This window comes from Nymphalis io, chromosome 16, assembly GCF_905147045.1.
Source record: "Nymphalis io chromosome 16, ilAglIoxx1.1, whole genome shotgun sequence".
NCBI lineage: Eukaryota > Metazoa > Arthropoda > Insecta > Lepidoptera > Nymphalidae > Nymphalis > Nymphalis io.
The window spans coordinates 6,608,796-6,675,013 of record NC_065903.1 but is presented as its reverse complement, the minus strand read 5'-3'; the positions used below and the strand labels follow the sequence as shown (position 1 = coordinate 6,675,013).

Sequence of the window (66,218 nt, the reverse complement as noted above, 5' to 3'; positions counted from 1 at the left end):
CCACGGTAGACCAAGAGGTCTCTTGGGCCTCCCGTGATTGAAACTCTGGCGCGGTTGGGATATTCGATGAGCCAGCTATCGGTGTTGCCGATGCGACTGAGGCAGCTGGCTTGGATGGAGCGGACGGATGAACGCGCTTGGGTACGGCTGCAGCATTTTTCGGTGGGACCGGGCGGGTGGCCTGCGCATACGTAGGTGCAGTTTCCTGTATCGCATCCCGCCTTATGTCCGCGGCTAGCGGGGGACGGTGTATCTTCGCAGGAAGGAGGCGATCCTCAATTCCCGCCAACTTGGCGTTTATCATTACGCCGACTGACGAGACAATTGAGGCCCTGAATTCTTCCAAAGCCTTCATATCTTGCAAGGGGCTAGTGCCCGACCCGTTCGCCACTGCTACCGAGGTACGTATCTCGGTGAACTCGCGGCGATGCGCCTTAAGCTCGGTCTTTAGGTCGTCAATTTCCTTGCGGAGGCGACCATTATCCGCACGGAGCCTGCGGGTCTCCTCCGCTTCAGTCCTTGACGCCAGAGCATCGACGATACACTGAAAAGAAGCCGCCGAATCTTTTAGCTTCTTAATGAAGCCACTCTTCAAATTGCCCGACTTTTGGGCCACCTCCAAAATGAGCGCTGCGTTGCGGCCAGCCTCCGCACGCAGCTCCTCGGCACCCAATTTTATGGGATCCTCTCTACGGACATCCGAGGAAGAGGATTCGTCACAGTCCAGCACGACTTCGGTTGCATTTTTACGGAAAGCCCGACTTCTTAAGGAGCGCTCGAACGCTTCCTCTTTGGCTTCGGCGGCTTTCGCCTTAAGTTCAGCTTTAGCCCGAGTTAGGGCAGTGAAATGGGTCGAAGTGGGCTTCCCGCGACGTGCATTATTACACTTCGCCGTAACTCGTCCCTCTGTCTCAGTATCAGAACCAGAGTCGAAAATGCCTAAGTCCACGCATGGGCGCTTCCGACCAGCAAAGGCATCTGAGGACAACTCCGTGTCCATCGTCAATTCAAAAAACAAAAAAAAAAACAATTCAAAACAACAATTTGTCTATAAAAGACTTATACCTAAAACAAAAATAAAAATAGGTCTACAAAGACCTATACCAAACAACGAAACCAATTCTTAAACAAAACAAAAGTCCATATTCAAGCCAAAATTCAATAATATGACGCGTCAGAAAATCAGAAACCAATAAACAAAGCCAAAGTGGGTAGTCGTGAAACATTCGGAAAGCGTAGATAAGAAGCGTATGCACACAACCTCACTCGACGACGGCCGAACCGTCAATCCCGAATGTATGGTCTACTAGTTGGTTCAGTATCACAAAAATGTTCTAGAGCATATACGAATGTGTTCTCTATTTCAGTGTTTACTTCTAAGGTAGTATTAAGCATTGAATGCGTGTTGTTGAGGTGCTCCATATCATGATCGTGGGTGATACTTTCTATGTTTTGTTCATCGATAGGGGTTGATGTAACGGAATCAATGCATGTAACTGTAGTGTTTTGCATTTTCCTAGCTTGTGAGTTTGTTTCTGAATTCGATTTGAATGCATCGTAGTGTGTAATATTACTTTGTTCTGTTGTTTGTAAATGTTCATTATCTGTGTCTTCCGTTAGTGTGAGTGTATAATGTAATTCATCTGCTACTTGTTGTTTAATCAGTGTTAATCTATCTTGTTTAATATATTTATTATTTATTATTGCCCTTCGTTGATCCGCTAATCTTTGCTCTGTAATGTGTGTAAACTCTGGGTGTAAGTTTATAAACTCTTCATACAAACGTTTTCTATAAGCGGTCTTATTAGTCTCTAATTGTGTTATTTTGAAATAAATCCTAATAATTGCTTCATTGCATTCATTTGTCCATTTCATACGTTTTCCTGTTAGTGTGTTAAAGGATGTTTTAAGATTTGTGGCGTTTTGTTGTATCTGAGTTTGGATTACTTGCAATTCTGTTCTAACTTCATCGTAAATCTGATCAATGGTTTCTTGTGATAATAATTTCTTTTGTATAATACGTCTACGTTGGTCACCAATTCTCTGTCTGCTTACTTCTATATGTGGATATTTATCTATAAATTTTATATGTAATGAAAAAAGATATGAATTTGTGTCTGATTCTAAATTTGTAAGATATAGGTAGGTACGTAGGATGAACTTATTCATTTCCATACTCCATTTTTTACGTTTTTTTACGCCACTGGTGGTGGGCACAGGTTCACTGACAAAATTTGTCTCCTGTGCAACATCCGCCAGTTGAGCACCGGTTGATGATGAATTTGGTGAAGATGCATACAAAATTGGTGACGAAGAGGATATTGATGGGAATAAAGATTTGGAGGATGAATTAGAAGTCTGCGTAGACTCTTCTAACGATGGCACGTTCGCTTGTATATATCTTTTAGTTTTAGACCTAGTTATCATATTATTCCCACGAGTAGCTAGGGACATAAAAGTCAATCACAGCAGAGCCCTGCATTCACTGTGATAAGGGTAAATTAAATTAGAGGTTCCCTTGTCTCTAAAGTTTACATACTAACGACTAAGCACCCCCTTAGCCATGGAGCCCTCGGCGTACGCTGTTCCACCTTGGCTTGGGTTGTATCTCTCTTAGTCTGTCTTCTCATCTTAGGCCAATCCAACATGAGTAGCTCTATTGGCATAGCCCTAAGAATCATTGAAGCGCACAAGCCCCACCACGTCGGCAACGTAAAGATATGTCGGTGGGGTTATTACTATTATTATTTCGTAAGTTAATAGCGAAAAAAAGCCTTACCTTATTTTTTATTAGTATTAGGTGATTTATATTTATTTAAAGTATGAATAGTATAAGTAGAATATTCCACCGACAATTCTGTAAAGATTATGTACTGTTACAATTCAGAAGATGTTGTTATCAATCGGTCGACAAGGCACAAACAAGTCAATGCTATTTATAAAACCCTGCCAGATGTTTGTCCTTAACTTAGCTATTGACACTTTTGACGTGACAGATTTTATCATTCAATTCCCAAAATAAAATATAATATTACAAGTATATCATGACTGGTTCACAACACACACGATGTTAAATAATGTAAGTACGTACCTACTGTAATTATATCTAAATAATTAATTCACTTTTCAATCGATGATTAAAAGTTTAATTTCACCAATTTTATTTAAAAATTTGGAAATATATAATAATTTTGTTTCTAAAAGTTTCAATTTTGAAAACAAAATTATTATTATTAACATTGAGGTTTGGTTTTACCGAATTAATGTGGATTAAAAATTAAAAGCGATACAATCTTTTATACTTACTAAACATTTTAATAGTCGTTGAACGGTACTGCGTCAACCGTTATCACAGATTATCTTCATATTCTCAAGTATTAATTAAACTTTTTAAATGTTATAGTGGATTCATAGTAACTAAAAGTAGTAGGTTTTGTTTGTCTATCGCTTAAAAGCCTTAACCAATCGTTATTACTCTAATGACAATTGGCACACGAAGACATGTAGGTATAGATTTATCGGCTGCATAACCATTTATATTTTATTTGTTATAAAACTTTAATTAATATTTTTTTTTATATTTATAATTATAAGAAACCCAGTTATATAAAAATCCATATATACTATAGATATACTATTTTTTTAACGATATATGATAAGCGGTCATTTAACTTTATCTAAAATGTCACGGCTTCGTCACGGCTTATAAATCGAAATATGTTCTCAATTTTACTAGAATTTTGCGAAATATTAACCTAAAATACAATTAAATGTACGTAAAATAATTATAATTTTCCATACTTTTTTGTTATGTATGTAAATTGTATATGTGTATATACAAATATATATTTTCAAATATTTTATAATATATATTTTCAAAAATTTACATATATCTAATAATTATGCGAGTTATGGAGTTAAGAAAGAAGGATTTGATGAAAAATCGTGACAGGGAAATTGTTATATCATCCAGAGGAAGGTTTTAATCTATTTTCATGATTTTTATAGAAGTCCGGTGTATGAGACATTCAGTGCGTACTAAGCTGCCAAAAATATGTGAAAGCGGCCATAATATACTTTGCACCTACGGTCACCATTTAGAGTTCATTCATTTACCTTTTTTATTTAGGTAATTCAATCTGATTACTTTATAGAAATATAATAGAAGAAAAAAATATTAATTATTAAAGAAAACAAATATGGCGCAATTAAGAAGTAATCAAAATTTATAAAGATTTGTTATACGACAACCCATAAATCACACTAAAAAAATATATAAAAAATATTATATTTATGACTTAATTGAATGATTAATTATTATTAAAGGGTTACCATGTCATGTGCATAATAAGATCAAAAACATACAGTGCTACATGACTGTGATGTGATTAATGTAACAAACATGAAAATTATGAAGATTTTCCATACAGAAATAATAAAAACACAGTATTAACAAAAAATAAAATAAAATAATATCAAGGACTTGACAGGCGGAACAGGACTAACTCGACCTGGGAACCATAATTTTCTTTACAATTTCTTTTAGATTATTTACTATATATATATTTTATTATAAACGAATTAATAATTAAAGAATAAAAAACAAAATAACAATTCTAACGACTTTGGTGGTAGCTAGTGCAATTTGGTTTATTTTGGTTATAGTCACTACAAGAAACGGAAAGACGTCTCCAAGCTGATTTATAGGTACTTAGATGCTCGAGATAATTGAATTTGATGTAGTTCTAGCAAACCGGAACACTCTAGCTTTTCACTAAGTAATATATGTATAAAAACATGCGATCCAACAATTACTATCCTCGACTGGATCCGCAAACCGTTTAATCCTAAGAAAATACTCAAATATTCATATTATATAACAAAACAACTGTTGATACCAAAATTTTGAACTACATCATTGAGGATCACCGAGGATCACCTTGGTCCTTGAAAATGGCGATCGAAATCGTTCCGTAGTTCATTGTTGAGAATCTTTGTATGTGTTTTTTTGTTGTTTCTATAGATATGAAGTAGCTTAAAAAACAATATATTTTTCTTTCCTAAGCCGAGGTTCGGCCTAACAGGGGGCGCCGGTAGGGCAGGATTTCTTAAATTCTTAAGAGGGTTCCCAAAATCCGTCTGAGTATCTTAAAGACTCGCCCTCCGCCCGGTGACGCTGTCGAAGCCACTTAGATCAAAAGCAACAATTCGAAAAAGTTAAAAATAACTAATCCTCCTATTCATAAATGCCATTTTTATTTCCTTGTTAAGGTACTACGGGTAAAACCCGAAGTATACAAGAGAGATTATTTTGGGCGGATTCTCTCTGAATTATAAAAAACAGTAAAGCTAGGTCAAGCTAAATTTTAACATTAACTTCACGTGAATAATCAAATGCAATAATTTTACTATTAATTTTGAGAAACTTTTGCCTAATTTTTTATTGAAGGAAAAAAGATTAGCAAATGAATAACCACAATTATAGAAAGTGGTCACCATCGCCCTGGCACTTGAAGAATATTATTTTAGGATACAATAATATGTCGCCACTCGCCAACGCCATGTGATCTGAGATGCACGCACATGATGTGCCTTGGGCCTGTAATTATGCTTGATGTGCTTATAACACAATCCGGAACACGCTTGCTTTTTGCTTAGAAGCAAATAAATATTACTGTTTTCATGCGGAATTTAATGACACCTAAGATTGTTTAAAATATATTTATATATATCCAATTTAAACAAAAAAAAAACAAACTGATATGTGACGCGTTAAAGTAAAAATAGAATTGTTGTTCATATGTTATTTTTGTCTCCAAGCCGCAGTAAATTCCTACCAAGATAACAAATTAAACAGACAATTTTTATAGTCACGTAATATAATACTAATAAATAAAGATGGAGATAATTTATTATCACTTTTATGTTATTTTTTTTTTCAATTCTACTAATAATAATTTAATAACTTTATACTTAAGGGGATTTTGAGTATAGTCCGGTCACGATTAAAACAGAATTGCAGATATAACTAATAAAATTAATTAAACTAAGCTTTGTTCGTTTCTTTTTTACAATATCATACTTAAAATATTTAATGTATTTTTCTGAAATATAGTTCAATGATTTATTTATGTATTAATGTAATAAACATTGTTGTACCGTTGTACAGTCCCGTCGTCAGGAGTCCACCCTGACTTCAGTCATGACATGGTATCATTTACAACGGGCTATCACAATTATATGCATATACACGTGTCTGTACTGTTAACTTTTGAGGAGTTCCCTCTTTTGGAGCCAACTCTGGATATAGCATCTGGCCACTAAAATCGCCATCCAAAAATAACTTTAAAAATATATATATATATTTATTACGTCAATATCATTAAAAAAAAACCTTTTTTAGTCCAGGCATATATTTTGATGTAACAAACAAGGTAATTTTACCGTATTTGAAATATAAATTAACATATAATTTTAAAAATCTACCGTATTTTTTTTTTAATTCTGCTATTCCCGTAGACTGAGGTTAGTTTTTCTGTCTTCGGCTTAAATATCAGAGTTGACACTTGACATCACACTTCAGTGTTGCCAGATGTGTGATTTAGGTAGTAGTTTACTATTTGTTAGAAGTTTTATTCATATGCGACCAAAAGATATAAATCGTACGTGATTCATACGTCTTTTTCATATATGCCAAAAACCGACAAGATCGATCGAAACCCATGTTTTTCAAGTCTACCACTCTATTACTAAATATAATCCGGAGTTTTGGCAAAACAACATATCAAACATAAAAAGACAAAGTAATAAAATTTTTTTAAGAATGTACAATTTTTCAAATTACCTTAGACTTAGAGAATACGACTTTTTATTTAACCATCGTACTACTGCCAATTCAAAACGTCTGGCAACACTAACACACTTCAAAGGGGTATTCCCTGCAATATAAGTGCTATCCGTACAGTATATTCTAATAGATAAAACTGAAAATATTAATTATTTACTATTGCACGCCAGCTTAATTTTTTTTCATTATTTTTATATTTTTTCATAGTATAATTAAAAATATTGTTTATTGTATCGTACAAAGTGGACAATATTTTGACTAATTTTCACCCAGTGACAGGAGTCGATTTTTTGTCTTTGACTTTGTCTAAGAATATTGTTGGGTTTCTTACGTTCACAAATTAAAAAAAAAAACAGAGAAAATAATACCCAAATAATGTATATTAATTATTATTAAACATAATTTAATATTAAAAATAAATATCGTTCATTTCTTTGTTTATCACACACCACTACTAGTACCACGAGTTGTATAAGATGAATTACTTAAGAGTAAAAAGGGAAGTTGATATTTAATTTTAATTCAACAATTTCTGCTATTACAGGCAGGGTATATGTAAAAAAAAACAGAAAAAAATTAATAAAGTATTTTTGTAATGATTCAATCAATCAATCAACAGCCAATCGTTGTCTACTGCTGAACATAGGCCTCTCCCAAGGTGCGCCAAAGCTCCCTGTCCTCCGCGTTCCGCATCCAGTTGGTGCCCGCCACCTTCTTAAGGTCGTCGGTCCACCTGGCTGGAGGGCGCCTTACGCTGCGCTTGCCGATTCGCGGTCTCCACTCTAGGACCCGTCTGCTCCAACGGCCATCGGACCTACGACATACGTGACCAGCCCAGTGCCACTTCAGCCTGCTAATTTTGCAAGCTATGTCGGTGACTCCGGTTCTTTTCCGGATAATCTCATTTCTGATCTTATCCTTCAAAGATACTCCGAGCATAGCTCGCTCCATAGCACGCTGAGCGACTTTGAATTTGTGGACTAGTCCCGCAGTTAGTGTCCACGTTTCGGCACCGTATGTCATGGCAGGTATGACTCATTGGTTGAAGACTTTCGTCTTCAAACATTGCGGTATAGACGACTTGAGGACTTGACGAAGGTTGCCAAATGCTGCCCATCCCAAGCGAATTCTTCGATCGGCTTCCTTCTCGAAGTTGTTCCTACCGACTTGTATTATCTGTCCTGGTAGGTATATTCACTAACAACTTCGGGAGGTTTCCCCTCGACGTATATCGGTCCCGGCACGACACGCCTATTGAACATGACCTTGGTCTTGTCCAAGTTCATACCGAGACCGACACACCGGGAAGACCCGCCTAGGCTACGCAGCATTTCGGTGAGTTGTTCCAGCGACTCTGCTATGATGACGATATCGTCGGCAAATCGAAGGTGTGAGATGTACTCGCCGTTTACATTGACTCCATACCTAGTCCAATCCAGCGTTTTGAAAACGTCTTCCAACGCGTTGGTGAACAGTTTCGGGGATATTACATCCCCCTGTCTCACCCCTCTGCGCAGTTGGATCGCCTTCGTCTTACAGTCCTGGATGTGGACAGTCATTGTAGCGGCGTTGTACAGACATCTCAGTACCTCGATATATCTCCAATCGATATGACATCTCTGCAATGAGTCGAGCACTGCCCAGGTTTCGATGAAGTCGAAGGCTTTCTCGTAGTCCACAAATGCCATACACAGCGGCTGATTGTACTCTTCGGTCTTCTGCACAATCTGCCGAACAGTATGGATGTGGTCCACGGTGCTGTAGCCTGATCGAAAGCCGGCTTGCTCTGGGGGCTGGAACTCGTCAAGTCGTCTGGCGAGACGGTTCGTGACGACTCTTGAGAACAGCTTATACACGTGACTCAGGAGGGAGATTGGTCTGTAGTTTTTCATGAGGGTTTTAGCACCTTTCTTGAAAAACAGTACCACCTCACTCCCGCTCCACGTTTCCGGGGTCTTGCCATGTTGGATGACGGAGTTAAAGAGGCTTGCTAGCTCTTTCAGGACCGGAGTCCCGCCTGCCTTAAGCAACTCTGTTGTGATTCCGTCATCTCCCGGAGCTTTGTTGTTTTTAAGCTGTTCTAGAGCCGCCCTAATCTCGCCTTGGTCAACGACCGGGAGCTCCTCGGAGTAATGGCGCATAAGAGGGGCGCGCTGGTCATCAATACTGATTCCCACGGGTTTATCCGATCTTGAAGAGAACAACTACCCATAAAACCTCTCTACTTCTCCGACAATCTCAGGCCTAGAGGTAGCGACCCCACCATTTTCAGTTTTAAATTTTGTCAGACGCGGCCTCCCAAACTTGCGAGCGAACACTTTCGATCCCCGATTTTGCTCAATCGCAGCCTTGATGGCACGGGTATTGGAGCGTCGGAGATCGCGTCGCGTCAGCGTTTTTATTATTCGATTTAAGGCCTTATCTGACAAAAGCCATAGTAGTTCTCGTCGTTTTCTCATGAGCTCGAGTGTCTCAGCAGAGAGTTTTGGTGCGTTGTCTCTTCTCTGTGGCGGAAAACACTTGCGGGATGTGTTTTGCAGTATTTTGACCAGCGTGTCGGTTCTCTCATCAATGCTGCTTATGGTTTCCAACGCGGTGAATTGATTTTGAAGTTCCATTTGGAACTTTTCGGAGCCTTGAGCAGCTTGGAGCATGGTAGGTCGGAGAGTAGACCTCATCATTCTCGATCTTTCGGCTTTTAAATTGATATTTAGAGTGCCTTGAACCAAGCGGTGATCACTTCCGGTATTAAACCTGTTGATCACTGAAACATCTCTAAATATGTGCCTTTTATTCGAAATGATAAAGTCTATCTCGTTCCTTGTCACGTGATCGGGGCTTCGCCAGGTCCATCTCCTCTGAGGGTTCTTTTGAAAGAAAGAATTCAACAAAAAAAGCCCCTGCACTTCGAGAAAGTTTACCAGCATTTGCCCCCTGTGATTTCTGCAGCCCAAGCCGTAAGGTCCGACTTTCGATTCACCGCTATCTTGTACTCCCACTTTAGCATTAAAATCTCCCATAACAACATTGTAGTGGGCCTTCGAGGTGTCGTTGAGGGCCTTTGCGATGTCCTCGTACATCGCTTCGACCACATCATCAGAGTATGTCGAAGTTGGCGCATATACCTGTACGACCTTCAGGGAGTACCTGTCGGAAAGTTTTAGGACAAGGTACGCTACCCGGTTCGACACACTACTGATTTCCACAATGCTCCTAATGAGATCCTTTTTGACTAGAAAACCGACACCACTCTGGGAGAGGTTATCACCTTCGCGGAAGTAGAGTAAGTTACCGGACTCTAGAGTTATCGTGTCCTCCCCCTGTCTTCGGACTTCAGATAACCCCAGTATATGCCAGTTTATATGACTTAACTCTACTTCTAATTCGGCGAGGTGATGGTCCAGCCTCATCGAGCGTCCATTGTACGTTGCCATGTGCAGTCGTTTTATACGGTAGCCTGCCGTGAACCGGTGATTCTTAGCACCCCCTGCCCTGCCGATACCGCGACCGCTACCTTGGTTGGGCCTAGCGGGCTTGCCGGTAACTGGGGGCCTTTTTTTGGGCGCATCTGCCATTAAGGGGGGGGTTTGCCCATACTCGCCACGCTGGGCAGGCGTGTTGGCGAGCATAGTAGGGGGGTAAGATATTTATGGGGGGGGACGCTGCTGCCCATCCCCCCTTTTCCCCGTCCCTCAGTCGCCTCTTACGAAACCCACGGGATGAGATTGGGGGAGTACTATTCTAAGCCGGTACTCCACGGCACTCTTAATTGAGTAATAATATTTAAAGTCAAAAAAAATTAAATAGGTATTTTTTATCTGTATGGTTAAAACTTCTTTCTATTTTGTTTACTAGTATGTTATGTTTTAACCATTTGTACCACACAACCCTAACACCTAACGCAGTGGCACTGTGGAAATCGCCATCTCAACAAGCTTTCTTCCATTATATGATCGAACTATACCAATGCTTTATTATAATTTTGTAAAATTATAAATCACTTTTGTAACTAACATTGTATACAATTGACACGTAGTCCTCAGTTAATATTAATTAATAATTAAAATATGTTAAGCAAATTTATATCGGTCTCATTGCACCCTCGATAGTCCAAACCTATTTAGTAATTTGAATTTATGTAAAAAGAAGCGTTTGTCATTTTTACAGATTTTTTTTTACAATATATTCACAGGCGAAGTCTTGACATAAAATATTAATGTTAAAATAAGAATCAAAAATGTTGCATCGCTTACGTCGTCTTTTTATCAACTTCTATCGAAGCACTAAGCAGTCAGAAAATATAAACCGTAGACAGAGAAACAAATAGACGCAATGACGATTTCCTTCTCACTTAAACAAGAAAGAGAACGAAAATTACCTTATAAATGGTTTAGACAGAGATATAATTATCAAATATTTTGTCCCTTATCGCATAACCAGTTTTGGTGTTTTCGCTACTTAGGTAGCGAAACAAACTTGATAGTTAATGCGTTCATTGTGTTTTTTGTTCAATTTTCGCTTTTAAACTTTTGTGTTAGAAAACGATTCTAATCCTAATAATAATGGTGCAAAGGCCGAAAAACAATCCTTATATCATATCGAAGGTTATACAATGGTGCAGTGTCGTATTATTTCATGTTAAGGTGATAGCAAGAAGAAAATTGCCGGCGTATGTTTTTACACATAAGTACGACGATTTTGTCCCTAAATATAATTTCTCAGTGATGTTTATTTATGTCATAGCATGACGGAACCTTATATTGCATTAAAATCCTGAAGATAATAGGATTTTCCAGTTTTTATCATTCATAACCTATAATTATTTATCATGTAAGTGCTGCCAGCGTCAGCTAAAAAAAATATCCCGATTTGCGATAAAAAATATCGACTCGTTGACAATGTAAACAAATAAATATGGAGTCCAATAATAACCTAAAGTGCTTCGTTATACGTCAATATGTTATTTTAATTTATTCGTTCTCCTTTTTATAATTTCCTAAACACAACATTATTTAACATTCTACATGAATTTATAATATTATTACATTCCGACTCAAGAGGTTAACATAAAAATCTATGTGGCAACCATTCTTTAGTAATAATTTAATTGAGTGTTTTAGATTTCATCTTCTGAGGAGAATGCTAATTCAGTACGATATAAAGATGCTGAAGTACTATTGATAATGGAAACAAAAACAAACAATGCAACACTTTTGGGTGTAGTTGGAAAACAAAAAAAAAATATTTTAATTAAAAAAAGTATAATAGATATTAAAAAATAAAATTCAATAAACTTATTTTGTTTTAATGAAATTCTGAAAATTATTTACTATGGCAACATTATACGCACACATTAACAAACTAACTCTGTTTCAATCGCGGTTTCACGGCCCCTTGTTCTATTTGTTTCTCTGTCTACGATATAAACCTAATTTTTAAAATATGTATCATTAATAATATTACTAACGGCCGACAGATGGCGTCAGCTTGATACTTTACTTTATACTATTAAATAAAATAGTCCAAATAAAAGTACAATTATGGCGACCTTATCGCTACATAGCGATCTCTTCAAAGCAACCAACGGTGTAAATAATAGCTGATAGGATATGAGGTAGGTGGTGGTATAAATAAAATAATATTAATCTATAATTAAAACAAACTCATAAATAAATGTAAATATAAAATATCAATAAATAAATTATATTTTACATACAATACATACAAAATTACAAGTATATAATATAAGTACATACTATATATAGCAACATCGAACAAAACGATAAATCCTCAAACAACAAGAAAGAAAAAAGAAAAAAAACATGAATTATACAAAAAAAATACTAAAATAAAATAAATTATTGGTGATAAGGCATTTGAGACAAAATTGATCTTTTACAAGTTTTTTAAAAATATCTATGGATTTGGCCTCCCGAATATTTAAAGGCAGGTCGTTTCAGAGTTTAATAGCCTGAATTGTAAAAGAATTATTATAAAAAGATGACTTATGTTCGGGCACCCTTAAAATCCTTCTCTTCACAGAACGAACTTCTCCAGGATTCCCTAAAAATACAAATGATGTAATTGATGTTCATTATAAAAATAGAAATGAAACAAGTAAAATATACGCTTCAAAATAGAAATAACTTCAAAACCTTATTTAAAATTACCAAGCCCACATACGTTATTAAAGATTTAAATTGTTATTTCTTGTTGGATGAAATTGATTTGTCTATGAAATAAAACGCTCATAATTGTTGTGATATTGTCTCTGGTTGAGGAATCCCTGAAATGTATCTATCAGAGTTAATCGAGTCATATAAATATTACAATCTAGCGTTATCTAGCTATAAATATTACAACAGCAGTTGAATTAACACATTAGTAACTTAACATCATCATTATCTTAACTACAAAATGTCGCGTACAAATGTACTTGCTATTGATTGCGAAATGGTTGGAAGTCATAACAAAAGCATATTAGCTCGTGTATCAATTGTGAACCAGCATGGAAGTCTTATTCTTGACGAATATGTTAGACCCACTTCAGTAGTCGACGATTATAGGACCTTTGTATGTGGCATCAAAAAGAGTGATTTGGAGAATGGCAAAGACTTTTCGTTTGTCAAAAACAAAGTGGCCAATCTTATACAGGGATGTATTTTAGTTGGGCATTCATTGCATTTCGATCTCGAAGTCTTGGGATTGTCTCATCCGGAGAGCAGGCGAAGAGATTTGGCGAAATACGATCGTCTAATGGTAAGAATAGTATTTATTTCTCAGTTTATCGACTTCACTGTTATATGGCATTCATCAGAGTCTCTGCCCACGTGTGACTTATCTGTTAACTATTCCGTGTGTACCAAATAACTAGTTTCATTAGAATATACATGAAATCTTAATACAGTCGTAGTCAATTATTCGTGTTTTCTATTTACACATAGTTTTGTATAATCTCTAACAGTGTACGTAACCATTAAGATCTTGTTTCGTCTGTTAATATCTAGCCATAAGATGATAGTCTTCATAATGACCCATTATGAAGAAAATGGAATTTAGTGTGTAATAAGCAATTCTGTAGTCATTAATAAGGTAAGAGAAGAATCGATGACTGTTATGGCATGCACCTATATTTAACAAAAAACTGGTTACTCGTTACTTGTAATTTATGATACGAATAAATTAAAACTTAAAATCTAATAAATCTAATTCTATAAGCAATATTGCATCTACTTGTTGTGCCAAACGAAACGCCGCTGAAAGCGTTATTTACTCGGAAAAAGCTAATGTAGTTTTGTTTTTAATGAGTTTTTTTTTTTTCAGAGAAACGGCCAACCTGTGGCTCTTTGGAAGCTAGCCAAAATATATTTAGGAAGAAATGTGCAAGAAGACAAACACGATTCTGTGGAAGATGCAAAAGCTTGCATGGATATCTATCTTAAACTGGCCTATGAATGGGAACAACACTTAAAATGTTAGATTTTTAAGCCACCGATCGTTTTCTGTTGCAATAATAATAATTAGCAACCAATACATTATTTATTTTTGTTACAATTAAAGATTTTTTATCACTAAAGATCAATAAATATTGGCATTTCATTCATAAATTATTTTTTATTCATTAAAAAAAAAGCTCTGGCACGGCGACGGCGTGATAGATCATTACTTTTGGCAGAACATAAAATTCGCAATTCAATCTGTTTAAAGTTTTGCTCAAAACTTTATAGTTGATAAAAAATACCTGTACTAATTGCAAGAGAATATTCCAATAAACAATTCTGACTTAAACTAATTATGAAATTTATTGCTTACTAACTATACAAAATACGCATTACTTAACAGAAAAACTCATATTTATCTGCATATTTATGTAATAAATATACTAGTAGAAGTAATAAATTTGATTATTTGTCAATTTCAATATCTTTAATATAATAACTTATGAGATATTTAAATTTAATTAAAACAAAATATATATTAATTCGATGACAATCGGTTGGTGCCCCTTTTTTATATATGCGCGGGAAAACTATTTTTAACTTTTTTTTACCAAACAATACTAATGACGTTCTGAAACCGATTATATTTTTATTAAATCAAATACAATATTAAAATATGTAATTGTTAAACATATTAAGTGAAGTGCATAAATAAGTATTTCTAACATTTGTAAGATAAAATTAACCACGTAGATTTTATTAGCATTACATAAATAATTACATACAATTAATAAAAAATATACAGCGTTATATCGGTCCATCTCGGCTATAAATAAAATGTAATAGGTACATCAACTACTATGGAATTGGGAAGGTGTTCAATATTTTATTATATTTAAAATTATTCTTACATTCTGGACCTTAATGCTTACGACAAAAACTACATTTAATTACCCACAAGATTTTAATAAAAACAATTTTCTAAAATCATAATTATTGAATACTAAAACATTACATTTTTCATATATCAATGTAATTACTATTAAATAAGTAATAATAACCATTACCGAACCATAAGTTTAGCAGCATATCAGTTTACAAGTATCAAAAATATTATAAAATTAATTTAAGTGTACTACTTAGGTATGCTTCCACAAAGTAACATGATTTTAACTTTCAAATTTTATTTAATAAGCAACATACATTAGTTGTCATTTCTTTATTAAAGAAAATTATAAAACATACCTGACGAAATCATAATGTAACACATTAAATAATTATACAAACCAATAAGTCTAGATAAAAATGAATATGATAAAATATGAAAAATTTAATTTTAAAAATAAATAACAAACTGATTACTCATTTATATAAGTCAGACTTTTTTAAAGTTTTAAACAGGAGTGAATCCACAAGAGGCTTAAATTAAAAACGTTAAGTATACAATTGGTACTTAAGTTAAAAAAATAAACGGCTATGGTTAGGTTAGACTCTCAGCAAGATTATCAAAGAAATCATTTTTACAGAGAATATTTAGTGATTTTAGATAATGACAAAACCGATTGTTTCTTTTCACGTTAATATCGGTTTTGCTCTTTTCTAATCTACATATTGTTCTGCAAGCCGGCCAGTAATCCAAAGCGGTCGCTCTGCGATCTAATATTGCATAAGGATTCAAATAACTAGATAAGGTAATGTGTCGAGACACTATCCTATCTCTCTCCCTGGAACAAAAAAAAACATAACTTATCAACCATTTGTATTTTTTTAATAAAAATATTGATATTGTAGGGATATAAAATCAAATACATAAATCAGTTGGTATTAATTATTATTATCTGTATAATATATAATTAATACAATAATTATGGTTCTCTTTTTTATGTGGTATATGAAAATAAATATTTTCAAGGCATATAGGATAACAGATGAGATACAATATAAAATGTCCATAAATGATCTCTTTACTTTAAAATAAATATATAAGGTAACAAATAAATAATATAATAAGGGTAAAGCTCCATAATATATTTACTATTGATATTAAGCTTTAGTTCATTATTTTTACCTCTAAATTTTATATTTTTATTTTAATACATAAATCATTATACTTATTATTAGAAAGGATATTGAAATAATGAATATAAGTCTATATATAATACTGTGGGATTTCCATGTCTTTTACCAACAAAATGTTTCACAATTAAAGTTTAATTTTTTGTACATGAACCAATTTTTAGCATTTATTCAATAAATTATCAATTATATATGTTGAAAAGAATATTTAGAAATTATAATTCGGAGGTATAAAAAAATCTCACCTGTGAAAACTCATAGTAGGGACGCGGTCAGTCTTAAATATTTTCTGAGCTTTAGAAATTGTACTCATCATGAGTACATTTGATATTTCTTCACCAATATAAAGAGTTTCATTGTAACCATTGAAGTCTTCACTTTCCAATAGACTGGCAGTTTCACTACGATGCCATGGTGTTGAAGTTATATTGGAACTAGTGTCAGGCCTAATGCTGTCAATGTAATCTATTGCGGATAAAGTGTCTAAAATGTCTACTACTGATTGTATTTCACTACTTTTCTTTAAACTTTTAGAACATAACTTCATATCGTCTTCTTTTTTAATAAAACTAAAATAACTGGTTAAGTCCATCCAAACATCAAAGACATTAGGGGAATAATATGAAAATAATTGTGTTTGTTTGTCAATATTACACAGTGGTTTAAATTCATTAGAGGATGGACTCTCCATGCTCTCTGTATCAGCCCAAGACATGCTTGAGTTTTCATCATCAATATTACATGTCACTTGCAAATTAATAAATTCATCTGATTGGCTAGTATTTTTAAATGAATTCATGTAAAATTGTAAGCAATTTATAGTTTTTCTTATATCCCCCTTAAAATAATCTAACATTTTTTCTCCGAGTCCTATAAAACATTTCCCTACATCAGCTAAACACATAATATCCAACCAGGTTCCTAGCATTCTGGGCAATAATGGACGCATATGAATTATTTTTCCATTTTGTAAGAATCTCTGTAAATGTGGACATGATGGAGATGATGTCACCAAAATGACAGGTCTTTTAGAAGATTGAATTAATTGAGAAATAGCTGAACAAAATCCATCATCTTGATCAAAAACAATGTCGGCATCATCTATTAAAATAAGAGACATGGCTGTTCGGACACATTCCTGACTTGAAGGTACCTGTGTTGAGGTCTCACATGTTGGTACTGAAGTATTCTTTTTTGCATTAATATCTTCTAGTACTCGTTTAGGCCTACCACGTTTTTTGATACTCAATATTGTTGGTACCTCTTGTGATGATGATTTTTGGGAGCTTTCTGTACCACTCTTAGCCCTATTCACTTTATGAGACTGTGTAGCTTCTTGGAGATCTTGTAACATTATTTTACCATTTCTCTTACTACTTGCATTTACTTCTATGACCTTTATAGCTAATTCTGCAGCTACAGCATAAACACTACTAGTTTTTCCAGATCCTGATTTTCCTGCGACTATAAGGACGTTATTTGTGGTTCTCATTGCATCTTTACTATCCATATCAGAACAGTAGAAATCAGACATATCAGAAACATCACTGCCATTGCTCTTATCTTTTATTAACTTTTCACTCCATGTCTCAAGCCATCTTTTTAATTCTTTGACACTCTCAAAATTACCAATTATTTGTTTGGATGTTGTAGGCTTATATTTATCACACCAATTAAGTTTCTCTGGGTTATCATTATTCACCTCTGTACAATTTTCTATTATTTCTATACTATTATCTAGATCTATATAATTAAAATCTTTAAAATCCCCTTTACACTTACTTCTGAGCTTGTGATATGTGCGATAAACAGGAAATTTGGGGTATGCACTCTTTATATATTTCAATACTTTTTCTGGCTTATGTTTTAGAATGGGAATATTCAGACTTTCAGCTGAGTCAGGTGTTATTAATGATTTGAATGTATAATTGTGTGCTACATTAGTTTCTTCGATTTTGTTACTTGTTTGTTTGAACCAATCCTTTCCTTGAAGATTGCTAACATGACAATCATTCTGTTGAATATGTGAAACAGAATGGAAGTATTCCAATAATGTGCTATTGTTTATTTGTTGTACAGTACTTTTTTTTAACTTCTCTGGAACACCACTTTTTAGAAATCTCTGTTTGGCTTCAATAGCAGCTGGTGAAAGTTGTGGTTTTGTTACAAATATTGGAGCCAACTTTAATGTTTTTTTATCATTTTTTACCTTAATATTACTTAAATTTTTACTGCCATTAATGTTTTTTGTAGATTTTGATTCAGTTTTCATTTCAGATTTTAGTTTATTATTTTGATTTTTAAGGTAATTATTTGATTCTTTTGATTTACCAGACTTTGAAGATATTTTATAACCTTTATCATTTGCAGGCATTTCAAAATTTTTTGTTTTTGTATCTATATCATGAATATATTTTATAACTTTGGATTTTGAACTAATGTCACTATTTCTTTTTTTCTTTGGTGTAAAGATGTGCAGTTCCTCATCAGAGCTGAAACAATTTACATCTTCTGCGTACTTTACAGGCTTTTTAGTATTTCGTTTTGGTCTACCGTCAATATTATTACCAGACTCATTATTATTTATAGTTTCTGTAGTTATGAGTGAATTAACTTCATCATTTTTTTTATTGCGTTTTCGTTTCCTTCTTTCATTATTTTCTGTTTGCTCACTATCTAAGTTATTGGAGTCACAGATTGGTAAATGTTCTGTTTGAGCACTTTTACTGTTAGTAATACTGCACAAATCATTGTCAACAGATTTTGATGCTTTTGTTTTCTTCTTTCGTTTAGGTGTTAATTTTACTTTAATGATAGATTTTGTATTTTTATCAGAATAATTTATTTCCGATTGCTCAGAAGTTAATTCTGCATCTTTAGAAACTTTTTTAAAATAACAAAGCATGTTTTCCTGTTTTCTAATAGATGGTGATAATTTTTTTAAGAACTCAATGTCTTCACTGGCTACTTTCTCTAGTGGTTTATTCTCATCAACTATACTATTTGTGTCACTAAATATATCACATAATTTAATTGTCTTATTGTTTGTTGCAACATTTTTTATAGTTTCCTTTTTTGGTTTGATGTGTAAAATATTAGATTGTGCAGATTGCTCTGATTTGTTCTTTTTAGAATCATTTTTAGTTAACATATCCTTAAATAATTCTGCTCTTTTCAACATTTTCTGCTTTATACAAATTTCTCTAAATTCTTCCATTTCTTTTTTTTTTAAAGCACCTTTATCTTCTGCCATTTTCTGAAGTGACAAAACTCTTTTAGCCTTTATTGCTTTTTTTTCTTCAATTTCAAGTACAATACTTCCATCATTGCTTTTTTCTTTACCTGGAGAATTACTGCCAATACTCTTATTCCTTGAATCCATAAGCAACTTAAATGCATCCATTTGTTTACTAGTTTGGGACTCTTCGTCAAATATAACAGAACCTACATCAATATTTTGTGAAATATTCACATTGTTAGTTTCTTTTTGTAAAAAATTTTTTCTTTTCCTAACCATTTTAAAAAGATAGTTATTAGGCTTTGTTTCTTCTGTATTTTTATTTTTATTATATATATTGTCTGGATTATTAGGAGACTTGATTCTTAATGAATTTACTAAAATTTGTGAAACATCTAACACATCTTGGTCTTCATTGCCATCTCGCCTCAATTTATATTTCTTTAATTTCTTTTTCAATGCTTTATTGCATTTTGGTTTAAATAAGTTTTCTTTTGATTTCAAAATATTCTTTTGGTTGTTACTAATATGTACATTGGAACATCGTGTTGTATTCTTAAAATCATCAGCAGATCGTGTTGCTTCTGACAAATCAGACATTACTATCCTGCAATATATACACAAAATTTATTGTAAAACTCTTTATTCAAATAGTCGTGTAGCATATAGCATAAAATAAGTTAGATAGAATTCATTACATGTGTACAAACCTTGCATACTTCTAAATAGAAACTAAACATTCAGTTGTATATATATACTGTACACAAAAATATTCATCGAAACGTCTTAAAGAGACTAAATTATATGCATGACAAGATATAAACACCAAAATCATGAAATATTAATAAAATAATATGAAACAAAATGTATGCAAAATTGGCGCCTAGCGATATTTATGGCATATTATTCTTATGTCAAATAACGATGTAGTTAGTTGACACTTGACTTTTTTTTTATTTGAGCATTGCAAAGGTTCTAATTCAAAAGCTTTTATATTATTTTAATGTTAAGCAAGACGTTTTCACGGCCAAATCATTTTCAATTTCCTAATTAAAATTACTGGAAAAAGTAAGTAAGCAAACTGAACTTCCTTTAAATTCCATAACTTATATATTACGTATATATAAGTATACATAACTTGTAATTGTATCCTGTATGTAGGTATATTTAAAATCTTTTGTATTACAAGTATGTATTATGTTTTATAACGCTTCTTGTTACACATATTATATAATTGATTTATTTTTAAGTACATATTTAATAAACATCAAATAACTCTATTTTTTTTTATTATCTTATTTTTTATTGCAACAAAAGAAAAACTAATGCTACACAATTATTGTTCAGTGGCTTTTAATAAAATTATAATAACAAGCTTTAAACATAAGTAAAATTATTCTACAGAATGTCCAAAAGTACGAGAATGGAGGGAATGAAGTGTAGAGTTATTTGCTTGCCCTAAGCACAAATTGAGAACTCAGTTTTAGTTATATTTCAGTTGAAAAAAATTTTTTACGTAATAATTGGTTAAGTCCTTAATGTTTTTATTTGTACATACATATTTGCATAATTATTGAATATTGTTTAAGGGAAAAGACTATACAAATGAAGATTGTCTATAAGAATGAGACTGAAGATTAAGAATAAATATTTTTTTTATATATTAAAAGATAATTTAAAATAGTAGTAAAATCGTATTATTGTTACTTTTTTAAAACATTCATTCTTAAAAACTGATCATGAAAATAGTTTCTCAATTTAACATCATGTTCATTTAAATTTTAATCTGTTAGTCATATTGAAGTGTTGCTTGCTTCAATAATCGATTTTGCGACAAGTAGGTGAAGTCCTAATAGTCTGCTGGATTTTGTGGAGAATATATTTAATTTGTAAAAATTATCTTTAAAATGTCGTCAAAAACACTTGCGACACCGATTATTCGCCATGTAACGGTAATTATACTACAATTTTTATTTCTTGCTGCTTAATCAAAATAAATTTACTATATGTCAAAACCCTGTTATGTAAAACCATATGATAGGACGATCGTGTTAAACAAATGACTTTTATTTTAATTGTAATTATAATACAGTAAATATGCTTATATTCTAGACCAGGGGTTACGCCCAAGTGGCTCCAGCCCTTAAGAGGGATGCAAGGATCCAGTCCAGTGTTTTGCCCAATAAAACATTTGTCGCCGCTTTAGATAATGGTTCTCCTGTAGCTCGAGTCACTATAGCCTTCAAGTAAGTTATAGTAAAGAATATAAATACTTGTCAACTGCTACATTATGTCAACCTTTTAAAAAATGGTTATTGCAGTAACTTTTTATTAAAGGTTTTTCATTTTAAAAATGCTATTCTATTATGGTTTATCCTACAGAGCTGGCTCTCGGTATGAGCCACAGGCAGAGTTGGGTGTAGCTCACTTACTCCGTTCTGCAGCTGGTCTCACCACTAAGAATGCATCTGCTTTCATAATTTCCCGAAAACTTGCACAAATTGGTGCATCATTTAGTGCATCTGGTGATCGTGAGTTCATTTACTACACAGTTGAAGTAAGTTATTGCACTTATCCATTTTATTTTAATGTACTTATATCAGATTGATTACAATTTTAGTGCACAAATTTTGGTAAAATTTATTAATATATTGTTTTGTTTTAATTTTTTATCAGGCAACTCAGAACAACCTACAGCAGGCTTTGGAGTATTTGAACAATATTGTATCAAACCAAGAGTTCAGACCATGGGAACTGAGCGACAATATTCCCCGTCTTCAGTATGACCTTGCAACTTTACCTCCTCAGGTATTTTACTGATTATGTTATTTTACCTCTCATATTAGAATCGCGCATAGCATAAGATGTAGTAATAATGACAATTTTACTACTGTAATAAGTACAATATAAAACTAATTACATAAAGCATAAATATTATTTATATTAAAGAGGAAAATGTTTTTAATAATACTATTATGATTATTTATAGTCTTCTATTTTATCATAATGAACTTTGTATATAGAAAATATTTTAGAATGCTTTTATAGTTTTGATGGCCATATGTTTTATCATAGGCCAGGAGTTTTATATTGTCACTAGCCACTTCAATGGCGCTGGCCATTTGTAAACTAATACAAAGTTGATTTTTTTTTCAAACATTAGACTATGACATATTAATTGAGAAAGGTAAAAACTGTATAACATTACCCATGCAGGTGGAATACCATTTAACACAAGTAAACTTGCATGAAGTAGCTAGCTTATTTTATTTATATGCAAGTGTGTTAAAATTATCTTATTGATAGGTTCGTGCAGTTGATTTGTTACACAAAGCTGCATATCGCCGTGGGCTTGGTAATTCTCTCTTCATCGCTCCAAAAAAGATTGGTAACATCAGCTCGGAGTCCCTGCAACATTTTGCAGCAAGCACCTTAACACCGGGTCGTTGTGCTGTCACTGTTATTGGAAATAGCCAGGTAAACATTAGTATAATTGAGTCACTACCAAATTAGTAAGAAAATGTATCAATACTTTCTTAGTATTTACTACTTAAGTCAATCAACTACCTAAGGCTGTCAATGCTCTCCAACTATTTCTTTTTGGTAGAATAATATTGAAATTTAAACTAAAATCTTGTAATTTGTATGGATGCATTTAATGCAAATAATAAATATAAATGCAACATAATTAAAAAAAGCGAATTTATCTAATATGTAAGATTTATTGATGCATATTTTTCAATAAAAACTGATTAGTTTTTAGTTATAAATAAACTTAAATGGAAAATATTTTATCATAATAAAATAAATATGTAAGTCATGTATCATAAAAGTTAAATAAATATTATGCCTTAAATTCATAACTTCTGTAAAGTTCATAATCTTCAGTAAAGATATTAAAAATTATAACATAAAAAAGCTTTTATTTATAATTATAGCAGAAAATACAAAATTAGCAGTATTTTTTTTTATATATTTTCAGGAAAATGCTACTCTGGTTGCTCAAGCACTTCAACTGCCAACTGCCAATGAGGCACAGAACAATCCCTCCACATATCATGGTGGAGAATTAAGGTATATTAACATTTTTAAACATGATATGCTTATTAGGCATAAAGTACAAATATACCTATCAATAAGTTCTGAGTTTTTATCACGTCATTTTATTTTATTTTTTTATAGAAAAGAAATGGGTGGTGATTTAGCACATGTAGCTTTGGCTGTACAAGGTGCCCCTGCTGGCTCACCACAGAGCCTTGCACTAGCAGTTGCTGCTAAAGGTATTTATTTATATAAACTTACTTACTCTATGTTAGATATTAAAAACAGATTTAAAATTTTGAACTTTTAAAATATACTTTTGTATTAATATGTTTGCATATGCATCTATTTTTTTTAATAAGATTGGTGTTTTTAAAGCACTTGGCAATGGTCCTGTTACCAAATGGGGAGCTGATAACACACCTCTTGCTAAGGCTATTGGCAATATTGGACCATTTGCTGCTGCTGGTTTTAATGTTTCATACTCTGACAATGGTCTGTTTGGATTGGTGCTCTCTGTCCCGAAGGACGAAGCTACGGCTGTAAGTATAAAATATTATTCTAAAATAATGAAGAAAACTCACAGAATAAGTCGGAATCACAAAGACTTTGATACATTTATATTTTTCCTGAAATTTATAACATATTTTTTTCGAATATTTTTGTAGTAGTTTTTATCTTTCTTGATAATTATTTATTATTTAAAGGCCGTGAAAGCAGCTGGTAAAGTCTTAAAGAACCCTAACTTGAGTGCTGATGCTGTCAAGGCTGGTAAAAACCAGCTCAAACTGCAAGTATTAACAGAAGCAGAAGCAGGAACTACTCTCGCCGAATCTATTGCCTCTCAAGGCTTATACACTGGTGTTGCAAAATCACCAGCTGAGATTGTGGCAGATATCGATAATCTATCCAACAGCGATATTTCTCAGGTAGTGAGAGATATAATAATCATTTGTAATACTAACTAAAAAACTTGTAGAAATTATATATTAATAGCACAAGTTATTAATAACTGATTAAAAATGAATATAAAATTCTGAAATCTTCAAAATATGATTGATTGACTTGTCACAAAAAATATAATTATTGTTGGTTATGTGTTATTGAAGCCACAATTAAAATTAAAAAAAAAAATGTTTCAGGCTCTTTCAAATGCAGCAAAGAACAAGATATCTATGGGTGCAGCTGGAAATCTAACCCTCGTCCCATATGTTGATGAGCTATAAAGCTTGTTATAATCATAATTAGTAGAAAGTCAAAAGTAAACATATAATTAATAACAACCACAAACAAAAAAATACCAATTTAATATAGATCATTGTTTAATATAATTTATTGTTGTATTAAATAAACAAGCTGTTTATTTCAATGGCTTATTTTTTCAATTAACCATCAATCTACTACAATTTTATGCAAAATTTAATTTAAAATAATAATGATTATAACATAAATACAATCAAAATCTTTATTCAAGTAAACTCAAAAACCCATTGGTTTTGTAACGTAGATTCCACCGAGAAGAACCAACTAGTACCATACCATACCATACAGCAGTATGGTAGTACATACCATATAGTAGTAGTTATATTTTGCCATTTTTACTTAGGTTCAGTCTAAATATACATTTAAATGCGCAATTATGCGTATTTCTATTAAATATATATATATATATATATCTCATCTATTTGAATTTCGAATCTTACAGAAATTTACACGCTTCTCGATCTTGTTCTTAGAAGACAATATATATGAATTATGTCTTTTATGATAAAGACATCACGACATATAGGGCATTTTAGTATTTTTACTAATATGCATCTAGCCAGTATGATTTACGATACAAATATAAGTATTGACGATGTTTCGATGATTACAAACACGTGTTGAAAAATTAATACGGTTAGCAAGTCAAATAATAAATTTCACAGCCCTTTTAAATGCCATTCAATTCAGTTTCCTTTCAGAACCGCCTAATATTTGATACTAGAAAACCCTAAAACATATATTTTTTTAATTTGATAATAATTTATCTAATCATAAGTATTACTTCTTTCTGAAAGTGTGTATTTTGGTATATTTTTATTATTTGCAAATACTGGTATCATTTGTTACATAAAACTAGAGAATACCTCTTGGGAACATATTTAATTTAAAAAATATTGTAGGTTGTGTAATATAAGTTTATTACACAATCAAAAGAAAATAATAATACTGAATGAATAAAATTGGGGTAAATATTAAATTTTTTAATCAACTCTTTCATCAACCTCCCATAAACGAGTAAACCCGTCTAATATTTTCTTATTTAGTAAAAGTACCATTTGGAAATATTAAGTTGAAATGCAAAACAATAATGACAATATTTCACAATTTTATTATATAACAGATGGCAACTACATATCATATGATGCATTTTTTGTAAGTCAGTACACAAGTCACAACACACAATAACACACAATAATTTTAGAAATTAAAATCAATTGCTAGGGAGGATCAAAGCAAAATTTGTTTATGATTTACTCATGTGGCATTTATTAATGATATAGCAGAACAAAATTTTTCGATTAGGAATATTGTAAAAGACAGAAAAATGTTCCACCATTATGTTGCTTCTACATTGTCAGTATACACTTTAAAAATGTAGAAAACAAAGGTGTGTTATATATGTTGCTCATGACTCATCAATTATCTTTGTTTTTATAAGTACTGTAAATATTTCTCCAAGAGGCAAAGACATAAGCTAATAATATAGTACCTTTTAAAAGTCTTAAAGTGTTATAAATCAAAAACCTTGCGACTTTAAATTAACTGGACTAAATTGATTCACTAATGATTAAAGCTTAGATCAATCTGGGCTTTATTCATTATTAATATGTAACATGAGCAAATACATGAAAAATGTTTGCGAGTTTGCTAGCCCTAATGTTGTATTTTGAAATTTATAAAAAAAAATTTTTCAAAATTACTCATAATACTACGGCAACAATTAAAATTTGGTTGCAAATATAAAGTTATTTTTGGAACGACGATCCTTTAAAAAAAATGTAAATGACTAGGAGTACCTAGAATATATATTACTCACAGTAACAAGATGAAATAGGACATTCTTTTGCATTTTTAATATATTATTCCTATTTAAACAAATTTTGAACATTAACAAAAAAAAGAAACAATTTTTAGATTGCAGTTAAAGATTTTACAGGAATATTTATGATTACAAAATAGCTTTGATACAAAAAACACTATTTCTAATATGTATCTCTAATTTCATGCAATTCTTAATCTTCACTTAATGATTATAGTTTTCCACAGACAGAATTAATTATTTGAAAACATCAATATTATAAAATGTTATTCAGTAAAGAATAAATAAATAAATGTGTGATTGTTTCTTATTAAATTGGTTTAGGACTGAAAACTAGTAATAATCGCAGTAATAATAACATTGCAAAAATAACTTAAGTAATTTATAGTTTAAACCAATAACAAGTCTATGTTGAAATGTCATACTTAAAGATGTACCTAATTTAAGGGTCGCAAAGTTGTAACACTAATGATAGATTTGAAAATATGAATATATTTAATTTATATTATTTTATTATTGCACTTCTGCTTCTGTCAATAACATATTGGGGATGCCTTTGGTTATAGGAAATTGTCGACCTGATTCTGGACAAGTCAAATATCCCTCCTCTACTTCAACTTCTAATAGGATTCTGTGTGCTTTCTTCAAGAATTCCTTGTCTTCTTCATAATTCCGTTCAACAGTTTGTGGTAAGCCCTCACTATGACCTATACTGTCTGCTGCCTTCCACAAAACTTCCCAATCTAATTTAGGGATAATTCTAGAAATGAAGTCGGGATTAAAATCAACTTCATTTACTTTTATATTCGTAGCGTTAATGGCAAGTGGATAACCTGTAAGTACTCCTTTTAAGCATTTTGATGTGAGCATGTTGTGAGTAATAAGCTTCATAGTGTGTATTATGAATTTTGCCACTTATGATTTGAAAAGTACTTAATTCACTGCGTTATATGTAGTGATTTTTATGTATTTACTGTTTATTTACACCGCCTTACAAATTTGTAGTTCTTTTTTTACTTCATGACATTGACATTATTGACATATTAGCTTGACACATTTGCTTAAGTGTGACATGTAATTTGTAAATATATAATATTAATTACTTAATTTTTAGTGATATGTATATGTATATATCTTATTATCTCTACATGTACCATTTTTTGAATAAACACGATATTTGTATTGTAAAACTTAGGTTTATTATTAGTTTTTAGCTGGAGTTAGTTATGCCATAAAAGATATTGTACCTTTTTTAATAAGAGTCTAAAAAATCGCACGTTTCATATTTTTTTTCTTGGTTTTTAAATAAAAATTCCTTTATGTTTTAAAGAAAATGGGAAAAAGAGACTTATTCATGGAGTCTAACACTCGAAACTCTGTGAGTGGCAACACTATATTTAAGCCAAAATACATTTGATTTAACAAATAGCAATATTAATTATTAATCATGCAGATAACATGTTAACAACTTTTTATTTACCCAATATTGCGCAAATTGTATAAAAATATAATTTTATAGAAAACGTTAAAAAAATTCCCGTAAAAAAAATCCTCGTTTGTGATGTCTGATTTACAAGAAATTCAGCTGGATAAAGAACAAAAACCAAGTAACCCATCCACGTCACAATCAACAAATCTGCAAACTATACCTTCAGGGAGTTCTAATAATAATATAAATGATATTCGAACGGATTTAAAAGAAATGCCAGCGTCGTCGTCTTCTGCGCCGAATTCACAAATCGAGGATCAAATCGAGAAAACATCTTCCGTTGTTCAAACAAACGTTACTGATATGTCTGAAATAATTCAAAACATAAATATCAATAGTGATGCGAACTCCATACAAAATAATTCTACAAATGGTTCGAAAAAAAGGAATGCTAGAAAAAAAGAACGATTGAAAAAATTGCAGATACTTTTACCAAATGAGAGTAACCAGGAAATTAAACCTGAAACTATTCAGACTGCTCCTCCAGTTCCAACGCAAAATGGTATCAATTCATTACAAAATTTTTTCTTAAAACAAGTTGCTCCATTGTATGCTAATACTAGTTCAAGTTATTTAGAAAATCTCGCACATCATCCTCAAGTACATTTAATGCAAACTATGCAATTAAGGGAAATGTTTTTACATTATCAGTTTGCATCAAGTGCACCAAATACTCCCTTAATGCAACAAGCCCATGGTTCAAACTCTCACAACTTTGTGAATCCAGCATTCGCATATCAACATCCACCAAAATATTTTCAAAATGCAATGCAACATCCTATACTTAGTAAAACTTTCGTAAATTCTAATTATAACATGCATCAGCATGAGACTAACTCTCCAAGAAGACAAAGAAACCAAAAGAGACAAGACAATAAAGATAATGATGACAAAAAGTTTAATCCTTACATTTCTTTAGAAGAGGTAGAATTAGGTTTACAAAATAATACATTACTTGAAGGAGTATTAAGAATAAATCCTAAACAATTTCAGCATGCATATGTTTCAAGTACTGATAGAAGTGAGCAAGATGTTCTTATAGATGGTATAAAAAATAGAAATCGTGCTTTGGAAGGTGATGTTGTTATTGTTCAATATATTGACAATGAGAACGAAGAAAATACTGATTCTAATGAAGAAAACAAGCAAAAGAGAGGCAAAGTAGTGTTTATAAAAGAAAAGGTACACACAAGATCATGCATAGGAAAATTAAAGCTGATGCCTGATAAGAATAGACAAAGAGCTCTATTTGTACCCAGGGATTACAGAATACCTAGGTTAAACATAACATTTACAAATTGGCCAGATAATTTCTATAGGGATTCAAAGAGTTATGAAAACACTTTGTTTTCAGCAAAAATCATTGACTGGTTTGACGTACGTTTCGCCCTGGGTAAAATAGACTGTAATATAGGAGAATCAGGTGATATGCAAACAGAGACTAAAGCAATTCTTGCTCAAACTGACTTAGATATAACACCTTTTGGTCCGGAAGTAAGGCATTTATATCCTCGTCTAGATTACACAATTCCTGAAGAAGAAAATAATATACGAGAAAATTGTAGAAAATTATGCATTTTTAGTATAGATCCATCTAATTGTCGTGATATAGATGATGCTGTTTCATGTAGAAAACTTGATAATGATAACTTTGAAATTGGAGTCCATATTTCAGATGTTGCTCACTTTTTGACTGAGAATACAATTCTGGATGAAAAAGTAGCAGAAAAAGCCACAACTATCTATTTGGTTGAGAAAGCATATCACATGCTGCCAGATGATATGTGCATGTTGTGTTCTTTATTTCCTGGAGTAGATAAACTTGCATTCTCCGTTTTTTGGGAAGTTACAGAGAGTGGCATAGTCATAAGTCATAGGTTTGCAAAAACAATTATACACTCCTGCTGCCAATTATCTTATGAACATGCTCAAGCAGTACTTGAAGGCAAAGAAAATGCTGAGGAAAACTTTCCAGAAATATATAATGGGTTTAGTTATCAAGATGTGTCTGAAACAATTAAGATATTAGGTAAGCTGTCGGCTATATTTAGAAAAAATAGATTTGAGGGTGGTGCATTGAGCATTGATCAGCCTAAGGTATCATTCCATTTAAGCCCTATAAATGGATTGCCAGATTCTTTTTGCATTTATCAAAGTAAAGAAAGCCACCAGCTAATTGAAGAGTTCATGCTTCTTGCTAATATGACTGTAGCTAAGAGAATATATGATGACCATCCAAAATTAGCTGTCTTGAGATGTCATCCTACACCTAGTATTTATATGCTAAAAAAATTTGCTAAGTCATTGAAGCCTATGGGTATTGATTTAGACATTTCTTCTGCTGGTGATTTACACAGGTCACTTTTGTCCTATGTTGGACCTGCTGAAGAAAGGGGAAAAGCTATGGTCCTTAACATGTTGTGTGCTAAGCCAATGACAAGAGCAAAGTATTTTTGTGCGGGTGGACAAGGTGAAGAAGATTTCCACCATTATGCCTTGAATGTACCGCTGTATACACATTTTACTAGTCCAATAAGGCGTTATGCTGATATAATGGTCCACAGGTAAGTTTATTCAATAAATATTTCTTCATTTGTTTAAAATCCCTACTTTATGTATTAAACAAAATACTTTTTCAGACTATTAGCTGCTAGCTTAAATTATAGAGATGTACCTAAATGGGATGTGGATAAAATTTCCATGGCTACTGCACAATGCAATAAGCAAAAGTATAATGCTAAAAAGGCTGGGGAATTGTCAACAGAACTGTACACTCTAAAGTACATTGAATTGAACTCACCACTTGTTACTGAAGCTGTTGTTGCAGAAGTAAAAGAAAAATACATTGACGTAATTATAGTTGCAATGGGTTTAAATAGAAGGATATTTTTCAACAATGTAAGCTAAAATTTTATTTATCACTTAATGTATTTTTAGACCAGTTAAGATTGTCTTTATATAATTTAAATAATATTTTGTTTCAGGATTTTCCAGGGGAATATAAATGTATAAAAAATGATGCAGGCATAAAATTATCCAAAATGGAACTAACCTGGAATGCAGTTGAAGATTCGCCAGCAATAACACAGGTTATTGAAGTTTTCTCAATTCTACAAGTAGAAATGCACAAAGGTGATGATATGGTGAAGGTAGAGACAAAGCTTGTAAAGCCGAAATAGTTTATTCTAATTAATATTACATGTTGTATAATGTTTACATGATCTGTTTAAGATTTTTTATTAATTTGTATTATTTTTATTATTTGACAAATGAAAGTACACATTTCAGGTTGTAAGTTTTTAATAATTTTTTTGTACTTATGGACAGTTTTTATACATGTACACAAATACTGGTATGAGGACAATTATTTGTAGAAATGAAAGTGCTATGATTTAAAATTAGAATAAAAATAAAATAAAATTATGAAAATGTGTAGTGTATGAATGAGATTTATAATATCTGATAGGTCAGGACAACAACACTGTATAAATGAAAGCCATTTATTTTAATTGTTTAAATATTTGACCCTGACATTGTGATGTTGTGTACCTAAGGTTTTTCTTGTTTATATATTATGACATTTATTTTGATATTTATTAATCTTTAAATAAAAATACTGTATAATACAAATGAATTTATAAATACAAATTTTTGTAGAATGATATATTTGAGTAAGGGTTTTAACTTGCTTAAAATTACATTGCATTTTTTAGATAAAATATTCTACAATTTTTTAATAATAATTTGTGATCTTTGAATAAATCGGAAAACCTTTTGGAAAATTTTAAAAATACATATCCTATTTGTAAATTATTTTAAATATCTTACTTTGACTCTTGCTTAATAACTTTATTTGATTTATATGAATTTTTAATTTATATTACAGAAAGGATAATGCATACATGCACAGTATAGTTTTAATTATATTAAAATTCAATATTTAGAAAAAAACTATTGTAAATCAGTATTACAATTTAAAAATAAAATAAAAATTAAAATAACATAGTGTATAACCTGTTAGTTCATAATTTTTATAAAATAATTGTATAATTTTTAGCTATTATTTATAATTAAGAGTAGACCCAGTAATTTATTCAAAATTACTATTTTCTTACTACCTCTATGCATTTTGTGGAAATTAATAATTAGGACATCTGTTGTACAATTAATTGTTTTTAATACAGACAATAGATTAAGTTGATGCATTCAACAAATTAGTTTTTTTTATTTTGAAATCTTTTATGTCGAAACCCAAACTTAATTAAGTGAGTGAGTGAGCTAGTGAAATTACAGGCACAAGGAACACACCATCTTAGTTCCCAAAGTTGTTGGAGATGCAAGTGATGGTTAACGTTTCTTACAATGCCAATGTCTATGGGTGATGGTGACCACCAACTTACCATCAGGTGGCCGGCCCATATGCTTGCCCGCCTACCTATTCTATTTATGTATATATAATAACAAAAAAATGTAGTAATAAAATATAATGATTATAAATATTTTGTGCAATTTTATCAATTAGAGAAAAGTCAGCCATTAGTCTGATTGGTACCGTTAAGCTATTTATTAAAAAAAAACTATTTATCTAACAAATTATTATATAGCATTAGTTATATACAAATGTTTTTAAATTAATGAAAAAATCGTAACTTATGATTTTAAGTACTTTTATTTTTAATATTTTTCTGTTTCTAGATGTGCATTTCAATTTATTATTGGGTTCAACAGACAATCCAAGCCAATCCAGCCAAGTGAAGTAAGATGGAGCCCCAAGGAAGTACACAGGTGTTTTTTATACCTTACAGCTGCCTTCCTCCCCATAATACGGGTGAAAACTAGTTATATATAACGTTTATTTCATGTGACAAAAAATAACCAAAAATCATTTCTCTTGGGTAAGAAACTACCTGGAATTAAAGCACTTTCTGTGAAAGAAATTAAAATAATGTTGGGCTGATAAATAAGAAGTAGTATGTCTATTTATCTTTTATCTGTGAGAATAAATCCGATTCGATCCGATCCGACGATTAGATTTCCGTATTTCATATTCCGATTATTAAAAGTTTCAGGGAGTAAGAAGCGGTCAGCTTTCGTAAGCCTAGGACAGTAAAGGTATCAAATCCGCTCCCGTCATTAGGGATAAATAATATCATAATACAGTGTAAACTCAATACAGCTCACTTCTATTTACTTGAAGTTTTCAAGTCGAAAACTATTTCGTCCGTATGCTCGACTGCTTCCAATATGAAATTTTACTTATCTTTATTTATTTCGTTCGCAATAAATAAGAATAAAATAATTAATTGTATCCTACTCGATGCAAGTACAACATCCAATGAATTCATTGAATTTTTTTTATATAGAATAGGAAGGCGTACGAGCAAATGGGCCACCTGATGGTAAGTGGTCACCAAAAGCCCTTAGACATTGGCATCGTAAGAAATGTTAACCATCGCTTACATCACCAATGCGTCACCAACCTTGGGAACTAAGATGTTATGTCCCTTGTGCCTGTAATTACACTGGCTCACTAACTGGTTTAAAGGAAACCGGAACACAACAATACCAAGTACTGCTCTTTTGCGGTAGAATATCTGATGAATGGGTGGTACCTACCCAGACGAGCTTGCACAAAGCCCTACCACCAGTCATCAATCCAAAAATTCAAATAAAGAAATTAATCAATTCATATAAAAATTTTCAAGAATTTGGTATTTTACACCATGCTGTTTGAAAGCGGTGGTAAATTATAATTAATATTTTTTAAAGGGGTTTATAATATAGGAGAAACCCTATAATGTCTTGTCAGCTTAATACTAAAATACCATAAATACACTACTATCTCAAAACAGTGTTCACAACCTAAAGCCAGCCAGTTATCGTATCAGGGCCGTATAATTATCGTATTTGGATCAAAATTATCATACCTTAGGATAATGATTATACGTTAAAAAAAACACAATAATTTTGTTTTGCTTTATAGTTTAAATCAGATGTAAATCAAAAAAACAAAAAAAAAACCAAAAGAATATTTGTATGTATATGAACAATATTGAATGCATTTTGTTTTCATGTCATTGTTTGTGTTATAATTTTTTAACTTTATAATAAAAGGCAATATAATTATAAGGTTAGGTAGAGTTTTTTTCTTTATTTATTCAAAGGATAGACAAATGAAAACAAGCATATTTTTTAAAATTCTAACTCAATACATTCTATATTTGCGAAAACAGTATATACAAATATCTATAAAACTTAACATTTTATATACTTATTTACTGGTGGTAGGGCTTTGTGCAAGCTCGTCTGGGTAGGTACCACCCACTCATCAGATATTCTACCGCAAAACAGCAATACTTGATATTGTTGTGTTCCGGTTTGAAGGGTGAGTGAGCCAGTGTAATTACAGGCACAAGGGACATAAAATCTTAGTTCCCAAGGTTGGTGGCGCATTGGATATGTAAGCGATGGTTGACATTTCTTACAATGCTAATGTCTAAGAGCGTTGGTGACCACTTACCATCAGGTGGCCCATATGCTCGTCCGCCTTCCTATTCTATAAAAAAAAAAAAAAAATACTATTTTTAAATTTTTTTAAAAGACAAACAAAATAAACAAGAAAAAAATAACGCAATATATATGCGAAATATTAATGATCAAATTCAAAAAGACAGTAACTGCCGACACTTCGCATCAAATCAAGATATCGATATCGATCGCTGATTGACAGACTAGCAACCAATGAAAAAATTGCGCCAATTTTTATTTTAGTTTAGTACTGATTTAAGCCATAATTAAAACTGATTTAAAATATATTATTGTGTTTTTTTTAATTATTACAATCAATATCCAGATGTACGATAATTTTAATCCATATACAATTATTTTACGGCCCTGGTACAATAACTGCCTGGCTTTAGATTGTGAACACTGTACGACAGTAGTGTACCATCGTACATAGTTATGAAATTATCTTACGGTTGCGAACTCAGTCACAGAGAGCCAAACATCGCGTCGCCCGAACAAGCTGTAGAAGTTTTAGAACAGAGAACGACAATGTTTTCAATTGACATTGTGGCAACGCGCTTTGATAATTTGACAGATGACTTATTTGAAATAATACGATACGAAAAAATTTATATCCGATTTAACGTTTAGTTTTAGATTTCAATCCAATTTATACAGAACAACTTTAGTACATTTTTTTATGATCTTATTAATAGGAATTATTTTTATTTAATCTATATGTATGCAGCATAATTAAAAACAAAATGTAAATATATTGCTAGTTGCAAAATGAATATAAAGCAAGATTTGTTTTATTGAGAAGATAGCTATCGAACATTGTAATATCATGTATAAATCTTTAGATCGCTTGCATGGTTTTTTCCTAGAAAAAAATATAAAAACCATTGATACTGTAAGTTTAGATATAATTGATAAAGAGTTTATTGAAGAAGTTAGAAATCTGCCCGAGGACATATCATTGTCATTTGGTAGAAGTCTTCGAGAATTGAAATGCTCTGTACAAGATTATGAAATTCAAAGAGTCCATGAAATATTTTTGAAATATAATGGCCTTCATAAACTGAGTATTTCTGGAGTGAATCTTCCTCAGTCCCAATTGCAAGAATGTGAATATTCTTCAATTGAAGAGGTTGTACTTGCCTTTCGTCAATACATCAATAGCTTAAGTTCATATTTTCATGAACTGGAAAGTATAGACACATCATTTACTGTGATGGAACCTATCAATCCTACCTTTAAAGATGATTACAGAAGAATATTACTTGGTTTGTTTATTATATTTTTGTTGTTAAATTAATGTTGCATATAATAATTAAATGAAAATTTAACATATTTCCAGATGAAAGAACATGGTTGCATGTTGAAGTAACTACTAATGGTTCAGCAACTAATATTCATCTTGTTGGTCAGTCGGAACACTGGCATGAAAAACTACAAGCTGGTCTGTTAGCTTGGGATCATGATAAAAACATTGTAAATAACATTACAGACATATTTGGTAAATAATTAGCCTTATAATTTAATAAATAAAAAAAAAATAATGTATATAATTCTATAATAGCATTTAAACAGTATGAGCCTTTTATAGATATTTTTTGAGGATAAATAGAATAAAAAATGATCATCGGAGGATCAAGTGCTAGTTATTTTCCTACAAAATATAAAACTTTCTTTTTCTTCCTCTAGATTTGATGAAATCTTCACCTATTGTCAAGCAATTTGACAATATAGAAACAATAAACGATAACAAAGTAGAAGTTCCCTCATGTGCCATATGCTTTTGTGTTGAATTACCAGACAATCCAGGAGTACCACAACCAGTATGTCAGAATCCTAAGTGTGGAGTTTACTACCATAAAAGTTGTTTATTTCAGGTAACAATAATTAACTAATAAAATGTACAAATTTTGAACTTACTGCCTGTGAAAAAATCTATATCCTTGCATACATTCAATAATGCTGTATCGTAGATATATTTTTATTTTAGATTTCGGAGACAGATTGTAAGGTTAAATTTAGAAAGGCTGTTTAATATTTAACTAGTTTTTTGAGTCAATGAAATATATTATGTAGAACATAAAATGTCACTTAGCCCTATTTCAGGCTAGTTAACATTTGACTGACAAGCTCATTTACTAAAACGAATCTTGATGTCGCAAAATATTTGACTATACATACGATCGTCTGGTGCCATTGCACTCGTAAGTCGGCTTCACGCTGGCTAAGAGGGTTGACAATATTACTTGAATTATATTATGTTATTCTTAAATTTATTGATAAGATAGTAACAATATTGTCTTTTGTTTAACTATTTAATTCGCAGTGCTGGACACCATAAATGAATATTTAAAGTGAGGTAAATTTATTTACACTCGTAAAAAACATAATAACATTTTACTTATTTTTATCTTCAAAGATTATACATACAATATTACTAATGTTTTTAATTTTTCGGCATCGGAACGAAATACGTTTCAAGGACTCGGGTGTATGGCATCCAATCAATTATAGTTATTTACTTTCTCAGATATACATGACTATTGTGATAAATTATTATTTTTGCATTTATCTCCACAGCTTATAGACTTGTTTCGTTGATAAAGGTAACTAGGTTTGTATTTGTATTATATTGTAAAATAAAGAATACATTTTAATTAACACAGTTTACATGTTTGGTTTCAGTGGCTTGTTGCTTGTGAGGGAGGTCGCCTGCCTGCATTTGGTGTTGCAAATGGCAGTTGCCCAACCTGTCTTCAACCTATAACATGCAGTGAAAAAGACAACTAGCTTAAGCCTTATATCCTAAATTATTAGTATCCGACAACTTCGACCGAACCTTCGGTTAAAATGGGCTGAACTTTTGGCCAAGGGTTTTAATAGTAAGCACCGAGATTGAACGAACTGTTACAATTGTGCGAGAGCGCAATTGAAGAGCCGATGCCCAAAATTTTAACTTTTTATAATTATATTGTAATTACTTCTATTTTTAATTTGATTAATTTTCCGAAAATGCGCATTTAATTGACTAAGTTTAAAAGTGTTTATTTTATTTTCACATTACTTGAGAAAAAATAAAACTTTTTTAAATTACTTTTAAATAAAAAATATAATATATTTGACATTATTTTTGGTTTTAATTATCTCGTTAAGGTGTTCATATAAATTTATTAAAAAAATATTTTATTCACTTTAATCAATCTTGAATCGAATTTCTTATGGTTATCAAACTTTCCAGGTCGACCAGAAATCGACCTTCGGTTGGACACTAACTGACATACAATATTTTTTTAAATACAATTTGTAACTCATATCATTGTATTTAATTTTTTAAGTTATATTTTTCGAAATTCATAAATAAAATAACTTTTATAAATACCAGGCTCAAAGGAGCAGTGTTTACTGGTTAAGTTGCAATTTTTAGGTACCTATAACATTGTACTTTAAATGAAATTAAAAATCATCATATTTTTACTTTTTTAATATTATTAAAAATTACGTAGACATAATATTTTGTGGTTACATAGAATAATTCTGTATAAACAATGTTGCAAATAATGCTTGCATCAGCAGTTCAAAGTCCGTGAGAGCTGACAAAACATTATACTTAAAATCAACACCAGCATTTGCAAAGGCAATATTGCTGAAACCACACAGACCTATTTCTGTATCTTTCAAGAACACCCAAGTCGGGTATTTAATGGTACTTGAAGTGTTTACTCGAAATGAAAAAGAGAAGATTTCACATGACAAAGTAAATGTATTTCTTAATTAAAGGCTTCGCCTATAAAATTACATTGCATGATACAATTTGAGTTAGATGTACAAATTATTTAAGTTGCCATGTAAAAGTGTTGTATGCTGACTATTTTGTGAGGTACTTTATCACAAGGGCACGGTCTCGAAGGTGCGCGGTGTGTGACTGGTACTGGAGCCAGGAGCCTCACCACATTGTGGGCCGGTTTCTCGGCCAACATTCTGTAAGCGTAAAAATTTACTGTTCCATAAGTATTATCACATAGTTTAATTATTTAAAGACATAATGAATGTAAGGAACGTATTATATTTAAAGAATAGTTGTAAGTTATTTCATTATTTGTCTATTAAAATTAAAATTAAAAAATTGTATACATTTTTATTACAGTAAATTATACTTTAAACAAGATTAACAATATCTTGGGGTTAAAAAAGATAAATTAAGTTTCAGAGCCCCTGTATATAACTCGATTAGCACATCACTGAAATTACTGGGTTTTATTATAAGAAATATGAAGGAATTTTAAAAGTGAATCCAAGGTAGTCCTGTAAAATATTTTAATAAGAAATAGACTTGAGTACTGCTCCATAGCATGAAATCCTCACTATAAAGTGCATAAGGATAGAATAGAAAAAGTACAGAAGTCTTTGCTACATTTAGCTTACAAGGAAGATATAATATGACTGAGACTTGATCAATCTTTGTTTTTTTCATAAAATTATTAATGCCCTGATATGTTAAGTAGAGTAAGATTGACTGTACCAAAATTTAAAATAGAACTCATATTAAGAACAAGCTATCTTTTACAAGCAAGCTAAATTTAAAAAAGCTCACCTAGGTATTTTTAACAACTCCACCATATGATTTAAAAGTAAAATTAAAAGAAAATATTTTCTTTTAATAATTCATTTACTCATTCCTTTTTAATTATTATGTTTTTGTATAGTTATTGCTTTTAGTATTTTTAGTAACTTATTTGAATAAGTATATGTAACAAAGAATGTCTGAATATTATAATAATATCATGCTGAAGTAGCCTTTAAGTGAGGCATACAATATTCCATTTTGTGTTACCTATAAGACAAGTTAATATTGTATGCAGAATTTGCTTCCTATGAAAATGAATAAAAAATAAATTAATTACCATTACTGCATTGCATAGAAATTGTACAATAAAGAATTGATTAAACATTTTGACTTTTCAAAATTATGTCCGTATTAAATAGTAATTTTTTGCTGTCAGGAAAATGTGAGAATACCTGCATATCTGAGTGGTTTAGAAAAGGTAGGAAAAGGCCTATATTTGCATCAGCAATCTTCTATATTGAATCCAACTGATATATATTTTTATTTTTTATTTGGAACGAAAAGGATTTTTTGTGTTCAGTTGTCTATCTTGCTTGATAAGCTATGGCATCACTGTATGTTACCCTATTATATTTCATTATATTAATATATATAATGGACATTTTCAAAAAAATTGAATAAATTGTAAGCAAACCATCATCCCAAATTTTACCCCTCATGCTAACTTCATACCAAATTGCATGAATATCGGTTCAGTGGTGTGGATGTGGCAGTGTAACAGATAAATGAACAACTTGGTTTGTCTGTTAAACATTATGTTAATGTTAACTTTCGCATTTTTTGCATAGTATTTTTCAGTATAGATTTGATATCAAAAAGCAATTTTAAAATTGCAAGATATAGCTACAACATTAACTAAATTCTAGTTTGTTTTGGCAATAATTGATATTTGATGTTCATGAGAAGACTAATTTTACAAACTTTGTAACAATTTAATGAAATGCCATTAATAAATAACGCAAAGCTTTTGAGGGAGTGTATAGACCAAATAAATATTCAGTTTACTCATTTACCTTATAAAATATAAAGACATACCTTAACATGTATTTGATTTTTCAGCATGGCAGCACGTAGAATTAACATGGATGTCCGTCGCTGATATTCTTTCCCCATAGCAAGACTTCTTTCAAAAGTAGTGCTCCTCTGATCCACATCTTTAGCATAGAGTATTTTGTTATGGGAATCAATGCGTGCTTGAATTTGCCCATCAAGTATTAATTGCATTAGTTCATCTTCAAGAGCATTTACTGTGCGATTAAAGGCAGCAGCCATTAGTCGCATGTCAGCTGACAAGTAGGGACTAAAGTACTGAATTAAGGCTCTATTGCGTATCTGCATGTATAAAGAATTTAAGTGTGGTGCTAAATACATATCTAGAAGAAGATTGTCACGTATCTCATCAAGTAACCTTAAGCAGGATGCATACTTAGATTCATAAAATTTAAAAATTATGTCTCGTAACTGTGGTTCTAGTTCTAAAAATAATTTAAAAGAACTGCTAACTATTACTTGTTTTTGAAGCTCAGATCGATCAAAAGTAGCCAATGCACATAGTCCTCCATAAACTGCTACATTATTGCTACTAAGAAGTTCTGGATAATCACAGTGATCGATACTGGCAGCTAGAAAATGCTTTGCAGCTGACTTGTATTTCTTAGTTGCTAACTCAGCTAAGCCTGCAGCACATTTTAAACGAGTAAGTATAGCTTGATTTGAATCTTTTCCAGGAACTTCATTAAAATCTGGTGTTCCTTCTGCCTTAGAAACATAGTTTAAGACATGTGCCCAGTTTTGCAAATACACTGAAACCTTTACTACATTGAGGCACATCATTATTATATGTTTGCCACTTGTGCAGTAATCTCTAGCTCTAGAATAACACTTTAGAGCACTAGTTAGGTCACCGCAGTCTAGGTAGTGATCACCTAAGTCATCATGTCCCCTTCTAATGCTTTCTTTTATAGAATTTGTTTTGTAATTTTTAAGATCTGTATCTAATTTTTCCAACTTTATAGCAGCTTTTTTAGTTTTGGATTCCACCCACATTGAGTCAAGAACAGGGATATCTTGTGAACCCATCTGTACAGCTACATCTGGTAAGCCTGCAATTGCTATAGCTTCAGCAAGTTTTTTGTGGAGAGTTTGATAAAGATTTACATTATAGGTTGTCATGACATATGCTATAGCCATTTTGAGGGCTTCTAATCTTAAAGATGGACAGTGGTCTGCTACAAACATCAATCTGTACAACTTAGCAAAACCTGTGTATGAGGCAGCATATGTCTCCAAGTCTAAAGTAGGATTTTCAACCACATAACATTCTGTTTCATTGTTTTCATTATCTTCAAGTGGAACATCCACTTGCATTGGTTCGGCCGTATTCTGAAAGAACAAAGTAAATGAAGTACAATTTTATATGCTTTTATCAACTTTACTGTCGGATAATTAACGTATACATAATTTAAAAAATACGGTTTACTTACCATTTCGAACATTTTATTAGTATAAGCTTGGAACTATAACATAAATTACACGAATTCCCTTGTCAACGCAGGAAACCAACCTAGAACACGAAGGTATTTTTTAACTTCCTTTGTTTTTATACAATTTCGATTGATTATTTTAATAATTGGCACTTTTTTCAAACATCTGTAGGAACAGATGTAACAAGAACAATTATTATCAAAATACCTTTATCATTACGTTTCTTTTTTGCAGCGGCATTTTTCTTTTTTGACTAGAAATCTACAGGGTTACCCTTTGTAAATTTGTCAAATATATAGATAATTTAAAGGCTTGATAACTTCAAAAGCTTATAGACAAAATAATCTTTAATTATGTAATTGGTAACAAGCTTGTCATTAATTTCAAGTTTCTTTGTATATGTTTATTTTATTATGATTTATATGTTTTACGTTTTTATTTAAAAGCATTTTTATTCTAAACAAAATTTTCTCATTTCTAATCCTACAGAAATAAATAATAAACATATAATATCATATGTTTATATACATATGTTAATATTATATGAATATTGAATTTATCAATTCTACAAATAGTAGCCCTGTAATAAGAAAATTCCTCAATAACGCACTATAAAATATTGCCCGCTTAAAAAAGTGGAGTAATTACTTTTAAAATATATTTAACATCAATAAAAAATTAAGGACATTATTTATCATTTCCGTTTTTTCGAAATAGATAATGATGAAAAATGATAAAATACGTACTATGTATACATTATGCTTTATTTGCTGAAAAGTAAATACGCATGCGCACTTCATACTATTCAATATTATTGATAAAATATGGCATTTGTATACTTTAGGATTTAACTTATATGTTTTGTACCATTATCCTTTTAATTTGTAACCTATTATATAGAAAAAAAACATCTAACTGTTGTTAAAACATTGCAGTAATAAATTCATTTAATTTTAGGACTTAAACAAAATAATTAAGGTATGTCAAAATAATTTATTTTCAATAAAAGCTTTTTATGGTCTCATATTATAAAACGAAAGACTAAAGACTTATAGTCTGAGTGTATGCATACATTAATTATTACTTCTCGCAGCAAAAATAAATATCAATTAATTAATAAAATAGTTTTTTATCCAATTGGTAAATTCATCATATGCACTTAGTTTGATTAATATTGAATACTCATTAAATTATGCAACATTCGACTATCCGACGTCACATAATTTTATTTTTAGCCAGTAGCCACTGAAACGGCTGAATACTGATGAACACGAGCAACGCTAAAATAGTACACTACTTCGCAATATGTTTATTGTTTTGTAAATGAGTTGTTATGGTTAGTGTTATTTAATTTGTATCTTAAATTGTGTAAACTGAACTGACCAGAAATAGTGTCGGTAGATATTAAAAAAAACCACATGACAATAATGTATTTCGATAACTCATAGTTGTACAGCTGATAAGTTAAGATAATAATTTGTATAAATTTCGTAGATGACTGTGTATCATTGAATTTTTGGTTTCAATTGATAACCATGAAAGGGGTTTTAATCATAATCGCAGCGTATTTCTTATATTTTTGCAAAGGTGCTAGCCGCACCTTTAATGTGCAAAGCAATGTGCTTAATGATCGACCGATTATTGGTGTATTGTCCCAAGAACAATCTATTTATTTGCACTCGAAATATCCCGAGGAAAATTATACAAGCTACATAGCAGCTTCTTATGTTAAGGATATTGAATCAGCGGGTGCAAGAGTTGTGCCAATCTTGTAAGTGCATATTATTTATATGTTTATGTAAGTACAAAACCTAGTCTCGCTAATCTGGAGTATGTAAGACCTGACCCCGTTACAAAGTTTTAAATACATAACATAAATCATACAATTTTAAGGATTAATATTATAAATGCGAAAGTTACTTTGTTTGTTTGTCACGCTTTCACCTCTTAACCATTAAACCAATCATTACATTTATCCATGTACGGGTGAAGCTGTTGGCGGAAGCAAATATTTTTTTTCAAAACGGAACGTTTGAACACCAACAAACAAACAAACTTTTCAATTTTATTTATACTTATAAATGCGAAAGCTACTCTGTCTGCCTGTTTGCCTGTTACGCTTTGACATCTAAGTGACGACAAGGCATGGAACCAATTTTGATGAAAGATTTAAGCAAGCTTGAACCACAAGGAAGGGCATATACTACGTTTTAATACCTATACCTCTCCCGTCATGCGGGCGAATCCGCGGTTCGTAACTAGTTATTAATATTTGTGAGAAACATAGTTAACTGCTTTGCGTTTCTCTAATTATACGACAATATATGTATATGTTTCTTTAATTATTTGATCTACAAATTGTGATAGGCTTATATAAACAAAAAGCTTTCGAAATACCAAATTAAATTTGATTTGTATTTTTTTAATCCGTTTGATTAACCACATGTTCGGATTGTCCGGACAATCGTGTGCCAGATTAGTGAGACTTGTTTTATCATATTTTCAGTTTTTTTTTATATGACAATTCCAATATAAATCAGTAGGGCTATTCTGTAAGAAAACGGTTAAGAAATGTGACAAAGTGATATGCGACATTGATAATAATAATTATAACATTTCAAGACATCAAAATAGTACTTAATATATCACCATCAACATATCACGGGTGATTAATGAAGTGAGTTTTTACAGAATAGCATTGTTGTACTAAGCAAATGTAAATATATAATAATGACTGTTCAGGATTATACCCTGTAAACAATGAACACTGTTTTTTTTTAATAAGCAACTGATATATTTTATAATCACTTTTAATTTCAGGATTGGCAAAGACCGTCGCTACTATGAAGAACTTATAAATAAGATAAATGGGTAATTTTCTTAATTCTATATAAATCACTTTTTCTTACAATTTTATTTTTATTTTTATTATAAATTCGAAAATTATTGTCTGTTTGTTACCTCATCACGAATAAAAATACTGAGCCGATCATAATAAAATTTAACATCGTGGTAGTTGGGACTTAATATAGTTATATATTTGGCGAAATTTGCCTGATAATAATAATTGTCGTGGACGTGACCAAGGTGAACCGATGAAAAAGAATGGATATGTACCTATTACAGGCTTTTATTAACAAGTTCTTGATTACGTAAGTTAGGTATTGGTGTGAGTAAGATATATATGTAGGGTGACGTATACATATGTACAGAAATATAAATATTTTTTTTTTTTTAAAAAGTTTTCGTCACGCGACACCCGGCAAATGTGATGACATCGAAATTTAGAATATTTTTTTTTGTTCAGTAAAAAAAAAATTTAGTGCCTCCATTTTGTGTTTGTCGTAGGACCTTTAATCTTGACTTGTGAAGTCAACCTTATAATTATTTTATTATCGCCTTATCACGAGTTGTTATTCCAAGTTTTTATTAATCTAATATTTATAATATTTGATTGATATTCATGATATAATAGATTATTAAAAAAATGTTTAATTGTTTTATTTATTTACGATTAGTAAGTACTTTTAATCATACTAAGTAGTTTGTAGAACTTATATAGTGAAAAATTATTATATTAACAAATATATTTAAGAGTTATTTTACAGCCTTTAACTTTATATTTTTTTCCCCGACTCAATACGTTATTTTATGTGTCTTCGTATCGTGATATTTATTATATTTGTATGTAGATATTGAATGAAACGTTCATTCATTTGCTTCAATTCGCTTCAAAACTATTAAGATTGACTAATTATTATTGATGTGAAAAAAATCATAGCGCTTGGTACACGGTAGGGGCTAACTGAGACTTTGAACGTCAGACGAGTAAGCATGAGATTAAGAGCGTCAAATGACGTCCCTCTAACCTGACACACCAGTTTTTTTATTATTGCACTTTTTATTTACAGGGTATTTTTGCCGGGTGGCGCAACGTTCTTCAACCAGTCAAACGGCTTCGCTGATGCTGGTCAGCATATATACGATATCGCAAAAGAATTGAACGACGCTGGAGATTATTTTCCAATATTTGGAACATGTCTTGGCTTCGAGCTGCTTATTATTTTAGCTTCAGGACGCGATAAAATCGAAAATAGAATAAGATGTTACTCGTATAATAATCTCCCACTCAATTTTACACGAGGTAAGTTTTTTTTTCTAAATTGAAAGGTCAGATTCACTAATCAGTAATAATATACCTATCTAATTACTTAATACTTCAATTAATCAATCGTAGTTATCTGATTTGATTGCTACCTGCTAGAATGTAATGTACCTTAATCGTAAGATCACATATATTATAATTTTATATATATTTAAATAAAATTAACACATTTATGCATACTATATATGTCTTCAGCGTTTATCCGAAGTTTCAACTTCAACGATTTGGACGAATATTAAGTTGACACTACTTGTTGGTAATTGCGTGAAATTTTCTGGCATACACGTATTATTGCATAAGGGACATAACATCTTAATTCCCAAGGTTGGTGGCGCATTGGTGATGTGAGCGATGGTTAACATTTCTTATAATGCCAATGTCTATGGGCGTTGGTGGCCACTTACCATCAGGTGGCCTATATACTCGTCCGCCTTCGTATTGAATAAAAAAAAATCAACATGCAGGATTTATTGGATATTTTTTTCTCACACAAATGTGCAATGTAGAATCGTAATCATTCCCCATATTGTTAACACGCCCGATGTAATAATTATATATTAACAATGTATTATGCAAACAATACATATTAAAACATTTTTGTAATATGTGTTTTTTTTTACAGATTACCGGAGTAGCAAAATGTTCAAGGAAACTCCACGTGATATAATTAATATATTGAAAACCAAAGATGTTACTGTGAACGCTCATCAGTTTTGCATAGTTGATGAAGTTAGTTTAAGAGATGTGATAATGTTTATCTTTAACTGATCTCGGTGAGCCAAGGAATTAGAGGAGAGTGGATGACATGCTCTCTGAATGAAATCATCCGTCAATACTATTTAATAAGTTTTGTTAAATTTATCTTGACACAGCGAAAAGCATCAGGTAGTTTTATAAATATCAATATTTGTCATACAGCTCACGTCTGTGAATTCGAGTGTAGCGTCGAGTTGTTAATAGTACAACCCGAGACCTTTGTAATAGACCTGTAGTAGACCTTTGTGATTTCTGCAACAACTAGACTGCTACGTGTAAATTTATGTTATTTTATTCCTTAGAATTTAAAATCTCACAACCTCACCGATGATTGGCGGGTGACTGCTCACAGCAACGACGAATACAATGTCGAGTTCATCGCAAGCATTGAACATAGGAGGTATGATTATATTATATAATATAATTTATATTATGATCATATATTATTAATAATGTCCTCCTATGGTGAACATTTACCATCAGGTGGCTCACATGCTAGTCCCGCCTACCTATTTTATAAAAAAAAATCCTAACAGATTTCAGCCACGGTGGCCAATTTCAAGAGAGATTAGCCAACTACGAAGGACATATTATAGTGGACAAGTGTGTGCGTAAACACAGGTGCATTCTTTATTCGCTTACTCTTATAATCCGATGGGACGGCAATCCAACACGACCGGAAAGAGTTCAGGCACAGGACCAACGGCTTTACGTGCTTTCCGAGGCACGAGAGTGTACACACTGCTAACTTTTGAAGCATGGGTGAGTTTCACCCAGTCGTTAGTTATTCTAACACTGAGCTGAAATGTGTGAGAGGGACATAACATCAGAAATCCCGAGGTTGGCGAAGTATTATAAAAAGTCCTTTTTATCTATCAAAGCAATTGTCTATGCCAGCGATACTCTACCTTCTTTATAGGGTCCACAAACACGTGTTAATCATGGTATCGCGGGCCGCAAATAAAGTATTTAACTAATGATTTCTTAGGTTTCGGGATTGTTAGAATGAGAAAGAACTATGAAAAGATTTATCGAACGGTGTTAATAAAACCCTTATAAATGTAGAATAGTTTATAATAAAACAATATTAAGTGGGCCAATCACAAAAGCTCGGCGGGCCGCAGGTTGAGTACCGCTGGTCTATGTTCCAAGATAACCGTTTCCCATTCCACGGCTATAATAGGCTTTTAATAGAAGTTAACAATGAAATTGTCTTATAGATATCCATTTTACGGGGTGCAGTTCCACCCGGAGAAGAGTGCGTTTGAATGGAAAAGATCGAAGAATTATCCGCATTCGTTTGAGGCTGTGAAGGCCAACCGTTATTTTATGGACTTTTTCGTCCAGGAATGTAGAAAGAGTCGACATTCCTTCGCCAGCGCAACGGAAGAAAATCGTTACATAATTTATAATTACGAACCACGCTTTACGGGTGTCCTCGGCAGTGCTTACCACCAATGCTATTTCTTCGAGCCCAGAGGAACAGTTTCATATAAATAATAATGTAAAACATTATGATTGCGGCATGTATACGTAATTGTTACAATTAATAGTCGGATATTTTTATATGTTGGTGTCAACATTTATTTTCTTCTACATAAGTTAAGTTTGTAAAAATGTCTATTCGACAGTAAGCATACATGCTTAATATTTTTTTTGCTGTTTTATAATCCGTCAACATAAAAAACATGCTATATAATCTATGCTTTCTGAAACTATGAACTGTCATGGTTTGACAATTTCTGAATGACTTATAAAATTAATATTGACCTAATTTATATAGCTTTTTGTTAGTTTAATTTAGGCTTAAGTTATGATTTTATTATTTATTTAGTCAATTCATTATATTAAATAATAATTTGTTATAATATATGTATGTAAGCCTTATTTATTAAATTGTAATAAGTTTTAAAAAACTTATAACTTCGATTATTTTCATGTGTTTTTATAATTAACAAAATATAATTAAAATTTACTTTACGAGTTTTATTTGGAATACTCTTTCTGATAATGTAACAGAGATTTTAGTGTTTAGGGGAACAACTAACGACCTTCTAATTTTCCACTATTAATGATGGATATTTTTCAGTTTACATAGGTAGTCCCCTGTCTAAAAGTAATATTTATTTAAAAAATATATATAATTATTTAATTCAATTTGCAAAGAGCAAAATTTTGAAACACTGATTTAAAAAGAAAAAACAAAAATAATCTAAGTTCTGAAAATAAATTTAAACCACAATTACACATAAAATATGAATAAAAAGAAAGTGTTTATTCACATGCAATAGCGCAATTGCGCGTGATGATAAAGGCAGAGTTGATAAATAGTTTCTTCGAGCACCATAACGACCAAAATAAATAAACATGCATAATTTATTTACTAAATGTGGGTATGTATATGTATATGTATTTGTGTGCATACCAAGTGACGGGTCCCCTTACCCCGGGACTTATAACAAGTTTCACCCTTATTCCACTCCCAAGAGATATAATTTTCTCATTGCAATTAGTTTACAAATGGCAGAGTAGTGGTAATGGTGTCCTTCTGATTGAGAGAATAGCCAACCGGTAGTATAGTATTGGATACGTTTGTGAGCAAACACATTTTTTTTGCTTTATTTAAAATGTAACAAAGATACAACATAATGGCCTCAGGATTAAACAACGCAGGGGTTGCTTACATTATTCTAACTTAGGCTTACAGGTAATACTGTTTTTTACCTTTAATGCTATTTATTATTTCTTAGGGCTGTATCACAAAGACCCAAAGAAATATTAGTTTTGAAGTTGATTCATAAATACTATTTTATAGATGTACCAAATTAATCTACACTAAAAACGTAACATGCGAACCACCAAGAGCAAGAGCTAAAATTAATATTTCTAAATAAAACTCTGCTTTTCAAGTTTTATATGAATTTAAATACAGTCAATAGCTACAAAACACAAAAAAAAAGAATTTCTGACAAATAGAGGCAAATGAATGGCGACAGTGAAAAGAAACTACCTGACTGGTTTTTCTTTAATTAATTATAAAAGCCGATTTTTTTTTTGTCGAAGCCAAGATGGCCCGGTGGTAAGAAGGTGTGAATCTTAATCGATGATCGTGGGTTCAAACCCGTGCAAGCACCACTAAATTTTCATGTGCTTAATTTGTGGTTATAATTCATGTCGTGCTTGACGGTGAAGGAAAACATCGTGAGGAAACCTGCGTGTGTCTAATTTCACTGAAATTCTCTCACATGTTTATTCCACCAACCCGCATTGGAGCAGCCTGGTAGCTTTAAATCTTCTTCTCAAAAAGGGAGAGGAGGACTTAGCCCAGCATTGGAACATTCACAGGCTGTTACTGTTACTGTTTTACTGTTATTTATTAATACATAGCTTATTTTATTCTAACTATAAGTGATTTTAATAAACTAAGCTACGTATAAGTAAACATTAATTATAGTCTATTCCAACCACAACAGGAATCAACCCAAATAAACAACTTTGACACCGATATCATTGGTCACCGATATCAATTGACGCGATATCATTGGTCGAGATCTTGAATAATCTATTATATTACTATGGATTCGCGAAAAAATGGCTTTCTAAATGTCTGCGAAATTGTAATCGGAACTTCCTAGATAAGTGGAATAGTCTTGTATTATAAATAAAGGTAAATTAATCAAGAATTGTTTTTAGCGCATAATACAGTAGAACAATTAGAAAATCGCATGCAAATTTGTAAATCTAAAGTTTGTTTACCTTTATTCCTACTCCGATTGGAATAGGGTATAGATACTTATTGTATCGTGTCATATCGTATTGTATTATATTGTATCGTATTAATTTTAAGACGATATTATAAAATTTATAAATACTACACCAATATGGATCTTCATAATTTTAATTGTAAGCATTATGTATTAATGAAAATAACGCTAACGATAAGCCATGTATATTTTATATTGAGTTGTCGGATAAGCCACAACTGCTTATGAAGATTTATAATTGTCAATTAACCTAAAATTCCAATAATAATTAATGTATAATATTTAAATTAATCAATAATATTTGATTTATATTACTAAAATCGCTTACATTAAATATTCCATTGAATTTTAAGCGAGTCTTTTAAAAACCAATATCGATGGTTCTGGTGTCGATATGTAAGTAGGACAAGAGTTCAACTAAGGTTCAATCTTTGATTATTTTTCACTGTGAATATAATTTAATATCTTCTATAAGTCGGAGATCTCCAAGCCACCAAATCAAATTTATTTATTATTATTATGGGTTTCTGAGTCAATAGCTCGCGGCTGAAAGGCAGAATCTTGTCTAAAGCTCTGTCGGGTTGAGGTCTTTAACTTGTTTATAGTTTATGCTCAAAACTTATACAAACCTCAGTTGTGTTTGACTTAGCATTATATTGATAATCAATGTAAACACATATTGTAACTTCAAAATAAAAAAGTTGTTTCAAATATACCTAGTATTGTTAGCTCAAAGCATGACAAATAAAAAATATTTCATTTAAATTTTCAGGGAGTGTACACACTTCCAATTTCCAGACCTCGGGCTGCTACTGAGAATTTTCTGATAGAAAAACCCAATTAATTAATTTATTGGCTCGACCTGGGAATTTAATCCAGGACCTCGGGGTCAGCGGCCTTATATCTAGCCACTAGACCAACGAGGCAGTCAAAAAATATCTGCGCTAACATTATAAATAATAGTTTTCATTAAGTTGTGGAATGTCCACGACTTTATGTGAAACGTGTACGTGACACTATAATTCTAAATAATTCTTTAATTTACAAAAAAAATGTGGCCATCATGGGAGGCCCGAGAGATGTGAAACATCGAAATTGATAGTTATTTAAATTAAAAATATATATCTTTCTTTTAATTTTTATAATATAATATACGGCAAAGAAATTAAATCTCGTGCTCGTAGCACGTGCCTCGCACACGAGGGAGTAGAGAAAGGGCAAGACGGCATAAAAAAGCGTCATGTCATTTGCCATCACGGCCTGCGAGTCGGTCTAACTTCAATGCGCACCAATAGATTTCGATTTGACACTAGCGTATCGAAATTATAAGGGTTAAAAGTTCGAATACGGAAATACGTCCGATGAGAATTCCGTTGGGGCACATATATCGTTTAGATAGCAATTTACACTAACAGACTATTTATGATGGGAAAAGTTTAATAGTATAATGTAAAACAAAGTTATCCTATTAAGTAGGTACGAGGTGTGGGCATTCATCCCGTGTTACCCATGGGGTTATTAGTTCAAAAATACTTCTAACACTAGTTTGCTAGCCATTTTATTACAATGACGTTTTTAAATATTATGCCCTTTTTCACTTTTTTGGTTTTCCGTCAAAGAAAATAATTGTTCAAATGTCTAAAATAAAATGTAATTCAAGCAGCAGTTACCTATCTAGTGACTACTGGAAAAAAAATTATACTTAAATTAAGATAATACTGAAGTAAATATAGTGCAGTAAAAATACCATATAAAAAAATAAAATACAATCTGTGCAACGCAAACATTGACGAGAGTCTAATACTGATTTTTATTTATTTAATATTATAAGTTCTTTTCAGATTTTTTAAAAATGCCTTCAACGAAAAATATATGGACCATCTCTGGATCTACCTGGAAAACAATTGCCATTACAGAGAAATTGGTGAACATACATATATAAAAAAATATACGTCTCGTACCTTTCCTTTTAAAGTTGGTTAAAGAGCAGTAATAAGGTATTTATATAAACACAAGAGAGCAGGCCCTTGTTCTGTACAGGGCTATATATGGGCTATCACTTGGCTTTTCTTCAATTAGTTCATTATTAAGTTTTTACTTTTATCATATAACTATTTTCTGCCCGCGGCTTCACACGTTTATGGTCAGGTTTTAGGTAACCTTGTCCTTTTTTGTACCCTTATTTCTTTCGCATTTATATTATTAAACATTTCCGCGGGGGAAAAACTTGCGGGAGAAATAGTAAAAAGATATGCGTTATGAATGTAAAGCTAAACGTTATGAAACACTTTTTTTATAAATGTTGTTCGGATCATGTGTTAAGAAGTCACGTGTCGACAAGAATCAACGACTGTTCATAGAGTAATATTTAAAAAAACACGTGTTTTTGTTTGACTATGATAATCTGATCGTTTCTGTCATATATATGATCATGAAAAAGTCCAGACGGGTGTAGGCAGTTTTGATAAATTATTTGAAATAAATTCCTTCGTACAAAAAAATTCTTTATAAAATGACAACAGAGACAATCTTAAGCTCTGGCATTTAGATTGTATCGGTTAATATCTTTGTTTCGTATTATTTTTCGTCATATTTATTTGAATCATAATTATTATATTATATTAAGATGTACCTACCTCACCTTACGTATACAGCTGTTTAGCTAATTTAAACTTTTCTTTGCTTTTCTGCAAGCTGCCTTACGACTTTGTATGAGTGATATAAAATAATATTTTTGAAAAAAAATATACCCATTATGTACTGTCCAGGTACTCAAACAAACAGAAAATTGTATACATGAACAGGACTTATATATAAATTCTGTACGTATTTGAAGAACTGTAAATCAAAGGTTAAAAACCTTTATTAAGTTGAATTAAAAGCAGACTACATAATTCCAGACAATTATTTCTCTTATTTAATACCTCTTAATAGTTTATATTTATTCTTAATAACTGTTAATTATTATGGGGCATGATTTAACCTTAAGCTTCAATGATATGATTGAACAATTTTATCGTTTTTATGTTTCGGTCGATGTATTCGGTCGATAGGTCATAGACATTCCCTTTCTACTTTATTGGTAAATGTTAATTTCCGGTAACAACGATGTTCTTTCATTGAAATTTGTCAAGTTGTCAAGCGTTGTGAAAATTTTTGAAATTATTACTTAGTCTATTCTGTACTTCTTAATCTAAAAAGTTCTATATCCTGCTTAACGATTAAAGGTAAGAACGTTTTGAAATTAAATGGTTTTAATATGATTTATTTTACGAAGTTAATTGACTTTAGTAATATTAATAATTAGCTATTGCGATAAGTTCTCCAACTGTTAACAACGAATATTTAATTAAATTAAATTACAAATATCTAAGAAAAAATTGGACGCTTATTAAGAAAATGAAGCTCGACCTAATAATAGAAAATCCACATTTAGGCCTGTATTAGGCGTAACTTTTATTTCTTAGATTAAGGTGTTATAAATAATATTATGATGTTGATATCTGTGATGCATATCAATTTACTTTTGGGTAATGAGATCGTATCGATCGTTCATGTAAAGTAATTGGTGATAAGGCAATGATAGACATTTTTATGAAGATAAGGTTATCGAACTCGGTTTTATTTTTAATCATTTTTAGACGCTTTAAATATAAAGCTAAAAGACCTTGTACTGTGACTAATTAAACTAATGATGCTGGAATGTTTTCGATGATTATTTAAATATTATAATCGGAAAACATCTACAATTATAAGTTTCTGTAATAATTAATATATAGTAAATTTTATTGAATACAAAACTAAAACAAAAATTTTAACATACGTTACAATAAATATTCCAAACAGTAAAACAATTCGGAAGTATTTTTACCAAAAAAACTTACTCTAGGTTCCTTTAGCCCCAATTACCGTAATAAAATTAGATAATACCAAAAATCCATTGTTAAATATTGGGGAGAACTTCATGTATCAACTCGTTGTTTTAGACCCCTTATGCATACTAAATAATAGTTAATATATCTACTAACATAGTTTTTAAGCTTGTAACTAACACTATGGATATTTATCTGTAAATAAAGATTTATTATATTATTAAAAAAGGCTTTCATTAATTATCGCAATTACAATAGAAGAAGATGAAAATGAAACGCTAAATAGGAAATATTTTTATTTTTAATGTTTTGGTGTTAGAATAAAATAACCGCATGACCCGGACGGCCCTGCACAAGATCTACCACAAATGAAAATTATGAAAACATTCTCTATATTGTATTAAATTATAAATCATAGAATATTTACATATATTTACATTGACTATTTTATATAATTATACTTTTCATTTATTGTCTAATTTGAACTCCATTCATGCAAGATAGCTGTTCTCACGTCGCTAAGTTTTATGGGGAGTAAAATTAAAAGCACTGTAATTATTTTGATTTGTTTTGTCTATGGGGTCAATTATTTTGATGTTATGATTTTTCAAGGCCTCATGGATGGGCCTTCTGGATGAAGAGGGCGGTTGCATCGGTGTAGGTGTCCTTATAATAAATACATTTTATTACTTTTCCAGATGAAAGCTTATAGTTACGCTAGAAATAGGTGATGCTGTTAAGTTGATAAAAAAATTAAATATTTGTAAACAAATATAACTAACGCATAAACAATAAGTCTAATGTTCTCAATATATGTTGGTTTATTATGAAAATGAATATCACAAATCGGGACCCAACAGATAGCACTTTAACGCGAGTAAAACCGAAAGATACGGGTGTTAAGTATAAAAACATTACAAATGTCAAGTATAATTAAGGATATGATAATAAAGAACAATATTATGTTGATCTTATATCATATTTATTTTTCTGCCTATATTGACCGCCAAATAAATTTATGCGAAAGATTTTGGATCTATATTAAACAATATTGAAGTACCAAAATAATTCTAAGGATAGTATAGTATAGAATATCTGTTATATATATATATATATATATATATATATATATATATATATATATTTATATATATATATATATAAATAAATATATCTGTTACGTATATTTACGTATTACTAAATTTTACTATTACTAAATTAATTTGCTAAGTTTATATTACACATCGAAACATTTAGATAACATAACATAATTACATTTAATTTTATCCAAACTACAAATTAACGAGTGTGTGTGTCAAGACTCAAAGAGTATATAAACCCTATAAGTTTTAGTCAAACTATACATTTATGGTTACATCTTTATGTATAGAGATCATATTATACATATTAAAAATATGTTGGAAGTGAGTACACTCCCGTGCCTCGGAAAAAATGCATAGATGCATAGATGAATGCATAGGTTATAAGCAGACTAATGATACTTATTTTAAAAATAATTTATTGTACATCAAATAAAAGGAACACATTGTTACAGAGTATAAAAAAACGTGATAAATATGTTTTCCGTGTGCTAATTTTATGTATAAAACTGCTTTATGATGACTAGGAAGTATTTTTTGATATTCTTTTTCTTTGAATGTTATGTTAGTTAAATAATTTATACGCCGCTTACCTTAATCTTTTGTGAGTTGTGAAATCAGCAATCATAAGCACGAGGAATACAACGTTATATTATCGGAAATTCTATTTGATAGGCAATTTTGTTTTTCCAATATTTGGTATCTAATATTTCGGTCATTGACTTTTGAGCAAGGGGTTTCTAAGGAAAAATTCCGAAAGTCTTTAGTCTTCAAATACTTTTTTATCAATTTAAGGTTTACTGAACGACTGGTATGATTTGTTATTAAATAAGAAATTGACTTTATTATAAAGGTGTTTTTTAATACTTTTACGTTTATACGAAATTTATAATAATTATATTAAAAAGGTGAAATGCCCTTTGTGGTTAAACTCGTGAATCTTAATCGAAGAATGCGTGTTCAAACCCGGCCAAACACTATTGAATTTTCATGTGCTTCATTAGCGTTTATAATTCGAAATAATATTTAAAGTATGAAAATAATTAAATATTTTATTTTTATTTAAGATACACGGGCATCGTCTGATGTAAAGTGACTACCACCGCCCATGAACACCTACAACATGGGAGGGCTAGCAGGCACGTTGCCGGCCTCGAAGGAATGAGTAGGCTCTTTTCTTAAAGTTTTTTTTTTTCACATGTTATATTGGTTCGGAAAAGTTTCTGGCAAAAGCAAATCTCACAGAGTGGTTGTGTGAGGCTGGATATGCCTTAAAAATCGCACTGTCGTGATTTTGAATATGTGAAGTTTGAATTAAAACTATGAAGCCTCTGTGTAACAGTATTTCTTTTATAATTTGATAAAATATTTTGGCCGTAAACAATATGTAATTTCATTTTAGTATAGCATATCACTAAGTTTTTGAGGTAGTTATATATATACAGGATATATAACGAGTATTAAACGGCGCCTAAATATGCAAGGTTACACAGGTAGTGGGGTCGAGACTAAGGTAAAAATGAGTGTATGACAGTGCAGGTTATCTAAAAACTAACATATAAGAAAATTCGCTGGGTTTCTGAATAGCGTTTCCGAGGTTCCCATTGGCTCTACTATTATTTATCCCATTGGATCTAGTATATCTATTAACTTTTATAGTAATCAATCGGTGTAAAAAGTGTTTCAAGTATTTCAAGCAGACATAGCAATAATACTTATATTACTTATAATAATAATACTTATATCAATACGTGCTTAATCAAATAAGAATGTAATACGCTAAATTATGAATATATAAAATAGTACGAGATCCGAATTAGACTTGATCTTCACCCATCTGCTTACCTTGAATTTTTTTGTTTTATAAACATGTCTTAATAATTTAGTTGCCTAATATAATATGGCCCATGGCTATCTTAAATTAATTATTCTTTTCTTATTTTTTTTTAATTCTTCACCCATGTACTTACACCAATCGAAAATACAAAATATAAGGAATATGGTACACTACGGTTGGCCATCTTTTTCCTGTCATCCCTCCTTGGTTGCTACGTGTAAAAAGGTGAATTTTTTTATCAATTTGTACTCATCTGCTTACCGATTGATTTTAATAGCAAACTAAAGATAATTTTATCATATTTTGGTATCATTTTTTAATTGAACGCCACAACGCAAGCCACGTATATCGAAAAATAAGCTAAAATCGTCGCTGACTTTTGTTGTCGTTCTGTTTTTTTTTACGCTGTTTTCTGTTGTGCGCGCGACGTATGATGCCCAGCTGCTGTGTTACACCCTCGTCTATCGCATTGAAAAAAACGGGCAATGTGTCTCTGTCATACATTAGTGCTAACTCTAATTTATAATTTTTAAGCTGTGGCAACTGTTGTTTATGACCACTTTTTTAGCATAGCAAGCAACCTTACACTTTTATATTCGTGATAAAATTATCTTTATTTTGATATAAAATTCAATCGGTAACTGCTTACCGATGAGTATGAGTATGATTGCTAACAATACTCACCTGTTTAAACGTGGCAACCAGGGAATGGCGACAGGAAAAAGGTGGGGAACCTAAGTGTAGCATATGTCTTATATTTTATATTTTCGATTGGTGTAACACTCGTGTGGTAAGCACATGGGTGAAGAATTTAAAAAAAAACATTAAGAAAAGTTAATTTAAGTTAGTCATGGCCATATTTTACTGGGCAACCTAATCATGACATGTTTATTTAATTGTAAAATTTAAGAAAAAAATATCTTCATCCGATAAGCAGTTGAGTGAAGGTTGGCCGAGGTCGGGACGGCTCTCACCGTGGATCGAGTGGAAATGCTGGGTCTGAGGGTCTCCATCTCCAAAACGGAGGCTCTTCTCTTCCACGGTCCACGGAGAGGCCCCCCGGGGGCGAATATTACCGTCCACGGGACGGTGAACAAGGTGCAGGCCCAGATGAAATACCTGGGCCTGATCCTGGACGAGCGATGGAGATTCGGGCAGCATTTCGTGCAACTCGGTCCGACGCTCGTCAAAGCCGCCGCCGCCTTAGGCCGCCTCCTACCCAACGTGGGAGGACCGGGATCGCTATGCCGGCGCCTCTATGCCGGTGTAGTGAGGTCGATGGATGGAGGAGGACCTGGGGTCCCCCACGGCGGGCCTGGCGACAGTGGAGGCGGTACGTCCCCACTTGAGTCGCTGGGTCAAAAAGAAACGAGGCACGCTCTCGTTCAGGCTGACGCAGGTGCTTACCGGACATGGCTGTTTCGGTAAGTACCTGCACGAGATAGCGCGGCGGGAGGTGTCAACCTCCTGCCACGAGTGTGGTGCGCCATTCGACACAGCGCATCACACCCTGACGGAGTGTGCTGCGTGGGGGCCCCAGAGGCATTCCCTGGCGGCGGTTGTTGGAGGAGACCTCTCCTTGCCGAGCATCATCGATGCGATGCTCGGAAGCGAGGAGTGCTGGTCGGAGATGGTCTCCTTCTGCGATAGTGTGATGTCATAGAAGGAGGCTGCGGAGCTGGCGCGGGAAGAAGGCCGCTGCAGACCCACTCCGCCGGAAAAGACCGGGGAGAAGAAAAAGGCGCTATGCGCACCTTCTCTCCTCGCCATAATAGGCGCCGCCGGGACTAGGGGGGGTTCACAGTACCCTGGGAACCCTCTCTAGAGAATGGAGGCCCGCATAAGCGGGCCGGCCGTCAGAGCGCCACAGTAGCATGCAAAAGCGATCTCTTGGCGCTCCTCGTTAAGACGGAAAGGGTACCGCTGGTTTTTTAGTGGGCATTCCGATGTTCGGGGCGCACTCGGCAACTTGGACACCGGCGAGCCCCACATACCCCCTCACTGTTCCCGTGGGGGAAACGCGTAATGCGTTTTTCCAGCGTTGAAAAAAAGTTGGGTGAAGGTCAACCCAAAGACCAAAAGTATTATTAATTCATCGGTTTGGCTAAAATGGTATATTTTTAAGCATATAAATATATGTATGTATTTCTTTATTACATAATAAAAATTATAATTCTACATTTTCTTTATATAAAAATCAGTATTTAATTAAATGTACTTACATTTATTTTTATTGATAAATGTTCAATTTTATTACATGATGTCATTGAAGGTCCTTCAATTTTTTATAACCGAAAACATTTGTGTGATTATTCATGCATAATCGTTTGGCCATCTATTTATAGGCAGGCTATTTCTTGCTACTGGGAAGGTACAGTTGGTATTCATTGACGCGGCCACATTGATCGGGGGATCGGGGGACCAAGTTTTGACCCAATTCTCATGTTCAATGAAATGAGGTAGCGTTATGGAAAGTCAAATGTAGGTATCTCTAGATTGATATGTATTTTTTTCAAATTTAATTTAAAATCATAGTAAATACTCATTTAATATTTAAAATAGAAAATTTAATAAATCATATTTATATAAAACTACTAATCATTTTTTACAGTAAGAAATTGAAAAGTTTAAAAAACAGAAATTCTTAGATATTTATTTCATATAATATTTTTTATTTCATACAATATTTTGTATTAATCACGGTATATACTGTGGAATTGGCTGCTCAGGGACACAAAACTGCGCTTCTGCAGCGCAGCAGGGATCGTTGACCGTGCGACCTAGTTTTGAGCGTTGACGTCACAGCTACGCCCCCATGACGTCACGCCGAGCCTCCTCTCCTCCATTCAAAACTGGACCAACCCCTCATATACCTCACCTGTAACTTCACGAGGTCGCAGCAACATAAATATACTTTTGAGGTCGTTTCTTTATTTATATTGCGAAAGGTCACAGGAAAATTCATAACTTATTTTTAAAATTTGAATATATTCATTAATAAATTTGCGTTATTTTACAAACTTGCAAAGCTTCTTATGCCTAATAAAATTGGATTATGTTGTTTTTTGTATTTAAAGTTCAAGAACTGTTTTGATTTTTTAATATAATATACCTAGATAGATTAAAACACAGGATTATTAATTACTAGTCTAATCTATTGTATGACATTTATTTGTTAGATTAGATTAGATATAATTCGATCACAATTGTTTATTATGCATAAGTAACGTAGTAGTTATTGTATATCACTTTAATAAGAATATAATTTTTCTATAGATTTAATAATAATAATAATAAAAATATATTTTTTTTACCTTTAAGAATCAAAAGACCTGACTGTCCTGAATGGATAAATAAATGAATTTATGGGATCCTCCCTCCATCCCTCGGGATGATGGAAGGATTCTAAAAATTTCATAGCACACATCAAAAATGTTCAGGCATTTAAAAGTTATGTTGAAATAAAGAAATTCACATACATACATGAATCCTGAACTTATACTTCTTTTTTGGGCAGTCGTGTAAAAAAAATAAAAACATCAGACTAATTACTGTAAATTTACGACATATTTATAACGGACTGTAGACAGTGAGAAGAAACTCTCTTTTAATCGGTCTTTTTATTGTGTTTTCTAATCTTATTTAAATGTAATACAAAGGGTATTACATTAGGTATTACATTTAAATAAGATTAGAAAACTATATTATATATATCTATAATAAATGAAAAATTATTAAGCCTGAAAATAGATTAAAAGAGTATCCCTGTTTTCAAATTTCTTCTACAACTTACCGATTGACAGACTTAATTATAGGGCTATAATTAAATCGGTCAATCGGTAAAGAATTAACCAACCATTCGACAAAAAGCTTACTTGTATTAAGTAGAGGGTGAAATAATTCGGTAGTGAATAAAAAAGATCTATTTCGAGTCCATCCTTGACATAAATACAGTGCCGGGGTTATGACCTTTGTGATGTGAAGCCGGAGCGTAAAGGTTCTATACAAAGAATATTTTAAAAGTTATTACAACCTCACTGGACACAAACTTACCCTTAAAGCTACTATTCAGTGTATTATGAAGTTTTTATTATCAAAAGGTATTATTTTAGTTCACATTATTTTAGACAATATTGCTGCTTAAAAATGGAGATTATCTTTATTATTATGTCTACGCGTTGCTATCAATTCGTGATCTGAAGTTGTTTTTAAAGTGTGTTATACGTGTATAATTTATTTAAATTGAATGATTAATTCATTCTGTTAATAATAATGAATGTAAGTAAGGGTTTCAAAAATAATATAAATTATTATTATTATTAACTTACTTTAAAGTGTGATAAATATGAAAATTCTAATCAATATTGAAGAAATAAATCGTATTATAAATTGAACACTACCAACGTCTAACCAACCATATCTATTAGGTAGGTTAAGTATCTATTAGGTAAAGAAACCATTTTATAATATTTTATAATTGTACCTATGTTTGAAGCTAGTATTAGGGAATTTGCACAACATTAAAATTGTTTTATGTTAAAGGCAGGTGAACGGATAAATGGGCCATCTGATGGTAAGTGGTCACTACCGCCCATAGACGATGGCGATGTAAGAGATATTAACCATTCTTACATCGCTAATGCGCCACCAACCTTGGGGATTAAGATGTTATGTCCCATGGGCCTATAGTTACACTGGTTCATTCGTCCTTCCCCTCAGGTTCTACCGCTTGGCAGCAATACTGATGAATGGGTTGTACCTACCCAGACGGGGTTGCACAACTTCATGATGGGCCAAGATCCTTAAATAACCCCAAAAAATTGGGTGGTTTGCTGTATGATGCATTAACGCTGTACCAACTAATATATTGGTTGACGAATGTTTATATATCTCATTAGTTAAGAAATAGGATAACAATAAAATTGATCATTTCACCCATTTGAAGGCGGAACAGGTAGCTTGACGTGTAAAAATGCTACCGCAAAACAGCAATACTTGATATTGTTGTGTTCCGGTTTGAAGGGTGAGTGAGCCAGTGTAATTACAGGCACAAGGGACATAAAATCTTAGTTCCCAAGGTTGGTGGCGCATTGGATATGTAAGCGATGGTTGATATTTCTTACAATGCCAATGTCTAAGAGCGTTGGTGACCACTTACCATCAGGTGGCCCATATGCTCGTCCGCCTTCCTATTCTATAAAAAAAAAAAAAATATAATATGCTTTTAGTTCATATGAACGTCAATGTCTGACAATAATTAAATTTAAAAGCATGTAAGGCTATGACCCAGTTCTAGTTGTTTTGGAGGTGATATGAAGCGACTATTTCTGCAACATACTTACTTAGTGTAGCGTTATAATCATCGGATGCAGTACTCACAATACATACCGATATACATTCATACATGTCTAATCTAAAATGCCATTGGACAAATCTATTGATAATAAATGTTTTTTAAATAATACTTTGTTATTTTGTTTTGTGCTGTCAATAAGATACGAATTTATAAGTTAATACTAAATTCAACAAGTTATCTCTATTAACTAGGTAGTTAAATTTTAAGTGCTTATAAAAATGTAAACCAAACTTTCAAAGTTATAAAAATTATTTCATAAAATAATCCAAGTTTATGTAAGTAAATGAAAATATTATATTAGTATAATATTATTTCCCAATAATTTATCAGTAGTTATGTAAAACTAGGGAAACCTTCAGGAAACTGTGAGCGTTAACGCGTCCTCACTTGTCATCTGCATCTTATATAATCGTTTTAAACAAATAAAAACCCTAAAATGAATTATTAGTAAACAGTTTTATATTTGTATTACAAAAACAAAAAAAAACCAGTGGCGTTATTTATTAGAAACTACATATAAGCAGAGTTTTATGTCGTGTTCTAATTTGATTTCACGGTTAATTTTAATATTTTTAAAAATTGGACATTGTTTTTTTAAATATTATAAATGTGAATATATTTCTATTTGATGTTCATATTTTATTGTTGTAATAAATAAATAATATAAATTGTCAATAATATAAGTATTTGTAAATATGCGCGATTTTAAGACACTAGTGTCTGCAAAGCTGTGACTGTCACGTTGAGACTCTCGTGGCTCATGATTATAAATAAACGCACGTTCTCCTCGCTTCACAAAACATGCAATCTGAGAATTTATTGAAATTATTCATAGAACACGTTTCCGAAAAAGATATGAAAACTTACAATAAGCGTGGAAGATGTTATGTCTTTTTAATTGGGAGAATATTTTTTTAATCATCTTTCCCTTTCACGTATAGCATCATTATTAAAAAAATACAAATTTAAAATATGAATTTAAATAATTGTCGTTCGTTCGTTTAATAGCTGTATCAACGACAGTTGTATTTCTCAGTAAGATAAAATTTGATAATCTATTTTGGGAGAATAAAATAATCTAAAAACAAGTAAAAATGTGGGTTTCTATGGTAGGTTCTGATTTAGTGTTTATTTTTGTAAATGAATATAGTTCTGGATAAGCGATTAAGTAACAAGCTAATTAAAATGTCGATGACGTAATATAATAAAAAAGTTATTGCAATCTTTCAACAAATATCTAAATTAGGTTAAATTTGAGATCTCGCCTATAGATACCTACTACGCAAATATCGACTACGACGTAGCCTCGCTACACATTTGTAAACAAAATTATTGAGGAAGCCTTGCTACTGCAAATTACAGTGTTCAATATTATCTAAAATTGCTTTGCATAATTTTTAACATGAACCTTTTGACGTATTCCTTACTAATAAATGATTAATTTACGGTGTTGCGTAATAAAATATTTATCTCAAAATACAAAATGGTTCTTAATACAAAACCTTATTATATTTAAAAAAAAAGAAAACTTTATATTTTTTATACCAAACAACTCAAACTTTTGTTTATATTGTGGGTTATTAAATGCTTGTTATTTGACGTTGACGATAGCCAACGTTAGAAAAAAACTTAACTCTCTGCAGAAAAGATCTATTAAATATCAAAACACTTAACAAAAACATAATATACCAAACGAAATACTAACAACAAAATCAGATAATAATAAAGACGAACCAAACGTGAAGAAAAATTGTCTTATAAAACTAATGAACTACTAGTAAAAAGGTTGGTATTGATTAATATTACAAATAAATAAACAAAAAGTATCAGGGAAGAGATAAGCAAAGTTAGTACAGAAATAAAAACACAAATTAAGAAAGATAGGGAATGCCTTAAACGTAAGATTTTTGTGAAGCATATAATCAAGGCTGGAGGTATCAAGAGAGCTGTCAAGCTATTAAAGGATAAGACAAACGGGATACCCTAAATAAAAGATTGATATTCTATGGGAAAGACTAAAAGACCAGATATATTGTCAATAACTACTAAATTTTATGATGACTTGTATTCCAGGAAAAATAACTAAGACAAGACCGATCTATCTATAACGACGTTATGCTATTCTAGAAAAGGAAATAACCAAACCCATCGAAACACAGAAAACAGACAGGCTTTGTCTGTTACCGACCACATCAGTAATGAACTATTAATCGATTGTAAAGAAGCCATTGTACCTACACTAAAACATATTTATAACGATATACCGATAACCGAAACAATACTAACTGAGAGGGATAATTCCACAATAATACTTCTGCATAAAAAGGGTGACAAGTTTGAAATAAACAACTATAGATCTATCAGCCTAATATCCAATATATAGAAAGTATTTGTAAAGGTTGTTCACCGCCGAATAACTAGAACTCTTGACGAGAAGCAACTTTGAGAACAAGCCGGATTTAGGGCGGGCTCTCCACACTAAATCACATACACGTTATAAGTCAAGTCTTTGAAAAGAATAAAGAATATAATATACCATTCCACTGCTTCATAGACTACAACAAGGCATTTCGTTAAGCCTAAAAAACATAAAAGTTGAACATAAATACATAAGAATTTTGAAAAATATATACACAAATGGTACAGCTATAATAAAGTTAAAAAAATAGGAAAAATAAATAAAAATTAACGAGGAAAGAGGAATAATAAATTCATAAAAACTCAAGAGCAAAGGCAAAATATTCTATAGAGGATTTGAAGAAGAAAAGGACAAGAAGTATACAGTTCGCATTCGTTAAATTTGCTAATAATATACATATTATGTTAGTCAAAAATAATACTAAAACATTATTATTTTGATACTGAATCATAAAAATAAGACTAACAACATCTATTGAGATATTAAAAAGTAATTGTATATAAATAAATAAGTTAATCGAAATATTCAGTTATTAGTCAGTCACAGGAGATGGTAATTGGAATATTTGATTTTATTTATACAAGCAAACAAACAGAATTATAATAACAAATTAGGGGTGATTGAACGCTGTATACGTTTTACGTAAACGTAATATTTTGTTTATTTTTTTAAATATACATAATATGCCTGTTTAATCTACAGTTTAAAGAGGCCGTATAATATTTAACGGCAAAAGTGTTATTTAAATGTAGTGATTGTACATCAGATACTACAAAATTGTGTTGTGTTATTTCAGAAAAGTTTCATAAAAACGTGACATAAATCCAGAACATGACTCCTTCCAGCTTTGCACATTTGATAATTGAGAAAGATTTGAATACTAGATTTATGATTTACTGTTTCCGGGTAGTGGTCACCAGCGCACATATACATTAGCACTGAAAGAAATATTAACTATTCCGTCACCATGAATATGCTGAAAATTATGGAACTTAGATGTTATGTCATTAATGTGCTTGATTACAGGAATTAAACTCACTCACGACTTTTGAGTCGTGTTTTTTGGCTTGCCAAAATCCAGCAAAATAGCTGATGCGAACC

The 66,218-nt window shown here is 31.6% G+C and overlaps 8 protein-coding genes across 11 annotated transcripts; 5 read left to right on the top strand and 3 right to left on the bottom strand.

The window, feature by feature from the left end:
* Positions 1-13,208: 13,208 nt before the first annotated feature.
* Positions 13,209-14,462, top strand: LOC126774585 (RNA exonuclease 4-like). The gene is made up of 2 exons (XM_050496158.1): positions 13,209-13,606; positions 14,171-14,462. Exons 1-2 carry the CDS (start codon positions 13,265-13,267, stop codon positions 14,324-14,326), a joined length of 498 nt encoding a protein of 165 aa, XP_050352115.1. The 5' UTR covers positions 13,209-13,264; the 3' UTR covers positions 14,327-14,462.
* Positions 14,463-15,672: 1,210 nt separating this feature from the next.
* Positions 15,673-20,472, bottom strand: LOC126774538 (enhanced level of genomic instability 1). The gene is made up of 3 exons (XM_050496102.1): positions 20,311-20,472; positions 16,608-20,207; positions 15,673-16,010 (listed from the first exon to the last, which is right to left on the bottom strand). The coding sequence occupies exons 2-3, from the start codon at positions 20,198-20,200 to the stop codon at positions 15,767-15,769; spliced, it is 3,837 nt and encodes a 1,278-aa protein (XP_050352059.1). The 5' UTR covers positions 20,201-20,207; positions 20,311-20,472; the 3' UTR covers positions 15,673-15,766.
* A 921-nt stretch (positions 20,473-21,393) lies between these two features.
* Positions 21,394-25,010, top strand: LOC126774554 (cytochrome b-c1 complex subunit 2, mitochondrial). Its single transcript, XM_050496124.1, has 10 exons — positions 21,394-21,552; positions 21,713-21,846; positions 21,983-22,157; positions 22,277-22,408; positions 22,907-23,077; positions 23,583-23,674; positions 23,783-23,880; positions 24,020-24,183; positions 24,349-24,570; positions 24,784-25,010. Exons 1-10 carry the CDS (start codon positions 21,508-21,510, stop codon positions 24,865-24,867), a joined length of 1,317 nt encoding a protein of 438 aa, XP_050352081.1. The 5' UTR covers positions 21,394-21,507; the 3' UTR covers positions 24,868-25,010.
* Positions 25,011-25,995: 985 nt separating this feature from the next.
* On the bottom strand, positions 25,996-27,743 carry LOC126774590 (multifunctional methyltransferase subunit TRM112-like protein). 2 transcript variants are annotated; one of them, XM_050496164.1, is made up of 2 exons: positions 27,560-27,707; positions 25,996-27,486 (listed from the first exon to the last, which is right to left on the bottom strand). In XM_050496164.1, exons 1-2 carry the CDS (start codon positions 27,580-27,582, stop codon positions 27,240-27,242), a joined length of 270 nt encoding a protein of 89 aa, XP_050352121.1. In that variant the 5' UTR covers positions 27,583-27,707; the 3' UTR covers positions 25,996-27,239. The 2 variants fall into 2 exon arrangements, with proteins under 2 accessions (XP_050352121.1, XP_050352120.1); XM_050496163.1 differs by having other exon boundaries at positions 25,996-27,743.
* Positions 27,744-28,142: 399 nt separating this feature from the next.
* LOC126774541 (DIS3-like exonuclease 2) lies at positions 28,143-32,042 on the top strand. Its single transcript, XM_050496105.1, has 3 exons — positions 28,143-30,779; positions 30,855-31,113; positions 31,200-32,042. The coding sequence occupies exons 1-3, from the start codon at positions 28,288-28,290 to the stop codon at positions 31,392-31,394; spliced, it is 2,946 nt and encodes a 981-aa protein (XP_050352062.1). The 5' UTR covers positions 28,143-28,287; the 3' UTR covers positions 31,395-32,042.
* Positions 32,043-35,299: 3,257 nt separating this feature from the next.
* LOC126774564 (E3 ubiquitin-protein ligase FANCL) lies at positions 35,300-37,867 on the top strand. Of its 2 annotated transcripts, XM_050496137.1 has the most exons (5): positions 35,300-36,008; positions 36,083-36,241; positions 36,430-36,617; positions 37,321-37,346; positions 37,426-37,555. In XM_050496137.1, exons 1-4 carry the CDS (start codon positions 35,570-35,572, stop codon positions 37,339-37,341), a joined length of 807 nt encoding a protein of 268 aa, XP_050352094.1. In that variant the 5' UTR covers positions 35,300-35,569; the 3' UTR covers positions 37,342-37,346; positions 37,426-37,555. The 2 variants fall into 2 exon arrangements, with proteins under 2 accessions (XP_050352094.1, XP_050352093.1); XM_050496136.1 differs by lacking the exon at positions 37,321-37,346 and having other exon boundaries at positions 35,307-36,008; positions 37,426-37,867.
* Positions 37,868-38,412: 545 nt separating this feature from the next.
* LOC126774552 (COP9 signalosome complex subunit 1) lies at positions 38,413-42,136 on the bottom strand. The gene is made up of 4 exons (XM_050496121.1): positions 42,056-42,136; positions 41,848-41,927; positions 40,400-41,746; positions 38,413-38,718 (listed from the first exon to the last, which is right to left on the bottom strand). Exons 2-4 carry the CDS (start codon positions 41,857-41,859, stop codon positions 38,626-38,628), a joined length of 1,452 nt encoding a protein of 483 aa, XP_050352078.1. The 5' UTR covers positions 41,860-41,927; positions 42,056-42,136; the 3' UTR covers positions 38,413-38,625.
* A 542-nt stretch (positions 42,137-42,678) lies between these two features.
* LOC126774557 (gamma-glutamyl hydrolase A-like) lies at positions 42,679-48,568 on the top strand. 2 transcript variants are annotated; one of them, XM_050496127.1, is made up of 8 exons: positions 42,679-42,826; positions 43,084-43,184; positions 43,343-43,619; positions 44,669-44,719; positions 45,760-45,992; positions 46,636-46,742; positions 47,072-47,169; positions 47,990-48,568. In XM_050496127.1, the coding sequence occupies exons 2-8, from the start codon at positions 43,172-43,174 to the stop codon at positions 48,267-48,269; spliced, it is 1,059 nt and encodes a 352-aa protein (XP_050352084.1). In that variant the 5' UTR covers positions 42,679-42,826; positions 43,084-43,171; the 3' UTR covers positions 48,270-48,568. The 2 variants fall into 2 exon arrangements, with proteins under 2 accessions (XP_050352084.1, XP_050352085.1); XM_050496128.1 differs by lacking the exon at positions 43,084-43,184 and having other exon boundaries at positions 42,710-42,826; positions 47,990-48,567.
* The last annotated feature ends 17,650 nt before the right edge of the window (positions 48,569-66,218 follow it).

Bases quoted from the DNA above. Each gene is read 5' to 3' on its own strand.
- LOC126774585 (XM_050496158.1), top strand. From the start codon at position 13,265: ATGTCGCGTACAAATGTACTTGCTATTGATTGCGAAATGGTTGGAAGT. The intron at 13,607-14,170 runs GTAAGAATAGTA...TTTTTTTTTCAG, and splicing joins CGAAATACGATCGTCTAATG to AGAAACGGCCAACCTGTGGC.
- LOC126774538 (XM_050496102.1), bottom strand. From the start codon at position 20,200: ATGTCTGATTTGTCAGAAGCAACACGATCTGCTGATGATTTTAAGAAT. The intron at 16,011-16,607 runs GTGAGATTTTTT...TTTTTGTTCCAG, and splicing joins CCTACTATGAGTTTTCACAG to GGAGAGAGATAGGATAGTGT.
- LOC126774554 (XM_050496124.1), top strand. From the start codon at position 21,508: ATGTCGTCAAAAACACTTGCGACACCGATTATTCGCCATGTAACG. The intron at 21,553-21,712 runs GTAATTATACTA...CTTATATTCTAG, and splicing joins CGATTATTCGCCATGTAACG to ACCAGGGGTTACGCCCAAGT. The intron at 23,881-24,019 runs GTATTTATTTAT...GTGTTTTTAAAG, and splicing joins ACTAGCAGTTGCTGCTAAAG to CACTTGGCAATGGTCCTGTT.
- LOC126774590 (XM_050496163.1), bottom strand. From the start codon at position 27,617: ATGAAGCTTATTACTCACAACATGCTCACATCAAAATGCTTAAAAGGA.
- LOC126774541 (XM_050496105.1), top strand. From the start codon at position 28,288: ATGTCTGATTTACAAGAAATTCAGCTGGATAAAGAACAAAAACCAAGT. The intron at 30,780-30,854 runs GTAAGTTTATTC...ATACTTTTTCAG, and splicing joins GCTGATATAATGGTCCACAG to ACTATTAGCTGCTAGCTTAA. The intron at 31,114-31,199 runs GTAAGCTAAAAT...ATTTTGTTTCAG, and splicing joins GAAGGATATTTTTCAACAAT to GATTTTCCAGGGGAATATAA.
- LOC126774564 (XM_050496136.1), top strand. From the start codon at position 35,570: ATGTATAAATCTTTAGATCGCTTGCATGGTTTTTTCCTAGAAAAAAAT. The intron at 36,009-36,082 runs GTTTGTTTATTA...ACATATTTCCAG, and splicing joins TTACAGAAGAATATTACTTG to ATGAAAGAACATGGTTGCAT. The intron at 36,242-36,429 runs GTAAATAATTAG...TTCTTCCTCTAG, and splicing joins TAACATTACAGACATATTTG to ATTTGATGAAATCTTCACCT.
- LOC126774552 (XM_050496121.1), bottom strand. The intron at 38,719-40,399 runs GTATGTCTTTAT...TTACGCTTACAG, and splicing joins AAAATCAAATACATGTTAAG to AATGTTGGCCGAGAAACCGG.
- LOC126774557 (XM_050496127.1), top strand. The intron at 43,620-44,668 runs GTAAGTGCATAT...TTTTAATTTCAG, and splicing joins GCAAGAGTTGTGCCAATCTT to GATTGGCAAAGACCGTCGCT. The intron at 45,993-46,635 runs GTAAGTTTTTTT...TTTTTTTTACAG, and splicing joins CCCACTCAATTTTACACGAG to ATTACCGGAGTAGCAAAATG.